Source organism: Sebastes fasciatus, chromosome 13 (assembly GCF_043250625.1).
Source record: "Sebastes fasciatus isolate fSebFas1 chromosome 13, fSebFas1.pri, whole genome shotgun sequence".
Classification (NCBI taxonomy): domain Eukaryota; kingdom Metazoa; phylum Chordata; class Actinopteri; order Perciformes; family Sebastidae; genus Sebastes; species Sebastes fasciatus.
Window position 1 is genome coordinate 15,345,638 of NC_133807.1, and position 71,377 is coordinate 15,417,014.

Sequence of the window (71,377 nt, forward strand, 5' to 3'; positions counted from 1 at the left end):
ACACACAATACTAGATAGTAGGACGGGTTCGTTGTTGGTTTGGGTCTTTTCAGGGAAGGTGGGAAACCACATCATTGGGACAGAAAATATCCTCGGACACCGTAAGTGGAGGAAATTAGTTTCTAGGAGACGTTCCTCTTGTGGCCGTTAAGAGGAACTGAAGGTGCTATAAAAGGTCATTACAGGGATCTGACCTTTAATGTGCAGTTTAGGGTATTGTTTTGGGTATTAAAACTGCAGCTAGCTCATCTTTGTGCCAGAATTCAACATATTTTAAATTTGACCACTTAACCACAGACATGTTGGTCTTCAGGGCAGACAGAAGTGACACCTAATCAACTTGTTGAAATGGTTATCCGAGATCTTTTTCCACTCTACATACTGCATGTAGGGCATATAACGATTAAAACCAGTCTTGATTGTGGCTTTGAACACTCTGCCAAGTGTGAAGTGGAGCGGCAGGCGAAAAAAAAAAAGTTAATTAAAAGGTTAACGCCGCCGGTCTGTGCTAGTTCTACAAATTAATTAATTCTTAAAGCCGATGATAAAATGTTTTACATCATATTCAACATTTATGAGAATAACGAGGACTTAAACTAGACCCATTACTCAGTTCAAAATGATCCCGAGCTTAACACAAACCTAACTGGTGTATGGAGCACGTGGATTTAAATGCTTATCCGTTTGACAGACAGCTGGAACAATAAGAAAAACTCAAGTCGAATGTTGAGTCTGAAAATCTCAAGCCTTGGGCCAGGAACGGCAGAGATCCCAGCTCAATGTTCTTCAGGTTCAATTTTAATGGTGTCAGAAAGTCAACACAGGTTACTCAAATGAATCACATAATGCTGTACAAGTATTTTGCAAAAAGCAGAGTTTTCATGGTGTTTAATATCAACAGACATAAACACAACCAAAACCCGAGCAGGTCCGGACACGTCTGTCCGGACGCAACTGCCCGCGTTCTTTAGATCATAACCTTATATACTTGGAACAAAGAACTCACCTCCTATTTTCCTGTCATCGTAAATTGTGGTATTCCTCAATTCTACTGGTCTCTGTCTTACTAATCAGCATATGACCTCTGCCATACATATGATCTTGGTACCTCCTCTGCCAGATTCCCTGTTTTGGGCCCCCTGCAGCTGCAAGGTTGCTTGGATCAGCATTACATCACTAGAGCTGTGAGTTACAGTGGCCAGTGTGAGTATTACAGCACTGGGATCAATACAGCAGCACTATGATTGTATGCTGTTTCAGTAGTAAAAACAGTGTTATAGGATTAATACTTTTATCATTGTTTATCACATTTTTATATAGTTTAAAAGGGATTGCTTCCTCACGAGCTCTTAATAACTAACTGTCTTTCGCTGCCGTGTCTCGTCTTTCACGTCTGCAGGTTCAGACGTCTGAACTCCATCAGAAACTTTTTGTGTAATCAAATGTTTAAAAGCTGCATAATAAACAAGTCAAATTCAGTAAGAACCACAGATGGATTGTTTAGTTTTATCAACATTTTCATTTGAAAATCAGCACATGCACATTACAAAAACAACTCATAAATAACAATAAATACACCTTTAATACAGACATGAGGCCTTACTTGATCACAATCTTAAGATCTTGCTCATGGTAGCCTACTTAGAACCAGAGGGTGAATTATGTAATAATTGCAAGAGCGATGTTGGCATCTTAAATGAAACTGGTATGCAATGTGACAGGCGTGATGAGTTTGATTAAACTTACCGTAAAAGCTTATTGTCTTTCTGTGTTTGTTTCCTTTACAACAAACAGTTGCAGGATCGGTTCAACTTCTATTAAATAACCAGGATCTTATTTCCTACAGTGGAAGCTACACATATACAACACAAGCCATCAGACGGGTTCTTAAGTCCCCAGGTTGCTAAACCTCAAAGTGAAAACAAAGTATGTCAGTTATAATCCTCCATAACACTGTAAATCTGTTCTTTGTGTCAGGAGTTGAAACGCGATGTAGCTCTGTTGTTAACAGCGACGTTCACCTTTGTTTTCACTTCCAAACTAGAACACAGCTTCAATCTTCTGGACTTATTTTAATCATACCTTTGTAAATGTTTATATTTATAGGATACAAGAGCCAGATTAGTTTCATTCACGCAAGTGCAGCAGTTGAGAAATTAATAATCATGTTGACACATTCGCCGTCTAACAATGTTAAGAGTTCCCTTAAATTAAAAGGTAAATAAATCCACACCAAAGAGGTGAACTTTCCTGACATTTCATTTCAATGTGGTGGAAATGAGACTTCAAATAGAAACTTCCCTGTAGAGGTACGGAGCGGTTTAGATTATCTGGTATACATTTTCTTTTTCTTAAAGTGGCAACAGACAACTTTTCATCTCCCCTCCGTAATCGATCTTTTGGAGGTTGTAGCGGGCTCAGTTTCATATGAATATGAAACTAGAAAACTTAAGGAATCCATTGGTACCAACCATGTCATACTAGCTTTTCGTGAAGGTTAAATAACGCACCAAACTTGGCACTAAATTTTGGTGAGGAAAAACTGTCATGGTCATTTCAAAGGGGTCCCTTGACCTCTGACCTCAAGATATGTGAATGAAAATGGGTTCTATGGGTACCCACGAGTCTCCTCTTTACAGACATAACCACTTTATGATAATCACATGCAGTTTGTGGCAAGTCATAGTCAAGTCAGCACACTGACACACTGACAGCTGTTGTTGTCTGTTGTTGAGTTTTCCATGTTATGATTTGAGCATATTGTTATGCTAAATGCAGTACCTGTGAGGGTTTCTGGGCAATATTTGTCATTGTTTTGTGTTGTTCATTGATTTCCAATAGTAAATATATCCATACATTTGCATAAAGCAACATGTTGATCAGAGTATTAAATGCTTGACAAATCTCCCTTTAAGGTACATTTTGAACAGATAAAAAATGTGCGATTCATTTGTGATTAATCACGACTAACTATGGACGATCATGCGATTAATCACATCACATTTTGTTCTCCACAGTTACTTCGGTTGTTCCGTCCTCTATTTCCTCCACTGGGGATAGTAACTGTAAAGGACTTACATTGATACTCTTTGGTAACTGGGGATATCTACCGATAGCTCACGGGGAAAACAAAAGCGCTATCGTCTTCCTGTTTTGGTTGACGCATTTCCTATATGCCGTAAATGGAGACTTCATTTTCCCGAGAGATCGTACCTGGTGGCAGACAGAACTGCAGAATGAAAGCGAAGCTTATGGGTAACCAATCTAAGAGTGTCATTATTCTATAGACATTGTGCAATCAAAATTTACTACATAATGAGAAGTTAAAACAAAACAACTTGTCTAATGCCACTTTTAAGATGTAATGTGATCCTAAGATTGTTAATTCTAAATGAGGCCCCACTGAGCAGAAGAAAGGAGTGTAACACAGAGAACAGGGATCGTCAAATTTCTCTACACACTGAATGAAAAGAATGAAAGTTAACAAGGTCATATAAAAGGTGAAGATGTGGGCTGGGCTCAGTACGGACGCACTGGTCTCTGTACTGCAAAGTTTAGTAGGGACGGCCCCGCCGCTCCTGTCTGTGGTCACCCCTGGAAAAAATAACAAAACACTGATTACATCATCAGCAACCAATGAGCAACGATTACATGGTCAACAGGTGCATGTGTGTGTGTGTGTGTGTGTGTGTGTGTGTGTGTGTTTGAACAGTAAGGGTTTCACACAAACGATATGTTGATATACAGAACAAACATCCAGTCACATCGTCACAGCGGTGGAAGGAGTATTCAAACCTTCATTAAATGTGACAGAATCATCATGCAGAAATACTGTTGTGATAGATTTATTTAAACATCAACACAGTGGAAACACTTTCAGCTCTCTGGGTTTCTTTCTATTTTCTCTGTACTGGGACGTTTTCTCCCCAATTGTTTCTCAGGATTCTACATAATTTAATCCAATAAAGAGTTACTGAAGAGCTTTCTAACTGACAGCTTGTTAGCTCAGTCTTAATGCCCTGACACACCAAGCTGACGATCAGCTGCGGACAGTTTGGGGCCGTCGGTGAGCGTCTGTCGGCCTAGTTTTTTTTTTGGTGTGTCCCGCACCGTCGGCTCTAGTCTCCCTGTGTCGGAGGCTTTTCGGCCAATTCAGCATGTTGAATAGATGGCGGAGCTCGTCGGTGAGAGAAATCACTCTGATTGGCTGTTCAGCTTAAACGAATCAGTGCACGAGAAGAGAAACGGAAGTGATGAAAGCAAACCAACGAGTAAAGTCAAGAGGACACACAGAAGGCTCTTCTCATTTTTCATCTTCATCACAACAACATGGCCATCTGGATAAAGCTAAGTGGTGAGTGAGAGTGGTGTGAAAATAGTCGGCAAACTCTGCTTTGTTTCATGTACGTATCACAACAACGGCTTGTACAGTATATCCGCCGTCCTCGGTCTTACAGTTCCCCTTTTTGAAGACGAATACAGACTACCGCCGGCTGCTGATGTGGAGAGTTGCTTTCTCTCATACAGGCGCAGAACGTGCCAACTGGCCGTCGGCTGTAGTCTTTGCGGTGTGTTCGAGTGCAACTTGTCAGCTAAGACAAAGGCGACGTGTGGCGACGAAACAGTCGGCCTTCATCGCCGCTAATTCTTTGATGTCGGCTTGGTGTGTCTGGGGCTTTAATCAGAAAATGATGCAACCGGAATGAGGCCTAATTCAGAATATCCAAATGGAATATGCTGTTTACATGACCCATATCAAATTCACTATATCATAATAGAAATAATGGTGGAATATTAGTGTGCATTTATGATGTACCTTTGATGTTGAAACACTTAATAAAAGTAATTTGTTTCAGAGTATCTGACCTTGCGTCCATCTTTCCGGGGCCATATCCTCCGCGGTCGCCTCCGCGGTCGCCTCCTCTGCCCCCTCTGAAGCCCCCGCGGTCGCCACCTCGGCCCCTGAAGCCGCCCCGCTCAAACCCCCCTCTGCGCTCTCCTCCTCCGAAACCTCCTGACAACAGAACAAGTAGTTTGTTGACAATTTGCAGACAGAAAGCGTCACCTTTACTACAACAAAGTGAGAGGTCACACTACAGAGCCAGTCGTGTGACCCTGTGGGGTTAAGTTTGAGTGAGACAGTCATGTAAGGGATAATGTACAGCATTTACATTATCCCGCTTATTACACAGCTACTTACTTAAGAAATCAATAATTTCACACAAAAACGGTCCACCAGAGTCCGACATCAGAACTGTGTCCATAGCAACATAATGATAGTCTGTTATACATAGCAACTGCTATAAAGAAATAACAGACCGTAGAATGCCGTGAAGTAAAATGACTCCTGTTTAACGGATTTACTCTTTATAGGTATCCAATTAGTAATCCAATCATTAATATCAGAGAAAGTGCAGTAAACTACTGGAGAAATAATCCCTATATCAAAGCAGACAGTAGTTCCAATGAAAACTCTCAAAACCTGGACAAATGAAACCAAAAATATCTGCACAACTAGACAACGTCAGAAGTAAGTACGTTTTATGTAATTTGGGTGAATTAACACTTCTGTAGTGGCCATTTGTCATAAAAATTTAAATCAAACTTCAATCAAAAGGCCACTGACGCACCATGGGTATGTGGATTATGCAGGCAAAAGAGTCCATTATCCATGCAAAATGTATGTGTTTCTGATGACTTATTTATCCAAATTAAAGCAAGCAAATGAAGCACAAAGAAAACACGGATGTCACTGCCTCTCTTGTTCTGAAAAAAAACATAAGCCCACCCAGTTGCATGCTGGTCCTATGTCTGTCTACATACCTATATAGGTGCGAGTTTCCACAGTTTTACCCAATTCATGAACAAAAGAAAACAAAATACTAATTACGCAAAAAAACTACATATACTAAACAAGAAAATAGTTTAACTAAACAAATAACTAAAGAAAACATGATCAAAAATTAATTCTAAATAAAGTAAACATCGAGAATAATAAATCAAACAACTACTTATTATTAGTAAAACAACAACTAAATACTAACAACAAATAAATACCTCCTACAACTTTAATAGACTAGAATTACCGCTTTGTGGTTGTATGCCTCCGCCAACCAGTTGCAGTTTAAAATTGTCATAACTACCCGGAGTCAATGAGATATCGCGTTCACGAGAATGGGACGAACTGACGTAAGTACGGACAACCTGAAAATATAATGCGTCCGGTCATGGTGGCTGTTGCCGGCGCCGAGGCATAAAAACATATCGTCTTCCAGTTAACAACATTATTAATATCTAACTCCAATAACTCACCTCTCTCCATCGGGGACATCCCTCCAGCGTCCTCTGGTTTCGGGGCCTTGCACTGGTTACACTCATTACGCCACGAGAAGTTCAGGTTGCCACAATTGCTGAAGACAAATATATAACATTATATTTATATGTCTGTCATGTCAATAAAAGCTGAGATTTCATTGAGATCCTTGAACAAAAAGTCAACACTTAAAATCACTGTTTTGTAGTATCAAAGCTGTCTGTCTAGATCCTTTTAGAAGAGATAAATGGAATCACTAAATCCTGACTCACGGGTTTGAACACTTCCAGTCTCCGGCTCTCTGTTGTCCTCCTCCTCCTCCTCCTCCAGCACCTCCACCACCACCTCCTCCTCCTCCCCCTCCTCCTCCTCCTGCTCCACCGCCCCCATTGCCTCCATTGCCTCCATTGCCTCCTTGGAAACCTCCACCTCGACCACCTCCAAATCCACCACGACCCATCGGCCCTATCAGAACCAAATCAGTCAGATCTTCTGTCAGTGTAACACTACGGTGATGCCTTCCCAGCAGTTGGCAGGTGTTTGTGTTAAATTAGTGAAGCTGCTTCTTTATCCTTCATACTTTTCAGCTGTCAACTTGTGACTGCAAACGTAGAAATATCACTAAGAGAAATGTTTTATCACGGACTGAGACTTGAAGCCAACATAGACGAGAAGTCCTTAAAGTGCTTAGAAAAATGGAAACTTGAACATCTACAGTTCTATGACAACTGGGCAAAGGGTTAAAAAAAAAAGCAAAGGGAAAATTATGCATAAATACATAAATAAATACATACATTTAAAATAAACAATAAATAGATTAAAAAAAAAAAAAAAAAAAAATACATACAAAATAAATTTAAAAATTAATAGAAATAAATACATAAATAAATCAACAAATAGGTATTGGACGTTGCGGAAAAGGTCATTGTTATGAGATATAAAATACTGGTAAAATAAAACCTTAAGCTGAACAAAAAATAGACACATTCATTATTCATTCTGCCCCAGATCAAATGTAATAACTTTTTAGACCTTGAATATCAAAAGCTAAATTTAAGATGTTGAAAGACTGGGACCCTGCTGCTGTCACAAAACGCCAACCTTCAAAAAACAAATTTAAGTTTAAAAAAACGGGCTCACCTCCTCGTCCTCTGCCTCCCCTCATACCGCCTCGGCCTCCAAAGTCAGCTCTGCGGGTGGCAAAAGACACCTTGATAGGATTTCCATTGAAGTCTTTACCTATGGAGGAAAGACAGACACCAAAAGGTCATAAGGAGCCGAGGCAATAAATAAATAAATAAACAAACAAATAAACAAGATAAATGTGCTTTGAATCACAAAATGGATTAAGAACAAGCACAGAATTTAACACAAGAAAAACAGAAACATGAGAGTAAATTCATGTCAGTTGTAACAGATTCCAATCAGTTTCTAAGGTGGAGAAAAAAAGTTGAAAACGTCCTAAACTAAACTTTTCAAACCACTCATGCAGCCCAGTCCATCCCAATGCTCAGTATGTTCCACACTCTGAATACACTTCCTCCATGACTTCCCTCACCTCCAACCTTGTTGAACATATAATGCTGTCTGTCTGACTTTTTGAAGCAGTCAGGGAGCGAACATTAATAGTTATGAGTGAGCCGAAGCTCGATGAAGACGAACAACTCACCATCAAACCAGTCGATGGCAGCTTTAGCTGAAGGGGGGTCATCGAAGGACACTGTGGCCTCCCCTTTCAGCTTCCCTGTCTCTCTGTCTGTGTACAGGTTGATCATCGGCAGGCCTGTCTTCTTGTTGATCTGAGAGGATGAAGGACACAGGGACAATACAGTGATTGAATATAGTCATATGATAGCAATTTAGAGACAACAATAAATTATCCAGTTGCAAAAAAAGTGTAAAATATTTGTGCCAGGAGGAACAGTCGTGAATTTAATTGTAGAAAAACTGAATTTGTTCTTCAGAAGTTGAAATTTTACATCACGTTTTGACATTGAATTTGCTCAGTTTCAAGACACAACCCTTTTCCTGGATGTATTCACTCTCAAAGTTTATGTGAATTTAAGTTTTTACACGTAGAAATCGGTGGCGAGTGTGTGCGAAAACGAGGTAGCAGCGGCGCAGAAGAGAGTTAGTTTAGCTTTCAGTAAATGTACAGTGGAAGTTGCAGTTAGTGCAAAAATAAATGCTGTAGCTCCTCAAGACCAACAGAGGCTTGTCAATCACGTTCAGTCTTGTGTGTGTCGCCTCACTGTTTTGAATCGATGCTCGCTCGCGTCTACATAGTGGCGGTGATTGGTGAGCTACCTTAATGATCCCAATCTGCTTAAAAAAGTCTGCCACTGATTCAACAGTGTAGTCGTCTCCCAGGCCTTGTACGAAGATGGTGTTATTATCAGAGTTATCCTGGTCTGGCACTGTTGGAAGATAACAGGAGATGTTAAGAAAGCAGAAAGAGGCTAACAGGACGGTGAACGTCTTCACATATCATTCAGTCTCTGACCTACAATAACTGACTGATTAAAGCAGAAAACTGGTGTTTATTGTGTAACAAGCAGAAAACATCTGAAATATCATCATCTTAGCAAACAATCACCTTCTGTATCTACACATCCAGCTGACTTTAGCAGCAGACTTTAAGACCTTTAAGTATCACTATTATGTTTATAAGTAACCTTTTAAAGTACATTTGAGTGCATCTGTACACACGTGTGTATTTTTCCTTTTCTTTTCTTTTAAATCTATTTTCTCATGCATGAATGGATGTTTATGTATCTTACATATCTCACACTATAAATTAAGCATCTTTCAATAAAACAGATCATGACAAAAAAAACAAAAAAAAACAAATCCCTTTTAGACAGCTGCATTAGTTTAAGTCATATGAATGGCTTTAAAATGTATACAAAGTGTCAGGTCTTAAACAATACAAAACTTACTGAAGCCGGGTCCTCCATGTCCATGGCCCGGGTCTCTTGGTCCTTAAGAGGGCAAAAAAAACAAAAATGAATTGTGGAAAAGAACAAGTGATGAACCACATAAACACATTCTTTATGTTCTCTCCTTGTTCCCACCACAACAGTTCCAGTATCGGGCTTCTAGCGACTCGGTATGTGGAGATATGATCTAAGGAGCTCACCATGTCAGCCTGCATATTTGTCATCAGCAAAACGTGTATTTTACCATCCTTTCTTTCAACGGTGCAATTATTTCACACCTTCTTTCAGGATTACCACACAGCACTTGTACTCAGAGGACAATAAGTAGCTGATCTTGAAGTCCCACAAACCAGATTGCACACATTGAGATACTGCCTTCAAGTTGATTTTGTGCATCAGAAGAACCACCATACTTCTCACAGTATTACCATTTCATTGGTTTGGTTGTGTGTTGATCCAACAAGTAAACACAGCCATGTGTAAATCTCTGACACGTCATGGTTGGGCTCTGGGATTTGATATTTATAACATAAAGCAATGCATTTGTGTCGATGCATTTCTTGACACACTATAAATCATTTCCTTTCGCACAGACAGTACCAACTCTTGGAACCACGTCCAACACATTGCAACACAATCCCTTTTTTGAGTATGTAAACCTTCACCTGACACGGTAATCCATGTCATTCAATCATTCATTCCTTTGTCTACTTTAGTTTCCACACAACTAATCAAAGGATTCTCAGGAATTGCCCCGACATAAATCTTGAAAGTAAGAAGAACACCATGTTGGTCATTCTGAGACCAATTTCAAAGCGTTTTGTTATTTAGTACATCTCTTTACCCATTCATAAAACCAACTTCCAATGTGGAAGTTTTCAGAGGTTAACTGAAACACCTTAAGAAGTTCATCGGTGGTATAACTCCTGTCACCTTTCAGAGGATGGACTGACGTCTGCGTCATTGGCAGTTTGATTTAATAGAACTTCTGGATCTAAAAACTTTAAAACAAACTTTGCATTGTGATAAGAAGCCAGAGCCAAACCCTCTTCTACCAGCACAACTTTTGAACCTCTTCAAATCTGGCAAGAATTGACTGTGAAACCAGGAAACTGATGACAAGATGATTGTTACTTTGATGAATGTAAGAGAAACTACCCACGCTGCACTATTCCTGGCATGATGGATGGATGACTCATTATTGTTTACAAAAGAAGCATTCCCTTTAAAAGACACACCTTTTCCATGATAATGCTGTGTCATCATGACTGATTTGTACAGGTATCAAAAGTAAAGCTCCAGATTTCAAGTCTCAATCTCACTTGGGACGAGGGATTGATAAATTAATTTCATGAACAACAACTGTACATTAAATAGACAGTACGACTATTTAAGAGATACAGAAATTGATGCTTTCTAATGACTTTGTATTGATTTTTAAAGAATTGTAGAGGACAATTATTTTTTCAAATCAACAATCTATCTATTCATTACGTGTTCATTAAAATGGCATCTACCCATAAGTTGAACAAATACTTTACACTGCAACAACAATCTCAAAAAGTGTTGCTATAAAGTATTTTTATCTAACTGTCTGTCTGTTTGTCCTTAGAGTTTCCCCACAACCGTTCATCTGATCGACTTCACACTTGGCAGGTGTATTGCTGAGGACCCATGGAAACGCAGTATCGAGTGTGAAGTTGTTAGGATGAGCGCCACAGGCCAAGCAATCGGCCGAACGGGCACTGCACTAACTCTTACAAGCAACATGTCTTTATTTCTGTTTCGTTGTAGCTTTTTATTACTGATGTTTTGTGAGATCATGTTATTTTGAAAGGTAAGATCAGCTGAAGTAATAAGAGGCTCTCTGGGGGGTCCTAAAGGCCTCCCCCTGATCGACGAAAAGACCGTGGTTACGACCACGCATAGTGGCGTAACTTGTTCATAATTACGTGGATTACATAAGCATTGATTTTCCGGATTCTCCGACTTCCTCCAACATTCCAAAGACATGCTGACATGGTTAGGTAACTGTTGACTCTAAATAGATCAACAATAGGTGTGAATGTGAGCGTGAACGGTTGTCTGTCTCTATGTGTCAGCCCTGTGATAGTCTGGCGACCTGTCCATGGTGTACCCCGCCTTCACCCAATGTCAGCTGGGATCAGCTCCAGCCCCCCGCAACCTTGAATAGGATAAGCGGTTACAGATAATAGATGGAAGGACATACTAATTGATTTCGTGGGATATATATGAAATACATTGCATTTATTTTTCATAGCTACGAACAGTGTATGAGAACAGCCTGCCCTGGTGCAGAGGAAAGCATCCTACCAGGAGGCAGCACCAGCTGGTCTGGGAACTGCTCTGCTCAGAGCAGAGAGTGGTCGTCCCTCCGGTCTACACTCCCCACTTCAGGACACCAGAAGGTGCAGAACTACACCAAGCAATAAACTATGCCAGCTTCTACACTCAGGTAAACTCCTCTCTGTAGCCACAAGTCCAACAAAGAGAGACTCAGAGAAATCTTCTTTCCTCAGACCATCAGGACTGTGACCTCTGAACTCTGTATGTCCTCCATCCTCGTCCGGCACATTGACCTCTGTGAATCCTGTGGTACAGTTTCCCTTACAACTGTGACATACTGTGTGTACTGATCACATTTGTATTCACTGAGAAAACTGCTCAGCCCACCTACACACCAAGTTAACATACAAACATTTAATACTTAAATTAAATGTTATTGTATAGTTGGATTTGTATTGTTTATATTTCTTTTTTTTTTTCTCATTCTTATTCGCTACACATACTGTTTGTGTATGTAACAAATACAACCTTTGAATCAACATTGCTGGTGCAGTTTATAATTGCAACGGCACAGATTTTGTTTCCAACACTGGACCCTGCTGCACTTTAACTACAATAATTATTACCATTATTGATTACTATAGTATATTACTTGGATATTCTAAGTAGAACATACAAAACACACTGCCTTTGGCAAACGGCATTGTACTTTTGATAGTGAAACACTTCATGTTATCACCATGAACATAACTATTGTACTGTAGATGTAACTCTGACAACACTAGAGCACCTGCATCAACTTTGCTGCTTTATAATAAAATACAAACACACAAACACAAACTTTCCAGCAGTAAACCTATAACACACAATCATACTAATGTGTGATTAAGAACCTGTAGATGTGGTTTATACAATAGAGGGAGTCGTGATCGAAGCTTTATTACCGACTGGTCTATTTGTCCATTTGGATTACCACATTATTGAGAAACAGTCCTTCCATTTACAGCACCTTGTATACCATATCAAGTTACTCGTACTTGCGAACGGTCCACAGTTGTGCAATGAAACCAGTTTTTAACCATTCAACTCTCATCTCTGGAAAGTAGAACTGAAATCTCCCTTCTACAAGTTTTGCAGTCACGCTGGTATGAGGCAAAGTTTCCATAAATGTTATTTCATTTGTGACAAACAACCTGCATCATGTTTGCAAAATCTGAATCATGAAGTCAAACCTGTTTATACTTTTCGTATCAAGTTTCTTTTGTTGATTTTGATACACTACCCCATCAAATCCCGCAGGTTTAATGACTCAGAGAAGACCGGATACGTTGTAAACACCCGTCAATCAGATTCAAACACCAGCAATATTCCAAGATGCAACATGGAGTAGCAGAAGAACTACATGTAAAGCCATAATGTACCATTTAACTCCCTCTGCTGGACACTTCCAATCACTGAGTATGAGTTCACTTAACAGTACCTGAGATTATAAACCACACATGAGCACACTGAGGGTTCTTACCTGTGAGGCCGTGCTATGGGAAACATTATGCATCACACTCTACCTTGTGTAGCATATTCTAAAGTTGAAATAACATGAAAGTCTTAATAATAAGTTTAACCTCCCCTGTCATATTCATGTTTTTCCAACAGTTGGAAATATGCCGCACATTAGGGTTGGGCGATATGTTACAATTTTCCAACCGGCCACCGTCAGCCAGACAACCGTGGATACTATTCGCGCAGGTGTGTGTGTGTGCGTGCGTCACGCACAGAGGTCAGGGGAGTCTCGCTGACATCCGCGGTCTTTAACGTGAAATCTAATTTTACTGAAACATTACAGCCTAATGGCCCTAATCTTCTTCAATCAAACAAAATAAATCACCTTGAGATCTTTGCTAAACAATAAGCTGCACAGCTGTTCGACACTATTTGAAAAAGAGTCAGATGGCGTCAGATTAAGGACGCCTCCACCTGCAGCCTCCAGATGAACAAGCAGCTGGGGATAACATGCTGTAACTATGCTATTAAATTGGGCAGTGGTGGCCTAAAGGTTAGAGAAGCGAGCTTGTGACCGGTTCTATCCTTTTGGACCGGCAGGATAAATTTGGGTGGGGAAGGTGCCCCTCCCTCATTACCACCACTGAGGTGCCCTTGAGCAAGGCCCTTAACCCCAACTGCTCCAGTGGAGCTGCTCAGTGGCCAGCACATCAGACTGTGGTTGTACTGGGCAGCTTCCAGGTGTGAATGTGTAACTGTGTGAATGTGATCAGGGCGTTCCTGAAAAAGAGAGCATTGCTCTCAGTGAATCTCCCCTGAATAAATAAAAGGTAAAAAAAAAAAAAAAAAAAACAATAGCTGATATATTCGTCCAATCGCCCAACCCTACTAAACATAATCACGTTTTTCTCTGCATAATCGGTGCAGTAGTATAAATTTGACATCTCCAAGTACTTTGATTACTTCAAAAACCACACACCCGCTTCATGCTCTAAGTGTACTGATCTCCCCTCCTTTTAGCTTTGACTCCTCAAACTCAACAAACCTTTTTACTCAAGTGTTTTTTTTTTTGTCACTTACCACCAAACTTATTGAATCCTCCACGATCGCCCATTCTGATGATGAGGAAGAGAGAAACGACACGCATTGAAGGCTGGTGCTGACAGCGATTTCTCTCAATGGGTTGTGGGTAACCTTCACTGTCACAGTCTCTCACTTAAACCCACCCCTCTTCAGTTGGCACTTGTCCTACTGGACCCCTATTTAATCTTGTTCAGAGTCTCTTGAATATACCTCGAGGACAAGAGGCCAGTTTAAAGACCTTGTCATTTTATGTTCACAAGCAGCTGAAATTTGCCATTTTTTTACCCTGAAGTTCTATCAAGTCTTTAAGTGACTTGCGTGCACCCATTTTATTTCATCATATAACTTGGTTTTGTGTCAATTAACCAACCCAAACATTAACACCTTTGATCCCTGGTTGGGTGTTGGGTATTTTTTAGGTCTCAGACAACCTTTACTCTTGCAGCAAATCCCAAAACAAGTGTTCTTTGAGTATTTTCTCATGATCTCCCAAATTATTTGTTTTTTCAATCACTTTCCTCTAACTACAAGAAGACTATTAACTTGTCTGTAGACTTCCCCCTTTTCACAATTTCCCTAATGATGGCTTAAGAGCAGAAAGCCAGCCTGGAGAGAAGGTAAAAGCCTAGGAGAAGATTCAAAGATTGATTAAAGCAGAGCATGACACAGTGGGGGGGCTGGTTGGGAAGGTGGTGGTAACAAGTGAGAAAGGCAGGTGATGGTAATGTTTAGTGTGTGGGCAGAGTGAAGGCCACACTGTACTTGCCATTTGCAAGTTGCTGCAGACAGAACGCCATATCGGCTTACTGGCCAACTTTAAATGCATAGGGTAAAAATCTAAATTATCAAATAATTCGTTGTGTTTTGGTCAAATTTGTCTCTCTTATGCTGTGTTCACACCAAACGTGAAGCGAATTTTCACCTTGCGTTACTTGCGTGAGTTTGACCATGGGATCTTTTTATGTTTATTAACGTTGAGGAAGGGCTTCCCCTCCATGTAGATACCAACATCGTTTCTTTCCACCATTAATCTGGTTTACTACAGCGGTGCGAACCCACAATACATTTTGCTGTGATTTAATTGCAATAAATGGATTAAATGGATGCCGCAATAACTAAATCATGATACCGATTTGTAAAAAGTCTGAATTCAGGCTTTTAAAATGCTTGTTTTTTTTAATGGAATTCGGATTGATCAGTGCTAGACTATGATAATATTGTAGCAGCTCCATCAACAATCAAAATAACGCCATCTAAATTAGGCATAAATACGTCAGCGATGTTATTGTTTATAAACATACATTTATACTACAGTATATATATATATATATATATATATATATATATACACTATATATAGAGCTATTGGTGCCCACAGACGGCAACAATATTCTTTTCCTCAATTTCCGATTCAACAACGTCGAAGACGCTCAACAATGATAGGCTTTCGCGACACAGCTTGAACCGAGTTTCTCACACGAGTGGAACAATTTCACGAATTATTTAGTACACTAAATTATTTGCGTTGCCCGGCACGTCTTTGCATTGACTTTGTATGTAATCGCGCCGCACAAAAAAATGTTGCTTTGCGTTTGGTGTGAACATACCGTTAGAGGTATTGCTCTGCCTTTAGTTTACATTTAAATACTTAATAGTTTGTGCCTTTTATAAACAGTACAGACACTTCATTATACCAAGATGTCACATCTAGTGTGAAATAACGGAGGTGTGGTAAGACACAAACACCAGTCGCTTTTTTAACTCACACCTACATGTTCCTCCATTCTCAAATCTTGAACCGAGATCACTCAAAAACCATTTAAACTCTTCAATACATAAAGATGGAAATATCTAATCATTTAACAATGCTTTTGTTGAACAACACAGGAGGATATCAGCCGATTAGTGCTCAGTGCCATCTGCCTACTTAAAGGAAACTGTGATGACGCATTGGGGATTGACTTCCACATATTGTAATGGCGGGGAAGGAGATACACTGTAGTCCATGATGGGTGAGAGAACATATAATGAAATGGCACACTAATTTGTCTGTGAGTTCATCACCAACATCATGAGGTTACAAGGAAGTACATGAAATATTGTGCGACCAACCTCTATAACAAAAACATCAACTTACCAGTTTCTGCTTCTTAGCTTCACTATTGTTGTAAAATCGTTGTGATTTGTCTCTGTTCTAGCTTGTATAGTTTATATATGTTTGACCCAACCCATAATTTAGATTTTTATAACATTTATAGCGTTCTCACTGTTTGCACAGAAAATACAGTTTGAAGAGCAGCCTGTTTACTAAACTGATTATTTTATTATTAATTTGGGCTTTCAATTGATTGAAATATTTAATCACAATAAATCACACATTTTTTATCTGTTCAAAATGTACCTTAAAGGGAGATTTGTCAAGTATTTGATACTCTTATCAACATAGGAGTGGACAAATAGGCTTGCTTTATGCAAATGCATGTAAATATTTATTATTGGAAATCAGTTAACAGCACAAAACAATGACAAATATTGTCCAGAAACCCTCACAGGTACTGCATTAGGCATGAAAAATATGCTCAAATCATAACATGGCAAACTGCAGCCCAACAGACAACAACAGCTGTCAGTGTGTCAGTGTGCTGACTTGACTATGACTTGCCCCAAACTGCATGTGATTATCATATCCTTCGTGACAAGTATAAAGCGTTTGTGTTTAACAGAACTTCCTCTTAGTAGAAAAAGTGCAGATTTTAAAGATAAGTTCAGTTTAGTGTCGCAGCATTGCTGTTGTTTATAACTTGGCTTTCATGCAATGCTGAGTTTGAATGTGATCATACCATCATTTCTGTAATAATAATGGAAAGTTTGGGACCAGAAATGTTGTCCTTCTAAAATATCTAAGTTGAGAGCACCATTATTGTTGTTTGGATCATCCTACTGGCAGTGGAGAGTCTGCTGTACACAAGGTTTTTTCTGTTACAGTCATGTAAAAAAGGCAACAAAACCACTATCAAGATGAAGATGTTATAGCTGTAGGGAACTTTAGCAACAGCACCAAGCACCATATACACGGCCAAATCACCATGAAAAACCAGCATATGATAACATGTTGCATTTCAGTTGAAATAGGGTTTGTTTGTTAGCTGCTGTTGTCTCTTCTTATAAAACTTTCACAATGAGACACGGATCTGGTTGTGCAGATGTTTGCTATTAAAAGCTTTATATTTATGCTGTTGATATTTAAAAATGTAACTTAAAGGAGTTGTAGTTTATCGTCTGTTTATGGTTCAATTTGAGCTTTTCCTTCATTCCTTCCCACATTTTCGCTTTCTGCTGTTTGTAAAGTATCACTGATACAAGGGCCTTTTCTCAAATGAGTGACAGTGAGGGAGGGGTCATGTTTCATAACAAAACTGTTATTTGTAAGATTTCAAACAAATTTTAAGTTTGCATGTATCTCTGTTTCTGTTAGCCATGGCCAGCCAGACCCAACGCAGTGATTTATTCTGGTTCATGTTGCAGCATTTTCATTCAAGGATCCATCATTAATGCTTCATATGAGTCATGAGCATGTTCATTGTAACGTCACACAAGCGCCCTCTTGCTTTTGGTGGTAGTAATCATAATGTTTTCTGACCAGCATTCAGCCACAAGGACCTTATATCCAAACCCCTGTATGATATGATGTCACCCAGTTTACAAGCTCAACTCGCCATTTCAAACACTACCTTCATGTTTTGAACATGTACAGTTTCCTTTTGTGAGCTCTGGGCATTTTATGTTTTCTGATCAAACACATCAGAGATGTAAACGTCCAGATGTTTTTCTCAGGTTTAATGTGTGTTGCATCCAGTAGGCTGGGCAATACGTTCTGTGGTATCATCATCATGATGATATGATTATATTGTGCTAATGTTTTACAAAGTTCTGTTGTTTAAATAAACCATAAATTTAAAGCAAATTGTAATTATAAAACCCAATTAAGTTACTGAAGATTCTGCTTCACACACATGAAGTTTTTTTCTGATTAAATGAACAGTTTGTTGCATGAAACATCAATTACTTTTTTTCTTTACACTGTACATATTATATAAGAAAACGATTCTTATTAATATTGTGGTATTGGTTTCTACCATAACTCCCCACCACAGCATCCAAGCAATGATGGCGTCGTGTCAGGTGAGCGGATCGATACCATACCACCAAAACTAAGTCCTGTTTTGAGTTTTAAAAAACAATATTAGCAACAAAAACTGATCTGTCTCACGTTGGATCACGTTCTGGACACATGAACCCTCTTCTCAGTGCATGCACTCTGCTTCTCTGCTGCTGTTGTGTGTGTGCATGCAGACAAGACGATTAAGTAATTAACAGAGGAAAAAGTATGGGATCAATATTAGTGATTCTTGCCCTGGTATTATTTGGTAATGGATCAAAACCAATTTTGTGTTATTGCCCAGAGTTGCAGCACAGGACTCAGACTGTCTCTGTCCTCAGTTTGACTCTGTCCTCAGTTTGACTCGGGGAGGTGCTGTGAAACACAGATGAACGTTTAATATGTATGTGTTCACCTAAGAAAGGTGCATGCGGCTCTGACAACAAACCAGGATTTGTACAGTCGTCACCGCAGACTGTGAATGTAGCAGTTGCTTTGTGGCAATTTAGGAATCCCTGAGACTCTTGCACTTCTCAATTGCTTTAACATGTAGCTACAAATGTGGATCAGTGCTCAATCTCCTATTTCATTTCCCTCTACACAGTTCCACATGTAACTGCAGGTGAGGAAACATTTACATGCATCACTGTACTCACATTCAGTGTGCCAGGTGACCTAAGACAGGACTGACAACATGGACACTGGATGATTTTGAAACACTCACCCCATGCCTCCTCTTCCTCTTGGTCCACCTCGGCCACCTCGGTCAAAACCACGATCATATCCACCACCACCGCGACCCCCAAATCCGCCCCCACGGCCCCTGCCACCGCGGCCATCCTGACCTCCGTAACCTCCATCGGGGTCGCTGTAACCTCCTCCTCCTCCTCCTCCTCCTCCTCCGCTCAACGGTGGGCTTTCGTCTCCATATTCTAAGAGAGAGTTTTGACAATCAGACCTCAACAGATTTACCCATTTGAGAGCGCTTCACACACTCTGAATGCAAACACTGTATTGTGCAACTGTGTAATAGCATTGTGTTTTTGATTTATTTGTTTCCAAGTCACTCTAGAAAACTTTGTGGCTATGGTATACCGTAGACACAGTGTATGAGGAGGTTAATGGAGGTTAGGGGAGGTCTGAGGATTATCCATCAGTATGTCATGTACAACGTTGTCCCCTGTTGAATTCATGTTAACTTAATTTCACTCGGAAAAATAAACAAAACATATTAAAAAGGATCACATAAACCCCTCCCTTACCTCCACCTTGACCATACTGGCTCTGCTGGCTGTAGCTCTGTGGAGGGGGGGAGCTGTAACTCGGAGGCTGGTTATAATGACTTCCTCCGTGTTGGGATGGCTGTTGGTGGCCCCCGCTGGCCCCATAGCCACCAGTCGGACCTCCACTGCTGCCGTAACCACCTCCACTCTGTCCACCGCTCGGTGGCTGGTTGTAGCCAGAGGCCTGCGAGTTACCTTCATAGCTGTTGAAGGTTGGGAGAAGAGGAGCATTAAAGAGCTAGAAAACACCTCCCCCAAGGCTACACATCTGTGGCACCAAAGCTTGCTGGAAGAGGAACCTAAACCAAACTTTTCTTGAATCACCTTCATGGTGATTTTTTTTTAGCTCTATTGACACATTTTTCCTTCAGTTCCACAGAGATATCAGACTGTTGTGCACCTGGAAAACTCACATGCCAGAAAGGACGTTTCAGTACTATGACAACCGATGACCATGAGATGGTGTCGTAGCTGTGACACAATTTTATATTTAACAGGGTTTTAATATGGTGAGCTCTGTTACAGTACAGTATACAATTAGTGCAAGAGTGTAAAAGTGCAAGGAGTGATGGAAAATGAATAAATAAATATTGAGTGGAGAAAAATATTATTTTATTCAGTCACTGCCCAGTTACCCTACAGTCTAAACCACCTGCTCCTTTTCAATCATCCTTTTCTCCATTACAGTTAGGTAATTTTGAGACAACTATACTGATACTTGTAAAAGTATATAGCCTGTACAATGATGCAGTTAAACTAGAATTATCAACTTGTGGTTGTATGTCTCCGCCAACCAATCCAGTCAACTTGCAGTTTACATCCATGTGTATCCAAAATGTCATAATTTTATCCTGTTAGCCATTTGTGTGAAATTGTCATAATTAGCGTATGAATTCTTGTTTTATGAGGTCATAGTGACCTTGACCAAGTGGATGTTTGTGCCAAATTTGAAGAAATTCCCTCCAGGCGTTCATGAGATATCGCGTTCACGAGAATGGGACAGACGACCTGAAAACATAAAAAGGCAGAGGACTTGACGGACAACTTGAGGTTTAAATCTGGGAGTCCTCGACTGATGATGCAAATCATCTAGATTTGGGGGGAAGCCTTAGCTGGTAGGCACCAAATAAAATGCCGTAAGCAGTGTTGGTTATATTTTATCATCCAATAATCTCAACTCCTGCCCAAATGGGGCAAAAGTCGGCAAATATAAAGTGCAGAAGCAGAAGCTGATGGCGTCTTACCCTGCGGAGGATGAAGGAGGAGGCTGCTGCTGGTTGTACCCAGAGAAGGATGACTGCTGGTTGTAGCTCATGTTGGAGGGCTGGTTGCTGTTGTTGTAACCTCCAGGGCTATAGGACTGATTATAACCACCACCACTGCCAGCACCACCACCACCACCACCCTGGTTAGATGGTGGAGAACTGTATCCTACAGGGAGAAGAGAGGAGACGGGGGTTAAAGTGAGCTACACCACAATGTGTGACTGGCAAACTGTGTAGTATGTGACAGTTAGTGAGACTTCCTCTACCTGACTGGGATTGACCACCATAGCTGCCATATCCTCCTCCCTGGCCGTAGGAGCTGGGGCTGCTGTCAGAGCTCTGGTTGTAGCCTCCGTAGCTCTGCTGGCTGTAGCTCTGGCCAGAAGACTGACCATAGCCCTGGTTAGCACCACCACCTCCACCACCTCCTCCACCATAGGACCCATAGCTGCCACAGGTTAAAACAACAAAACGCTAACACACCAATATATCGCTTAAAAAATGTTATGCATCGATAGTAAGCACTTTTCCATAACTTTCCAAAACAAATTTCATAAAATGATTTGTTAATTTCATGGTTTCTCATACTTTTCTTGCCTTAAAGAAAATGTAAGGCCTTGATTCTCATGTCCCCAAAAATGATATACATTTCTAGTCTGGGTGTTTATATGAGAATGAAGGGAGCTATTGATGTGTTATATAGAGGGTATGATGTATTTAAGTTCATGACTGAGTATTACTTACCCCTGGCCAGATGTTTGGGAATAATCTATGGAGTAAACAAAAGTATTAACATCAAAGAAAGATTTTAACAGTATAGAACTTGTAGGGCTGATCCAAATGCTACAAAGCATTCATTAATGAAAACTAATTTAATCAGTGGGATGCTGATTTCTGTTAGGCAAATATGGGCTTTAATCTAACCCAACAGAAATGATATGACATGTTTTATTGTCTGTTATTATTTAAATAATACCATCGTCTTCTAACATACAAATACAATGGAATGAGACATTAACCAGCACTGTAATAAAGTTATAGCTGAAGCTATAATTTGTATAATTGTTACACAAGCAGCTTTTCTTTCTTTTTTTCCCAATATTATATTAATTGTTTTTTGTTCATTTTGAAACAACAGAACAAACATTCACAAACGTCCCCAATAATAACATTCTCAGTACAAAGAAACTTAACAAATATAATATTAATATCAAATAAGCCAGTATAGAAACAGGAAAAACGTATTATATACAAAAAATAGTTAAGTAAAAAAAATATATATACAAGTAAAAAATAATAATAATGAAAAACATTAAAATAAAATTATATCTACAAGCAGCTTTTAAAACATGCAATTTTGTTGTGTTTGTTTCGTTAATAAGAAAAAGACAAAAGTAAACTAACATGTAACCAGTGTTGGAAAGGAACTAAGAACAATGAATGAATGAGTAATTTATCATCATGTCTGGTTATTTACATAACCCATCCCTCAGGGGATTATTCAGACACATTAACTAACAACAAATCAAAAGTAAAACTAATGTGAAAACTAACATGTTCAACAGAAATGGTCTCTGTGTTGAACAATACAATATTATAAATATAGTAAGCGTTTTCAGTCCAAAATGGCGGCAGCGGCTGTTGTCAAAAAAACACAGGAGTTTCGTCTCCAAACTAGCACAACACAACAAGCGACCCTGCTAGCTGACAGGAAGGTAGCCGCTAAGCTAAATGCTAACTGAATATACCGGTAACGTTAGCTAACTGAGCTTTACGGTAACCGATGCTATGAGGCCCTTCTATATTTTAACAGAGTAATATATATAAATAAAAACACCTTTAAGCAGTAACAGATTAGCAGCTAATAGCCAACACTGACTACTAACTGTCGTCTTGTCACCTAGCTACCGTTACTAGGTAACGTTACATCTTAACCTTCACTGATAAAACATCTGATCGTTCTTCAAGCACCAAACAGATGTTTTCATACCGTTAGACGCCATTCAGACGAACGAGAAACAGCCTTTAACCTTCAATAAAGCCAATCAGACAGTGTTTGTTGTTAGCTGAACCGAGGAGGAGGAGGAGGGTGACCGAGATGAAGATGGATGAACCAGAAACACCGGTGTCCCTTCAACAGTCCAGACCTGCAGTTCCTCCTGCGGCCGCAGGGGGGCGCTGCAGGAGTGGGTCTTCTTCTTCTTCTTCTTTTTCTTCGTCTTTGGAGCTTATTGCTACCTACTGGACTGGAGTGTGGAGAGGCAGATTGGCAGGAAAAATACAAGATAAATAAATAAAATAAATCATAATTATAATTATAGTAAAAATAATAATAATAATAATAATAATAAATAAACAGATGATCAAGTAAATAACTGATTTCTGTGGACAACACATTTTCTGAACTTGTAGAATTGTTATTTTTATTCTAAATACTTGTTATATTTAGCATATTTTGTGTTATATATTATATGAATGTAATAGGCTGTATTCCATGGTGTTAAACATTTAAATAAGATTTTGTGAAAAACAGAAAGCTTTATTAAGTAGAAAGTCAGAATTTTCTGAGGAAAATGTATGTATGTTTTCTGAGTTGACAGGTGCTTATATAGAGGGCAGGGCTTCACAATAATAATAATAATAATAGTAATAATATTAATAATACATTATTCATATAGCAACTTTCATACATGAATATGTGATTGTATTCTGTATTCTGTATTCTCAACAGAAAAAAAATATAGGAAAATATTTATGAAAAAAGATCTGTAAATGTGAAAATAAATGGGTCCAGTCACATAAATAAAAATGATAAAATGCAATATTGGGAGCAATGGTGGAAGAATAGTGCAAAGTACCCTTTTTCAGAATCGCCACTGTCACTGTTATAGAATTATATTATTGGATTATTATTATTATTATTGATGCATTAACATGTAAACTGTACTTTTATCATGTACCCGTCTGTTGTGGAACTCAGTTTAAATGCTTTATACTATTAGATACTTTAATTTATGACAGACAGTGCATCATATTTTATACTCTGATCATATGAGCTTTACTATATCTGGTAATTTTCCTCTGGAATATGGTGGAGCAGAACAAAAAAATGGGAATATTCAGACAGCACAGAAAGATGTTCACAATACCAGAATGATTTGTTTGCACATTTATAATGTAATATAATGTTTGTATGGTGGGAATTCAAATGCAGCTTTCTTATTTTCTTGTCACCATGACAGCAAAGTTTCCCCAGAAACAGCCCGACCTATTATCTCAGGTTAGTAACAACACAGCGGAGGATGAAGGTATCGTCATTAACTTTCTCTTCATTCTTTACTCAAAAGGGATTTCATTTTGGCTTTTGTATGTTGCCTTCGAAGACAGCCACTGATCTCTGTGATTTTTATTGATTTCTACCTGTGAAGCTTTGATTATAAACTCATTTTAATGTCTGCATTTCTCTCAGTATTCAGTAATGAGTGCAACATATTTGGATAACATGGTGATATAGGGTCTCCACCTTAGTGGTTAACTTCAGATTGATATTTGTCATAGCTTGTGTTAATAAAACCCCTGATAGAAACAGGAACTGAATTTACACGATGAAGCAGATTTTTTAGATTATTAATATATGTACACATTTCTCTCTCTCTGAGATTCAAGCAGGAAGTGTGCACCTGTTTTCTTATCTACTGTAGTGCAGATAAGCACAGAAACCCTCTGAAGTTTTGGCCGAGGTGTCCACATGGACGGTCTGATGGACGGTGACCAGAGGTTGGCCCACCATGGTTGGCAGTGTCAAAGTAAAGCAAAGAACTCCAGACTGAGGCATCTGCATCAGAGCACTTTAAACTTGGGTGATGCTGCACCCTGCTACACCACCACCCACAGCCAGGTCAGTCCACTGTTAAAGGGGCTCTATGTACAAATCAGAAATTGCTTGTTAACAGTGACACCTGTGGCTGTTAAGTTAATGACAGTCAGCGCAGAGTTTGTGTTGGAGTCTGAGTTGTGGTGGGAGCTGGTCGTTTAGCATTTAGCGGACACCATTTCTAACAGAACGTTAGCCATGGTTGCACACTGTTAACCCTGAAGCGCAGCTGAAAATAAAGGCACTTGCGATCGCACATGATGTCACATCCGTTGGATTTTCGATGGGCCTGCGTTCTTCACATTAAAAATAGTCTGCAGGCTGATAGAGGAAACCCAGAAAGTCGCATAAGGTCTCATTCATTAGGTTAGGTTACAACCTGTTCACACATTGGCAATAACAAATGATTAAAAAACGTTTATACGTGTAAAAACTTACATACAGTACCTTTATTAACTGACAATTGAATACATCATTCAGTGGTCTCGTCATCATTTTGTGTCTTCATGTTCGTCAGAGTTATTCTGGAAGGTCGGCTGACGGATGTCCTCTCATCTTCCATCTGAGAGATCCCAGCTTCCCCTCACAGCATCAGACCCATCTGGATTTCAGTAACAATACCGCACCGCTGCAGAGTCCCCTCCAGTCACACACTAAAGACGTGCACGGGCCCAAACACATCACTCCGGTAAGGTTGCAGCAAAATGCAATCATCACATTCAGGAATATATCACAATATATGTTTTCTGAGCTGACAGGTGCTGGGCTTCACAATAATAATAATAATACATTATTCATATGGCAAATTTCATACATGAAGATGTGATTGTGTATTCTCAAAAGAAAAAACATTTATGAAAAAAGATCAGTAAATGTGAAAATAAATGAGCTCATCAACCAACGATAGTGTGTTGTGAGCAATGGTGGAAGAAGAACTCAATTTCACTTATGTACAGATATGTACCTGTTTGTCGTGGAACTCATTTTAAATGCTTTATACAATAAACTATTGGATATATATATCCAAATATATGACAATGCATCATAATTTATAATCTGATCATATGATCTTTATGTTAGATCTTAATCTGAGAAGTAACTAGTTACTATGTCTGGTAATTTTCCTCTGGAATGTGCTAGAGCAGAAGTACTAAGTAACAGAAAATGGGAAAATCACATCAGGAATATATCACATCACTCCAGGCATCCCTTTTATGTACTTTTATGGCTTTAGACAGTTTTTGGGGTGTTTGAAGTTGATATATTTAATATGATCCTATTAGAGATCATATCACCTATTTTATTATATGAATATTTCAGATTTTTTTCCCTCCATTTTTTAAATCTGTCTTTTGTTGTTTGTCTGTAACATTAATATTATTGGTGCCTATCTTAGCCAGGACACTGTTTAAATTAAATAGATGAATGTTAGATATTGTCTCTGGTGCTCCATGCTGCAAACAAGATATGCAGAAATGTGCCAGCAATAAAGAAGACTGCTAGCTCGTAAACATGGATATAAATAATATAAAACTTTTAGAAAAATCAGCTTTGTAAATGTTTTGTGAGTAAGGAAAAGCATTCGTCACATGTGTTATACCTCAAGGATACACACAAAGAGTTATGATGAGTAACACTGAATGTTTTGTAACTTTTGTTTGTTTACAAGAAAACTCCAAAGTGCACTTTTATGCAATTAAGATCAGCCTCATCAGCCCTGTATCAGTCTTTCTGTAGATAGGATGTCGTGGTCTGAGATGTGGCTTTCTCTTATTTAATTATTTATGGACCTTTAAAAATAGTCTTAATTCATAACAATGAGTTCATTCAGTAAATAACACCTGACTTTTTGTGCCTTGGTCCCTCACACTCTTCTGTGCCTCCTTCTTTCTCCAGAGGACCGACCTGAAGGGGGAACACTGGGCTCTGTATCGCAGTGGCCAGGCCGTCAGAGAGACCACCAACTCACATGATCCATCTGAGTACTGGACCACCTACAAGACAGAGCACACACTCCCAGTAACTGACGGCTCACCACAGCTGGCTGGAGGCAGACCAACACAGTGGCACCATCACAACATACTGTCAGGTAGTGTCACATCAAAATACTAATTCAATTCAGACTCCTAGTTTGAAATATCAATTTATGTCACATTTTATCAATTAATCAATGGCTTCATTTATTTTTAATATTATTTGTTGCTACATGTAATGACATGTATTTAATTATCAAGTCGTTTATTTATTCATTCATTTATTTTTTATTTTGGCAGATTCCATCCTCCATACTGCAACACTTCATTTACATATCAGGATAATCGTTATTATCAATATGTACAACAGAGTGTTCCTGATCAATTAGCAGACCTTATGGAAATATTGCATTTCATATTAGTTTGTGATGAAGTACATTGATCTGTAAGCATCTCAACAGTTTATCACGTGATTTTCCTAATGTTGTGATACATATCACCTACTCCTGGTATTTCATGGTGTATGGGGTTTTGTGGGTTTTGATTATAATATAATATAATTAATGGAAATATTCTATTCAAAGTAATAGTGAAATGTTACTGTGTTATACTATAAGGCAGTGGACAGAGTATTGTTTGGACCTGTTTGATCGTATAAAATTATATTTTGTCTGGAAATCAATCATGAACCTGTCTGCAGGTGAACTGAGGCAGACGGGTGGTCCAGGTGAGCCCAGACGGTCCAGACACGAGCTGCTATGGGCAGCGAGGCGCTGGGAGACAGACTGCTGTGCACTCAGACTCTACTGACACACATCGCATCAACTATACACTGCACTGACTTACACTCCATTACATATACTATTTTTGTGTTTGATTTAATTACAGTAAATGTACAATATACAATGCATTTACACACAAAGAGTCAGTGTAAATTTTTCTACAGTCAAAAACAACAAAGAAAGTAAATTTAGAAACATAGTTACCCAGTTACTGTTAATTTAATTTTCAGCATTGCTTTAACATTCAAATGTATTATAACAATTTTCTTTTATGAATATGATATTTCCCACGTAAAACAAACTACTGAATTGCAAATAATATGCCTTTATTTATCATGTTGTGATCAAAATACAACAAAACATGGACATGTTTTGGTTTTATAACAGTGTCAAGAGTTCATGTCACAGTCTAAAATATCCTAAAGTATATACGCTGAAAGAAATGCTCTTTCAATGTATTTACTTCCATTGATAATTGAAATAGCAGACCAAACATGTGCAGATGTGACCACCAGAAGTCCTACTTCACATGGACTATTATCTCTGTACATTTTTTTTTTACTGTGTTAGCTGATGCATCTTGTTTTTTGCACTATCTCTTTTTTTATTGTATTATCTTTTTTAGCACCTATGGGATTGTCACAATCTAATTTCGTTGTACTTACGATGACAATAAAGGGCTTGAATCTGAACTACATTTCCCAGAATGCCAATCGGCTGATTTCAACGCAGATTTTTGACATAAATACCTCCTGCCAGCGTCCGACCGTTAGTGACGCTGACATCAGTTCTAGGAGGCGTGTGTGCTGCTCTGTGGGGCCGTTTCCCTCTTTAACTCAGACTATAACGACATTCACAGTACAAACATAACCTAACCGACGGTGGTTCAATCAACAGCGATGGCTGAAAGCGACAACAAAAGCGCAAATATGCTAGTGAGTATTAACTATCTGTAAAATGCTTCTTCTGTCTGCTTAGTAACAGTAACTAACGTTAGCATTAACGGCTAATCTGCTGCTGTTCACGCAGCCGTGGATGGACATTTTTATCTGTAATATTTGTTTAATAATCGTGAACTTTGCACCCCCAAGAAGCGACGGGACCTAACTAGTTAGTTAATAGCTTATCTGAACCGATAAAGTAGCATTACCGCCGCTAGGTTGTGACGGTTACCGCGGCTAATGACAGCTAGCTAACTGGCTAGCCTGTTAGCTCCTCTGTTAGCTAGCTGGCTAGTTTAATACGCCTCGTTAGCTCCAGAAGAGACCTCTCTCTGTAATGCTGCTACTGGGTGCTTACGCTCATTTAAAAAGCCTGAATCGAGTTGTGACCTTTCCTCTCGGTGTGTCTTGATGCAATGTGTGGTTACTGCTGGTCATTTCCCCTTTATTGCATGGAGGCACATACTGCACAGTCATATCAGTAGTAGGAAATACCGTTATCATTGCCTTGAAGGCACCCACACCCTCGACCTGGGGCTTAGATGCATTATTTAAATTCAGAAGACAAATAAAAACAATACAAATCACACACAGATCGAAATATATAGCAGATTGTCACGGTTGAGAATTTAATTAAATGGAGAATTTACATCATGTTTTGTATTGCAGAAGTGTTTTGGGGCTCAAATAAATTATTTAAATTAATCTAAAACCGAAAAAAAATCCAGCACAGATCGAAATATAGAGCAGTAAACTATTGTCAAGGTTGAGAATTTACATCATGTTTTGTATTGCAGATGTGTTTTGGGGCTTAAGTAAATTATTTAAATTCATCTAAAACTTTAAAAAAATCCAGCACAGATCGAAATATATATATATATAGCAGTAAAATATTGTCAAGGTTGAGAATTTACATCATGTTTTGTATTGCAGATAAGTTTGCAACAAGGCACACACACCCTCGACTTGGGGCTTAAATAAATTATTTAAATTCATCTAAAACCGAAAAAAATCCAGCACAGATCGAAATATAGCAGTAAACTATTGTCACGGTTGAGAATTTAATTAAATGGAGAATTTACATCATGTTTTGTATTGCAGATGTGTTTTGGGGCTTAAATAAATTATTTAAATTCATCTAAAACTTTTAAAAAATCCAGCACAGATCTAAATATAGAGCAGTAAACTATTGTCAAGGTTGAGAATTTAATTAAATTGAGAATTTACATCATGTTTTGTATTGCAGAAGTGTTTTGGGGCTCAAATAAATTATTTAAATTAATCTAAAACCGAAAAAAAATCCAGCACAGATCGAAATATAGAGCAGTAAACTATTGTCAAGGTTGAGAATTTACATCATGTTTTGTATTGCAGATGTGTTTTGGGGCTTAAGTAAATTATTTAAATTCATCTAAAACTTTTAAAAAATCCAGCACAGATCTAAATATAGAGCAGTAAACTATTGTCAAGGTTGAGAATTTAATTAAATTGAGAATTTACATCATGTTTTGTATTGCAGATGTGTTTTGGGGCTTAAATACAATATTTAAATTCATCTAAAACCGAAAAAAATTCAGCACAGATCGAAATATAGCAGTAAACTATTGTCAAGGTTGAGAATTTAATTAAATTGAGAATTTACATCATGTTTTGTATTGCAGATGTGTTTGCAACAAGGTACACACACATTACATTTAAGGGGTTTAAGATGAATACACATATCCAGTATAATAAGTAGAATGGATGTTGCAGAGGGATAATTTTACATTCAGGCTCAAGTGGCATGGCCTAGGAGAAACTCCTGTCCTTGACTTCTGCAGATATCTCTGAAATCGTGCTGATATTATGGACATTTTTTTTATCAAGTTTCAAGAACAGACTCATGAGTAATGTGATTGTTAGTTTAATAATGTGTATAATTTTGTGTTCAGGCTCAGGAAACGGCCCAGCTGGAGGAGCAGCTGCAGGGCTGGGGTGAAGTGATCCTGGCCGGAGATCGCGTCGTGCGCTGGGAGAAGCCTTGGTTCCCTGGAGCCCTGATGGCTGCCACCACCATGCTCTTCATGTGAGTCCATTTTACTGTGTGCTGTGTCACAGGGTTACACACAGCTGGGTACATAGTTGGCATTGCACACATTTCCTTCTCAGCATATCTGTAACAAGGTGTATCTACACTAACTTATCTCCTCTGGTTTAGAATCTAATTCACAGGTGGATGAGTGTCCTAAAACACACAGGTTCAAAGGTTATATTAAGGTTTTCCACATTTTTGAACCAGAAAAGCCTGAAGAAGGAAACAATGTAGATTATACCAGATTAGATTTTATTAAATAAGATTAGGTTGTAGCATTATTTTGTTTGTCAGAGTAAATCTTGAATAACATTGTAGCTGAAGAATCCAGACTAGAAGACTAAGACTGTTTTCTGTTAGGTTACTGAAGGCCTTTTTGCTAACAAGGTGCATTCCTTATTTATGTTACCAAAATGCACACACCCTCCTTCTCAATCTGTGGTTCACAGTTTGTCTTAGTACAGGGCCTTTTGCATTCTCTTTGCAGATGGTTTTTAACATTACAGCTCCAGCACACATGTGCAGGAATCGCAACAAGCAGCTATTTTAAACCTCATTATAAGATAAGGCGAAGGGAATGTGAACAACAGACTTCTTAATTCTTGCATGGATGATTCAAAATGCTCCATTGTGAGCACATGAAACTGATTCTTAACCATGACAAACTACTTTGTCTTCCTCCTTCTCCAGGCTGATTTACTACCTGGACCCATCAGTGCTGACTGGGCTCTCCTGCGCTGTCATGCTGCTCTGCTTAGCAGACTACCTGGTGCCCACCCTCGCACCCAGAGTCTTCGGCGCCAATAAGTGGTGAGAGCATGAGGATGACATTCACATTGGTGGGAAAAAATATAATGGGTTTTCCATCAGATGCTAAAATCGTGTTTATTTCCTACCTATCAATATGTTTTGTGTAAGGGTTTCTGCTAGTTATGGAATTTTCCATATTGCACTTGGATATCATGAACTCTTCCTACACCTGACTGGACAGATGCGCAACTCGCTGGGATTACATTGTTCTTTATGTCTAATTTTAAAAATGGAAAATCTTGGCAGCTGTTCTCTAAGATGTCAGCCCAAATCGTCCGCTGAATAAATCTGAAGAGTAAAATGGGCCATAAATCCTGCATGTGCTATAGGCATATGGTCATCTGAATAACTTGTGTATTCTAGCAGCTGCATCAAATTCTACCTGCATTAATTTGAAAGCAGACTGGAAATCAACAAGAACAAACTACAAAGAGCATGAATAGGAAAAAGTTATCTTGTTCTATGTCAGACTGCAAATGCTGTAAAGGAAGCTGGGGCTTGAACTCAGGGCGTTGTTTGCTTGTTGGTAGCCGGGGCCCAAGGCCAATAGTGGTGGTATTAAATTTAAACCAAATCATCAGTTGGAGATTTGCTCGGTTCTTTGGCTGATCTGAGCCATTTCACTTTTGAGGGGGAAAGGGGAGTAATCTCTTTTTGCCGTACCTAATATGACAGTCTGAATATTGTAACCTGAAACCAGCCCTATAAGGTGTCCAACCATTTCATGGAGCTTTGACATTATACCGTGTATACCGAACGTTCCCTTGACTCAGCTGTGTGGATTCGATGGTGAGAACCAGACACCCAGGACAGGATAGAGTAACAGCCTGCAGTTGGCACCGTGTGTTGGACGTCCGTCCTCCACCGGACGCCTTCAGCCTCCCAATTTATAACACTGCATCAGCATGACCTGGACCCCTTTGCCCTGCTGCACATTCTACAGGCTGAGGCCGCAGACATGATGAGTCAGATTAGCACTGAGTGAGATAAATGGTTAAGTGAAGAGTTTTCAGGGTGTTTTACATGCTACACTTTGCATTCAGTGGTTTCTGAGTAGGTTCAAAGCACCAGCCTTTTGTCAGGGCTTAGTTATGTAGGAAGTTAACTTGGGGCATGGGTATTAATAACTCACATGCCTGAGTTTAAAAGGCAGCTTTGCATTTTAGATATAGGCTAAGAAAAATCTGTGAGTCTGATCAGGATTCTTTGAGAACATGCTGTGTAGCTCTGGCTGCCGCTGAGCCTACAGCTTCACATGGCAGCACAGTCAGCCAGATAGCAGGCGTATGTCTGTGAGGACCGGTTAAACGGGGCTATCGAAGTCTGGTCACGGTCCCCGCTTGGCTCCCTGACAACATGGACGAAAATAGGGGACGATGGCTAAGCAGAAAATGGAAGGCCTCTTTTCCCAGCTGCCCTCCTTCAGTCAAGCCCTTCTCTCGCTCTTGCCAGTGTTGTATTCCTACAAACTAACATCACTATAACATACAAGCATGTGATTCTTTCGGGCCCTTTGTATCTGACGAGTAGTTCAATCAGGTCTTTGTTTTTAGTGGAAAAAAATTGACATCTCCAAATAGCCTGTTTTGTCCTATCAAAGGGCCAAACCTTCAAAATAAGCTTTTAATATCCTAAAAGACTAAGAAAGCCAACAAATGTTCACATGTCAGGAGTCGGAACCAGAGCTTTTGCTTAAAAGTAGAGCTGCAAAGATTAATCGATTGTCAACTATTAAATTAATCGGCAACTATTTTGATAATCGAGTCATTTAAAAAAAAAAAGAGTCTAAATCATCTGATCTTAAATATGAATATTTTCTGGTATCTTTACTCCTCTGACAGTAAACTGAATGTCTTTTAAATTGTGGACAAAACAAGGCATTTGAGGATGTCATCTTGGGCTTTGGGAAACACTGATCGACATTTTTCACCGTTTTCTATCATTTTATTGGCCAAACAGCTAATCGATTAATCGAGAAAATAATCAACAATGAAAATAATCATTAGTTGCAGACCTACTATAAATAGAAATTGATCAAAATGGTTGCAGATTTAATTTTCTGATCTCTAAGGGAGATTACACATGGTAAACAATTTGATTAACCCTAGGATTTTTTATTTTTTTTTATTTGATCATGTTATGAAAAAGCTCCTGCAGCAACACTAACTCTACAGTCCTCACGAATGAGGGAACTTAAAGTTGTTGCAAATATGCAATACATCACTATCAAAGAGCTATTAACAAGTGAGGATCGCTGTCTTGATGTGACAAACCACACACGGCTTCCTCTTGATGACCAGATTATGAGGTGTTGTTGGTGACTATTTATCTGCTTTAACTGAACAAAAACTCTGCCAGGATACCGTCAGTTTTGTGTTTTTGATCCCATTCTCGTCCTCCTCCTGCACAGGACCACAGAGCAGCAGCAGCGTTTCCACGAGATATGCGGTAACCTGGTGAAGACCCAGCGTCGGATGGTGGGCTGGTGGAAGCGTCTCTGCGCCCTCAAGGAGGAGAAGCCCAAAATGGTAAATTACAATATAAAAGTGTTATCTGACTCTCTCCCACCCACACAGCTTGATCTGTCACTAAAAGTTGTCCATTACATACTGCAGACATCAGAGAGCTTAGAGCTGTCTGCAGTGCTGCATGAACTGCAGTAAATGGAGTTTTCCTATCGGTTTGTTACAATGGTGAGCTTTCTCTGTGCTCCAGATAAAAATATCCTCAGCTGATTTGGCTTTGCTGCTCCACTTAGCAGACCTCAAACTGGGTTACAGGCTGTGATAACCGGGTTTTTCACAGCATGCTTTAACACCGTTAGACGCCCTGTTAAATCACATTCTTTAATTCAATGAACGCTTTGTTGGTCTCTTCAAAATGACACCATATATTCTGCTGATAAAAATTAAGTTATGTTGCAGTACATGTGAGGGATGATTCTGCTCTGTGTACAGTCAGGATGCAGTTTGTGTGTTTAGTAGCTGAACTGCTGTGGGTTGACTGTAATGTGACCTTCCTGCTCTCCACAGTACTTTGCCTCCGTGATCAGCAGCTTGCTGGCAGTGGCCTGGATCGGACAGCAGGTGCACAACCTGTTCCTCACCTACCTGATTGGTGAGTATATTACAACATGTAGTAATTGCAACTACATTTATTAAAATCCTCCTCGGTCGGTCGACTCCTTTTCTGGATTGGCATTATTACAAATATGTTTGAATGGAATGACAATGATCTTATTTCATACAGCCCATCTAAAAGCAGATGTATTTGACAGTTGAGGAGCTTGAAATGTTGATGCAGTGTAGCGTTAGATGTGCGAGGCCTGACCTTTGACCTAAATATATTCCAACTAGGGCTGTTAATCGATTAAAATATTTAATAGCGATTAATCACATTGTCTATAGTTCATTGTGATTAATTACAAATTAATCACATTTTGTATGTGTTCAAAATATACCTTAAAAGGGAGATTTGTGAAGTATTTAGTACTTTTGTCAATATGGGAGTGAACAAATATGCTTACTTTATGCAAATGTGTATATATTTATTACTGGAAATCAATTACCAACACAAAACAATGACAAATATTGTCCAGAAACCCTCACAGGTACTGCATTTAGCATTAGAAAATATGCTCAAATCACAACATGGCAAACTCAAGCCCAACAGGCAACAACAGCTGTCAGTGTGCTGACTTGACTATGACTTGTCCGAAACTGCATGTGATTATCATAAAGTGGGCATCTATGTAAAGGGGAAACTTGTGGGTACCCATAGAACCCATTTTCATTCACATATCTTGAGGTCAGAGGTCAAGAAACCCCTTAGAAAATTGCCAGAACTTGGCGTAAGTTTTGAGCGTTATTTAGCCTCCTTTGAGACAAGCGAAGTATGACATGGTTACCAATGGATTCTTTAGGTTTTGTAGTTTCACATGATACCAGTATCTTCACTCTAGCTTTAAAACTGAGACAGTTACAACCTCAGAAAGATTGATTGCATTAACGCCAGTTTTTCTTCCTCAAAGTGTAGCGCAAGTTTGGAGAGATAATTAACCTCCTTCATGACAAGCTAGTATGACATGGTTGATACCAATGGATTCCTTGGGTTTTCCAGTTTAGTAGTACCAGTATCTTCACTCTATCATTTAAACTGAGCCCGATATACCTCCCAAAAAAATCTATTACGTTAAAGACTTTAATGGCATTAACACAAACTTGCGTTATCGCATTAACTTTGACAGGCCTAATTCCAACATATGTAGTGAACATTTGAGGCATCAGGTGCTAAGTTTCATTCACAAAGGGGTAAATAAAAAATTTTATGGATTTTTTTTTAGCTGCATTGACTGAATGTGTACATTTACTCTTTAAATGTGGCTGCTGTGATGCACTACAGATCTGAAACAGGAAGTCATAGTAGGTGTTGTCTTCGTCAGCTGCTAGTCATCAGATGTTCTGCTTGTGAAGGGATTTTAAATGCATTTAAAGCCTTCAGTGGCAGCGGTTTTGCTTGTATGTTGTAACTCTGGGGTTGAAAATCTGCAGTACCCCTGCGGTGGAAAGCCCCCCTCCGCCCCATCACATGAGCCCTGCCCATAACTACCAGGCTTCCTGGTAATGTGACTCAGAAGTGCAGCAGTAATGTAGATCAATATCTGGTTATTTATCCCTTCAGTCTTTACTGCAAATTGAGACCAAACTGGGAGGAAAAGTGCAGTGAAACTTGAAATATCGGTCCCTCGGGTAAAACACTCCAATCAGCCTTATAGCTGCACAGCGGTGCCTCGGGGAAAGTGACAGTTGGTGAATCAGCAGCTCTGCCGGCTGTGTGGGAGCCAACCATCACTTACATATGCCGAGACATGTCAAGGTTTCATCTGACAGGAAAACCATGAAATGACTTCAGAGGTCGCATGACTCTGAAACAACAAATTCTTTATTTTAATCTCAGATCAAGTTGCCCTTAAGGCTCACAAGCTGCATTCATGTTTCTAGGACTTAATCACACAATCTATAATACCCTTTGTATTTTTATAATGCTGTCTGAACACATTAAGCCGCCCTCGTTCAAAAACAAGAACTCACAAGTTTCTTGTTAAAGGCAGCAATCTGGGACTCCCACAAGTCCGAGCATCTCTGGAGCTACTAAAAATACAAATGTCTGTGTGGAATGCTCATCTGTAAACATTTTAGTTTTGGTGTGCTGAGCTTTTGGTATAGGGCATTTGTTGAGATTATACTAATTTAAACCAGACTGTCAATTTATTTTTAATGTATAATAGGGATGGGCATTTCAAGCAAAAATCGATTTGATAATCATTGGGAAGTATTCGATCTTTCTTAAAAGATCAAGGTTGTGAACTACATCAGTATAGTGTATTATATATGACCCCTGTGTCACCGCCTACTACCTGCTCTGCGATATAATGTTTTACTAGGTGTTTGAATTTACTATTTTACTTTATATTTTTTTAATTGTAGCTTTAAAATTTACATAAAAACGGTCAAGACAAAAAAAAATTTCCAGATGACTTTAGAAGTCTGGATTAAATGCTCATTAGGACTATCTGCACGATGTGTTAAAGATGTTATATTTACCATTAGGGTTGGGCAAAATGATATATATATCATCAAAACAATATAAAAATGTTTATTGGATATATTTTTATTATATCGTTTCTATCGTGGTATAGGATAGGCCTATGTTTCTTTTTTCTTTTATAATTTCACTTAAAACTGTTCTAAAGTTCTTAAAATTAGAAAATACTCAGTACTTTTAATTTGTCATGTATTTAATTTAAGGAGTATACAAAATAGGCAAAACTAATGTGGTTATTCCATATACACTTATTTATTGACTTACCAGAAAACATACCATATCATGATATATATATATGTATATATATATCGTTATCAAGAAATGAAATTACCTGTATTGTGATAAAAGATTTTGGTCATATCACACAGCCCTATTAACCATCTATCAAACTAACCCTGTCAATACAATAACGTGTATTCCTGAGCATTTTGGTTTTAAATGCATATTTTTTTATATCAATGGCCACGTGGTCAGACCACATGATTTAAAAGCTCAACTTGTTGCTCCCCTAAGCTGCTGACACCTTCATGTTTTTCTTCCTCTGCAGTGAGCTTCCTGCTGCTGCTGCCGGGCCTGAACCAGCACGGCGTCATCACTAAGTACGCATCCATGGCCAAGAGGGAGATCAACAAACTGCTCAAACAGAAGGAGAAGAAGAACGAGTAGATGGAAGTGTGGGAGGGAATCCCTTAAAAGAAGAACCACGGCACAAAATGGAAGGTGGAAGGAAGTTGTTTTGAATAAAAGCGAGTGGAGAGCAAAAAAGAGCCTCCTGCTTCCTCGGTCTCTGCTGCAGAGCAAGACACACTTTTTTTTTTTTTCACACATTGGATAAGTTTCATTTCTCTCTCTCCCACCCTTTGATATTTAAACCTCATCGCCCACTTATTTTCTTTTGAGTTTGTCTGCCATGCATGCAGCCACTACATGAAGGTTATCTGATATTGTCACATGTTCATAAACGGCACTGAAATACTTAACAACACACACACACACACACGTACACACAGCTGAAACCTCCATTCTGTTTCTTAGTAAAGTGTGCTTCATTTTAAGATGTCGGTTATGCTTTTAAGCCATTCCCTCTTAGACAAAGTGACTACTGAGCAGTTTTGTAGCATTACTGCATCATTTTAACCCTCATAGATTCCTCACATTATTATTTTTTTTTTTCAAGACAGTTTTTGTCTCATAAGGACAGGTCATGTAAATTTTACCTCCTTTTGCTTATTCTGCTTTGGTTGTATTTAAAAATAACGCTGAAACAAAACTGGATCTAAAGCTGAGCTCATCAGGAGTAAAACTGTTTCTAGATACTGCTGTACCGCTGCTAGCTGGACTCTGGTCTATTAGCTCTTCTATCAAACCCCACAGTGTTATTGGTGTGGGCTGTCTGTGTAAATAGGCCTACATGTATATCTCTGTCCCTGTCCCTGTCAGTCCTGCTCTTCTCTGTTCTTGTTATTTATGTGTTCTTTCCTCCTCAATCTCATCATTTCTGGTTCGTTTACCGTCTTTCAACTCATTTCATTATTTGTCTTTGAGTTCTTTACAAAAATGAATAAAGTTTGATTTAAATGAATTTTCACGGTCCTATTGTAGGTTTGTGTGTCTTGGTTTGATTTCGATGACTGCAGTTGTAATGGCAGATTTTATTGGTGTTAATTCAGAGGTTAGTCAGTGGTCAGGTCATTAATATTGAAACTGTTCATCCCCTGAAGAGTAGGAATGTGCTCAGTGAATTTCACGATAATCAGCCCATTAGATTGAATGTGTTTAGTGTGGAAATCTTGACCTGGCCATCACCCTTATAGCTGATATAATCACTTCTTTTGGATGGATCAAGTTGGATCAATGTGTGGACTGAAACTGGCAGAAAATAGAGGAAACTTACTTATTCAATTTCGTATCAAAGGTCATTTTGGGTAAACGGGAGAGAGACTTTATATTAATTCCTTTTTTTGTCTGATGAGGATTTTAGATTAACCCAAATAGATTTTTTTAGATTAAGATTGTATAAACCATATGTCTCTAAAACCACTGACTGGGGACTCATCCCTTTCTGATTTTTTTTTTTTTTTTTTTTTTATCGATCTATAAAACACACCAATCCAAAGGTTAACATGTTAAATAGGAGAACACTCATTTCCAACATCCCAAGATGCTAAAAGACTTAAAACCATGTGACATCGGTGCAAACTAAAATAATACAACAAAAACATTGATAGCCCAAGTATAACTTCATTTAAGACCTGTCACTTTACTTACAGACTGGTTGACTTTGTTCCTCAATGTGTTATAGCACAAGACTATACAACCACTTCGAACACGTTGCTTTGGTCCAATCATTCTCTGGTTGCTTTTCTTTTCCTCTCTCAGGCTGGTCTTTAAATGTATTTCTAATTTCTGCTCCGTATCTTCCCAGGTTGTTTCCCTCCAGGGCTGTTCCCGGCTGTTCACAGCAAATTCTTAGAGGAAGATTTCTGGTAACATGCCAGACTGAACGTTCACTGTAATCTGCTGCAAATCTGACACACACCCTGCAGTTAAAATGTAATTTAAATGATTATCACAGATATTCACTGAGTTGTATTACTGAGAGGAAATCAGATCATCTATTGAAGTAAGACAATCGAGGACTTTTACTAATGAGCCAGTTTTAACTCCATTACAATGTTCATCCTTTTAGTAAAACACCATTGAACCAGACGGGGGTCATGGAAGGGTCATATACGTATGGGCTATTCTTTTTTCTGACAAAGTTTGCATATCTGTGCAGCTATATAAACTACAATGGGATGCCAAAACAAAAAATAACTTGTCTGGTTAAATAAATCCAGTTTGATTTCAGATTCAGATTTTTTACGTTGACTCAAGACCGTGCTATGTATGGAGTACAAACTTCTCACTTTACCTTTATATACTTTATACTGTTTTACAAACTGTCACACCTCTGTGTGTCACAGAATTTACAAATGATGTTTGGTTTATCTGATTGTAATGACATAAATGGACAGTTTAAATAGTCATTTTGCTATTTGTGTCTGTACCATTTGTTCACTCTGAACGGTTGAACAGTCAGTATTGATCCTTCCTTTATATTTCTCAGGAAGATTGAACTGCAGTTCTCTGCTATGCCACAGAGGGGCAGTCTTTATCAACATTAGGTGAACCTGGAGAAACACTAGAAACCTGCAGCTACTTTATTTATAGATGTCAGTCAACTTATCAACTTTAATGCTGCAGTAGAAATGGAGCAAATATGAATAACAAAGTTATTTTTATAAAACGGTCACAATATCCTGACAGTAGTGCATGAGACAGGTAATCTGAATAAAATCATGTGCTTCTGTGTCATCCGGTGCTCCTAATGGCATCTGCAAGATTTCACAGACCGGAGGAAAACAACCAATCAGAACCGAGCTGGAGCCTGCTGTCTCTGAGCAGCTGTCAATTACTCGCAAACTCTAATCAAACAGTCAAACTAGGCAGCCCTGATCAAATATGAATCAATACTCTGTTACTGTAATGCCTATTTCTCTCGTCAAATGTTTTCAGAACCATCTTGTAGTGTACTGTTTAGCTGTAAAAATGAGAAGGTTTGTGACCCGGCAGCCATGTTGAGATCTCTTGAGGAAATACCAAGCACCGCCCAACAGCCGGAGCACAGCCAATAGGAACGCTCAATAGGAACGCTCTCTCTGAAATGACCTGTGATTGGCCAAAGTCTCCCGTCACGGGTTTCCCAATGATGCCAAAAATATACAGCCTACTGCCACTTTAAGTGACTGAAACAAAAGTGTTTGGTATAATTTAATGATGGCACTTTAACAGTAACTACAATATGTACTGAATTACTTGGGACAACAGGGAGAAATTAATGGTCTCCCAGTCCATGATTACAGTTTTTTTTTCAATTGTTAAAACACTAAAATGACTAATAAAGCACAATTATTGAAACTGACACTCAGAGACCAAAACCTCAGCTCAAGTCTCCAAAACTCTAAACACATTTTCTGCTTTGCACCCAATTTGTATTTCAACATGGCACTTTTTTTACAACACACTGCACATGGTTCTCTACATAAGACACAGGAATCTGACATAAAGTCACTTGTTTGTCATTTAAAAACACTACCATTCCAAATGACCCATGGACCAGTTGGCCAGTACGCGTGCCACCTGGCCAAACACCTAATGGCTTGATTGTCGACTCATCAATACGGATGTAAGCATTACAAAAAGACCGCAGGTGAGTACCTATTGAGTATTGGAGCGACTGTGGCTCAGAGGTAGACCAGGTCATCCGCCAATCGGAAGGTCGACCGTTCAATCCCCGGCTCACATGTTGAAGTGTCCTTGAGCAAGATACTTACATGCTCCCGAAGGCTGTGCCATTGGTGTGTGAATGAATATTTAGATTAGGACTAGAATCTAAATCCTAATCCTAACGGTACCAATCAGAGCTGTGGAGGCACTGATATAGTTCTCTATACCCAGCCAACATTTGTATGTGGGTAGTAAATGGGCTGAAAAATGGGCCCTATATGGGACTGCCCATGGGTTCCATAATGGCCCTATGGCAATTGCCCTTGTGGGTTTCATGCAGGAGAACACTGGGTGTTTTATGGGCCAAATCTGGGCAAAATAAACCAACACCCATCTTGGCCCCAGGTTTAAGTTCTATGTGAGAACTACATGGCCAGAAATATGGGTTGTAAGTGGGTTTGTACACAGTTTCCATGTTGGCCCCATGCACTAATTTCCCAGTAGTGACCCAACTAGGACCCACATGGGACCTACTTAGTTGATCCAAGTGGGCCCCAGATAAGATGCCCATTTTGGGCCCATACCTACTTGGTACCCAGGTACCCCCAGCATAACCCATGTGGGGCCCACATAACCATGTTGACTGGGTATGTAAGGCATGGATGTATGTATATATTCATATTAATATTTATATTTTTAATATCTTTTAATCATTACTTTTTATAGTGCTTCCTGTATTGTATTATACATAATGAATTGTTTTTTGGGTTTTTTTCTTTTCTTATCTGGAACTTGAGTCTGCAATAAAGTTTGAATTGAATTGAATTGAATAAAGTTATTTTAATTTTTTTTTTTTATTGAAGATAATTAATTTACAAACATTAAGGCGTTGTAATCTAAACTCAATACTTCTAACACACAAGGCACAATTGGATAGGAAAGATAACTTAAATTATAAAAAAAAATTATATAATAAAAATAAAAGAGGGTAGAAAATAATTAAAGGAACAAAAAAAGAAATGCATAAATAAATAAATAGATAAATAATAAGACTGCACTCTTCCGTAGTAGCTCTAGGGGTCATCATCATATATGTTCAGTTCTTCATAAGCTCTGAGGAGAGACTTTGCATGTTGTTCATTAGTCTTAAAGCACTGAGATGATTGTCCACAAGGTCCCTTTTGAAAATGGAAAATAGGGGTTTCATTTTCCTCCATTTGGATGCATGGATGAAAAAATTTGCCAGCAGAATCAGATTGTTCAATATCAAGTCACTCTTAATGTCCTTCATGTTAATACCAAACACAATATTTTCTCTTGTGAGAGGAGCAAGTAGTTGGATTTTGGTTGTCGGAGACGACAACGTTACTCGCTGCGGAGCCCCAGAGGCTGAAGCAGCGGGGCTGAGGCAGGAAAAGCCAACACTAGGATCAGCAGTGATTCATGGAGAGACCTTCGTATGGTCAACTAACATTACTGCCAAGCAGGTGAAATATAGAGTGATATTGTGGTTTAAGCTGAACTGTGTCGCCTCACTGTTTTGAGCGATGCTCGTTCATGTCTATTTAGAGCGAGCAAGCGCGAGCCCTACGCTGACTTTCGTTGACTTAACGGCCACAGGTGTCGCTGTTAACAAGCATTTCTGAAAGTTACAAACAGTCCCTTTAAATCTCAATCTTAGCAATTCATTGGATGGATAAATATTAGACATTATTTTTTAAATGGACTTCTTTTGTCTTGGGGCTTACAGGGTAAGTGATGTATTTAGATCTCCATTTCTTAATGTCTGAGTCTGAAAATAGTCGGGTGATGTTGTTTCTGTTTGATCGTTTGAATTGAATAAAGTGGGCGTGTCTGTAAAGGGGAAACTTAACTTTTCCCCCAACACCTGAACGCATCGCAGTTTTAAACGTGCATCCGTGCGTCATGACGTCATCCGGCTCTCGTCTTGTTCCTCCTCCGATGGTTCGGAGCTCACACTAAGCTACCTGAGAGCTAACTAACCTTTAGACACGTTTCTTTATTATCCCACAGTTTTAACGACTCTGTTATTATAAGGTCTGTTTTATTGTCTGATTCAACTGGATATTATTCATCGACAAATCCCTTCCGACACCGTTTTCCTCTCCGCTGTCGGAGGAAACAACTGGTACGTAACAGAAACGTTAGCCTGCTAGCTTAAGACAGAGATTGTTCGCTACGCATAAGTGTGGTTGGGCCTTTTAGAAAACGTGTAGCATTGAATTCACCGTGTTTCTTGTTAAACTAAACATTAACGAAGTGACTTTCAGCCAGGTTAGGCTCATTCAGCGTGTCTTAATGTAGTATTTGATAGTTTATCTTCGCCTTAGTCATCATAAATAAATGTCTTACATTCAGGCGCCTAGCAACAGGCCTGTTCTGGCGCACGTGCTAAATTGCGACAAAATCATTTTTTTTATGGTGAATAATAAAAATAAAGATATCAATATTAATGCATATTTAGACTTGACAAGATACAGATCCACTCAATGTTTCATAAGCTTTTTAGTAACTATGATACGTTGCGAGGAAACCTGTGCCACACTTGCAAAATTAGCTATAACTTAAGTTATTTGTGTTGCAGTGATTTCTGTGTTACTGCTCCTGCTGTTTTATTAAGCCACCCTCATTTAGTGTAGGATTTAAAATGCAATGTCTTGTCAATGATCTTGATCTCACTATTGGTTACTTTATGTCAGCCATCTTAGAATACAAACTCCCTCAGTATTTTAAAATGCTATTATTCTTGATGATCCGTTTATTTTTCTTTGTATTTTGGAGATATGTCTATATAAAGATTTGTGTTAGAGTGAACTCTTGGAGATCTTTATGGCTGCAAGTAAGAAAAAAACATAACAAAACCTCCCTTTTATGGACCTTTTCATAGACACTGTCAACCATCTAAGCGTCAAAGATGACTTCCACCCTACTATTACAGAAAGACAAGGGAGAAAAATACTGGATGAGATTATTACTTACAGGAAACAGACGCTAATTAATGCTCTTTTTAAAACATTTCTTTATCTTTTGTTTTTAGTTTTAGTTTTCAATACGTTGTAAAGCTGGTGCCTAAATTGCATTAAACCTAAGTTAGAGAGCCAGTCGTCTCTGTTAAATGAGGACTGTCTACCAACTGAATTGAAAATGCAACACAATTAATCCAAATAAACACAGTGCATCTGGTCCTTTTCCTTCAAAAATTGTTACAATTCTAATGCTACAGTGATGTCCATATCAAATAAACTAAATACTATACACCCTGAAGAAGGCTGTTTGTGGCGCTACGTGTGGGTATTTACCCAATCTTACATGTACCAGCATTGTTTTTAGCATTTCATCATGAAATAGCCAATTGAATAAAGGCTTTTTATATTTTTTGCCAGACGAGTGCCTTGAACCTTTGTGTACCCCACCAAAGAGCACCTTCATCACACTGATTTGAACTCCAGAGCACTCTGGACTTGTCCCTTTTTTTGAAACTAAATACTATTACCTATCTCTATTGCAGAGCCATGTACAATGGGATTGGCCTGACGACTCCGCGGGGCAGCGGCACCAATGGCTATGTACAACGAAACCTGTCGAGCCTGCGGGTCAAACGGCCACGGGATGAGCGCGGCGGCGAGCGGGACGAGAAGGACCGGGAGAGGCTGGAGAGTCAGCTCAACAGGCAGCCCAATGCTGACATCCTGGAGCACCAACGGAAAAGGCAGCTGGAGGTCAAGTGTGCCGAGTTGCAGGACATGATGGAGGAGCAAGGGTAAGACAAATGCTGTATTACATCACGTCTCTGGATTACAAAGGGTTTTGTTGACACAAATGAAGTTGTAATCACACTTGAAATAAATAAACCATTGCTGCTGGCCTTATACAGGCTATATCCAGGCTGCAAACAGGTTTATGATGTCTTAAACATGGGCCTGCAACTGTCAGCTGTTTTCAATATTGATTGATTAATTGATTTTCAATAAGTATTTAGTCCTTCAAATGTCAAAAATTGTGACAAATGCCCACCACAAGAACCAGAGCCAAAAAAACAGTAACAAACCGCAAGGGAATACATTTATGTGTATGTAAAACTTTGGAAAGCTGCATAATATTCTCATTTTTAAAGCTTTAACCATGAAGTTTGGGGATTTTCTTTCTTTCTTAAATTATTTCAAGGATTAATCTTCTTAGAATAGTCCTCAATTCAGCTTGTTAATGCATCAATTGTTTCAGCACTATTTAAATTGTGTTCACCTTTTCTTTGCAACTGTGCGACAGGTTTCTTTTCATTTAGATGGATTGATTATCATGGCGAAATAAATTTAATGCTGCACTGATCGTACGGAAATGTTGTAGTCTACTGTATAACAAGGACCTACAGTAGAGAGTAGCTTGCTACAGTGGCAGAAAAATAAGAATAGTGGCAAAGTTGTTGCTTTTTATCTTTGCAGTGTTATATAATACATATACAATGCTACTCTCTCTTTGGGTGGCCAGGTATTCAGCTGAGGAAATCGAGGAGAAGGTGAACAGTTTCCGTATGATGCTACAGGAGAAGCAGGAGCCGGCGCCCGCCACCACTGACAGACCAACGTAAGTACAACACAGAAACAGACCGCAAGAATTAATTTGGCTGTAATTATTAAAAAATAAAGACAGGACAAACTGTTTTGACTGCACTACACTGTGGCTGCACTGTAATGCTTTGTTAGTTGTCTTTGGTGCAAACTAATAGGTCAGGATGTAAATGTTTAGAAATTTAAATATTAAAATGTTAAACCCACATACTGTTACAAGTTAAAACAATGACCAATATCACCATTTCATTACGCATTGGCCCCTCACAATGTACTGTTACAACCCGTTTGAATATGTGCTTGAACTATTTTTAATTTCAGAACATAATAAATTTAGAAAACATGAAATGTCATGATTAAACTCTGTAGGCTGAAACAGCAACACAAATGATATCAAATGTTGTGTTGTGCCACATTAAGTACCCAGAGCACCGCATCAGTTCATATTGCACAGTGTCGGTAATACAAAACTGTTTGGTTTGTTTTCTCTCAGGGCGACAGAGACTCATGCTCTGGCTGCAGCCAACCAGCAGAAGAATGACCGTCTTCGTGCTGCTTTTGGTATCGCCAGCGACTATGTGGACGGATCGTCCTTCCACGCCGACCGCAAGGAGAAAGAGAAGGAGAAGAGAGAGCAGGATCGCCTGGAGAGGGAGAGGCTGCAGCAGCAGAAATATACGTGAGTGGCCAGAACACACCCATATCAAATAAATGGCTTTTTCATTTCCATCTAGCAAAGTAACAGAGCTGGACAATGTGGCTAAAACTCTCCAGTCTTGGTAGAAAGGGAATACAAAACACGAAGCTAACATTTAATATACAGTGAAAAAGAGCTTTGCGCGCAGCTTCAGGTGCGGGTAACTGCAGGATGAACATGTCGTCAGAAGAAATAAACAAGTATTGGTGGTAGTGACAGCTGGAGGTCACACTCAACCATAAAAATATGAGAGATAAGTGCAGCGAGTTTGGCTCAGTGCTTCAACTTTCTTATCTAACCCAATTCAGTTATCTCAATAATCTTTCACTTATTATTTTTTGAAAAGCATTTTGCATGATTGAGTTAGCAGGGCCTGTTACAGTACTTTTAAGTGATGTAATTCATTCTTAGATCACACAGACTTTTTATGCAATTCCAAGACTGTTTAGCAACCCCAGTATGCAAAAATAACACATTCATACTTCATGCAAAAGACTGCATGGTTTTTGCCAAAAACTGCATGTGATTATCATAAAGTGGGCATGTCTGTAAAGGGGAGACTCATGGGTACCCATAGAACCCATTTTCATTAAGCTATCTTGAGGTCAGAGGTCAAGGGACCCCCTTTGAAAATGTCCATGCCAGTTTTTCCCTAGCAGAACTTAGCTTAGCCTGACTTCCAGGCAAGCTAGCATGACATGGTTGATACCAATCGATGCCTTAGGTCATATACTTTCATATGATATCAGTATTTTCACTCTGGCTGTAAAAGCTGTTACAATCTCTTAAAGATGGTAATGTCGGCAGGGATCACTGGCAATTCCACATGTCTCAGAGGGTTAATATAAAAACAAACTGCAGTCTCTGAAGAACGCACAGTGTTGCCAAGAAGTCAGCTGATAGAGTAACGTTTATGCTGCATATCTGTCTAAAGTGCACATGTTTTTTTAAGACATTGTAATACTTGTTGCATTCTTTGTCAATCACAAAACCACAGTTATTATGGTCACTTACTACAGTGTAATATCTTCACTCATCACCCCAGTTATTTCTGTCCCTGACTCGACATCTGTTGCCTTTGCTCTCTCAGGTTGGTGGAAGATTCAGACGATTCCGATTCTCCTCCCAAGAAGCGCAGTCGGAAGAAGAAAAAGAAAAACAAGAACAGAGACAGGTGAGAAAAATGAACTTGATAAGAACAGAAAATGTCCTGACAATGAAGAAAAATGTATTACAGTTTCTTTGTTCCCTCTGTCAACAGCTCAGAGAGTCCCCCCCCATCTCCTTGCCAAGAAAAGAAAAAATCCAAAAAGAAGAAAAAGAAACGGTATTCCGTCACTGGATTCTTATCTCACAATTAATTATTTCACGAGGGACCTTGATTATTGACTGGAAATTTTGTGTTTCAGTGAGGCGTCAGAAGATGAGGAAGAAGACAGGTAGGTGTTTTTAAATCAGATTGTATTCATCATACCTGTCTTTCCTCATAAGCCAGCAACAGAGCATTGTTTCTTTGTTTTTGTCCTGGCACAGTTCATACAAACATTTTACTGGAAAGAGACTTTGAGAGTTTTGGTTGTTGGTCTGGAAGCTGTAGCTCCAAAACTGCTTTTATAAAAGTTAAATCTGTTTCTTAAATATTGTATTTATTGGACATTGTAGTATAGTGAGACATGCCCACCCCGGTTAGCAGGACAGGATGTAAACTCCCTGGAAGCAGTGCAGTTGCCGCTAAGATGTATCACCTCTGAGAACGAGAGTAAAAGTTCATTATACGAGATCCTTGTGTTACGAGTCTATTTCCATCACACTCCAGCAATACTGGCAGGACCACACTACAACTATGGTTTCCAGGCATAGACGAAATGGTGGAAAAGATGATACAACACGGCATCCCATGTCAAGCAGTGACCATTCAGAACCACAGGGAGCCACTCAAGATGTCTGAAGATATATGTCTTATATTCTGTATTTACTTTGGGGCAGAAATAGGTTTGCAGCTTCTCAACGGCCGTATCAGTCGTTTTTGTCTCCTGTATTTAGCAGTGTATCAAATGTGTCATACACATCCGGTCCTGCATAGTGTATTAATAGTGCTCTTTTTTGCACATCATCCCTAATATCCAAGGCCACAAGGAAGTTGGTGAACCATTTAATCCATTTCTTTCACCTCGAGCCTACCGGGGTGGGTTCAGTGTGCACATCGAATTGTGGGAAGTGTGGCAGACCGGCCATAGCGCCTAATGTCTTTGACTTGCCTCGCGCGTCTTGTAAACTGGGTGGCTAGCTTGCTAAGCTTCTTATTAGCTAGCGTAGTCCGCTTACCGCGTTGGTGCGGTTTCCTCATCGTCAGTTGTAGTGTGGTCCTGCCAGTATTGCTGGAGTGTGTTTTGAAATAAATTCTTAACACAAGGATCTCGTATAATGAACCTCGTTCTCAAAGGTGATACATCTTAGCGGCAAATGCACTGCACCCAGGTTATTTACATCCTGTCCTGTTAACCGGGGTGGGCATGTCTCACTATACTACAATGTCAAATAAATACAATATTCAAGAAACAGAGTTAACTTTTATAAAAGCAGTTTTGGAGCACCGAACCTGCTTTTGTTATACATTTAGAACAAATATACTGAATATTTGGGATTATGTGTAAATTTCTGTCCCCTCTGACCCACTCAAAGTTCCTCAGATGAGAAGCAGAAGGAGTCAAAGAAGAAAAAAAAGCAGAGTGAAAGTCCTCCAAAAGCAAAGGCAGTGCGACACAGGAGTGTCTCCTCCAGCTCTGCTCACAGGTATGATGTGATATAATAAAAATAATTTTGTCTGGCACAACTATAAAACCATTTGACATTAGATATTTTTGGATGACACTTCAGAATAGTTTAAACACTCTTTATATGTGTATATTGGCTAAAACCTGATGGAAATCCATCTGCCAGACAGGGACGTCTCAGTATATGCATCTATTTTTTCTCTAATTTCAACAGCCAGTCTCCAGCTCCAGTGAGATCACATCAACAGGACCAAACTGTAAGAAAAGCTGATGAAGGTAGAAAGGGGAGATCGCCAGACAGGAGGAGGCGGGGCTACGGAGAACACAGCCCACATCATCAGGGAGGCGAAGGGGTAAGGTGGAAGCTGGACTTAGCACTTAGAAACCTTCGGTTGGATATGTTTCTTTTGCTCATAGTATCCCAAATAAAATTTAAACAGATTCATTATATCATGTATCTATCATGAACTTTAAATTGTGTGTAAAATGACACCAACAAATCTTTCCTCATCTAGAAGAGGCCCAATCTTGAGAGAGAAAAAGAGCGGCCGAGTGAGATGGAGAAGACCTCCTCCAAGAAGAGACACGACTCTTCATCCCCTTCTCCACCTCCACAGACAGAAAAAAGCAGGGAGAGGGAGAAAGGGAGGCGTTCCAGAAGCAGAGAGATTGAGAAAAAGAGGCATTCCAGGAGCATAGAAAAGGAGAGGGAAAGAGGAAGGAGCCCCAGAAACCGAGAGATGGAGAAGGGAAGGCGATCGAGGAGCAGAGAAAACGAGAGGGAGAGAGGGAGGCGCTCCAGAAGCAGAGATGTGGAGAGAGGGAGGCGCTCAAGGAGCAGAGATGTGGAGAAAGGGAAGCATTCAAGAAGCGGCGACGTGGACAAAGGGAGGCGTTCAAGGAGCAGAGATGTGGAGAAAGGGAGGTGCTCAAGGAGCAGAGATGTGGAGAGAGGGAGGCGTTCAAGAAGCAGAAACATGGAGAAAGGGAGGCGTTCAAGGAGCAGGGACATGGAGAAAAACAGCATTTCAAAAAGCAAAGATGTGGAAAAAGGAAGGCGTTCAAGAAGCAGAGAAAAGAGGGATAAAGGAAAGGAGATTGTTCCTCAGAGGACCAGACATGACTCGTCCTCATCTCGTTCTCGTTCTCCTTCTCCTCCACCTCCACCTCCACCTCCACCCAAACAGGAGACTAGGAGGGAAAGGAGCAGAGACGCCGAGAGAGAAAAGGATAGGAATAAACAGCAAAAAAAGAGTAGACATGACTCCTCATCCCCCTCACCTCCCCCTGAGAAGGAGAGGGCTAGGAAGGAGAGGAGCGAAGAGAGGGAGCGCAGAACTGAGAGAGATCTGCACTCGAGGGCGCCAAATGAAAGGGACAGCAGGAGAGACACTGGTAAGAGACAGGAGAGAGAGGCGTCTCCTTTCCAACAGAAAAATGACAGGAGAAGGGATGGAGGACACCTGTCCCGCAATTCCCCATTACCCGCTTCTCGCTCACCTGTCGCCAATGGGCGCCAAAGAGAACGGGAAGATGAGAGGAGAGGAGAAAAAGACAGGGAGAGGGACATGCATCTGAACAAGCAGAGGGAACAAGACAGAGAGCAAGGTCAAGAAGGCGGCAGAAAGAGAGATGAGGCTGTCCGATCGACTGCAGAAAGTAGACGAGATGGATCGAGACCTGCGGAGAAAGGCAGGAGCGAAAGACCAGAGAAGATGAGAAGCCCTCCGAGGAAGGAGAAGCGTGATGACAAGGAGAAACAGGCTGTGAAAAAAAGAGAGAGCAGCAGTAGTAGTAGTAGTGGTAGCAGCAGTAGCAGCAGCGGTAGTGACAGTGATAGCTCCTCATCCTCCTCTTCATCTTCCTCTTCCTCATCATCCTCATCCTCTGAAGATGGGGGCAAGGCGAAGAAGGCTGTGTCAACAGGGAAGGAAAAAAGTAGTCCTTTGAAAAGTGCACCATCTGCTATTGGAGCTGCAGTTCAAAGGTATTTAGCCAACGGCAAAAAGGAAAGCCCCGTCTCAGCGTCTGAGGGCGACGGGCCTCGGAGAGCCCAGAAGGAGAGAGACGGTGCAGGAGACAAACGTGAGAGGGAAAGAGCTTCCCACAGAACTCCTGCAGAGAGTTACCCGTCCCGGAAAAAAGGTCAGGAGCGATATAGCCCCACACAGATGGACAGCCCCAGTCCACCTCCTTCCCCATCCAACAAAGGGGATGCAAGCAGAGGCAGCAACAGGTACTCTCCCTCTGAGGCCGAAGCAGAGAAAACAAGGGTGGAGGTGAAAGTTGGTGAAAGGGAGAGAGGGAGGGAGACGGACGCAGCAAGGAAGCCTTCGAGGTCCAGCCCCTCAGCCAGGAGGTCACGCTCTCCACCCCAGAAAACCTCCATCATCTCTCCAGCACGTCGCACTCCACCAAGGCAGTATCAGGAACCCTCGTCCCGATCCTGGAGAGCTTCTCCTCCGGCCTGGTCAGACCGGGAGAGAGAGAGGCAGAGGGAGAGAGAGAGAGAAAAGGAGAGGGAGAGGGAGAGGGAGAAGGACAGAGAACGTGAGCGGGTTGCCAGGAGGAGCAGGTCCAGAAGCCCAAGAAGGCGCAGCAGGTCCAGAAGTCCAAGGAGGCGAAGCCCCCCCGGCAGGTAAAATGAAAACCTTCATGTACATATTAGGGATGTGAAGGTGAGGAGATTTTCCCACCGGTTAATAAACTTTTGACAACCCCAGTGTTACCGATTACACCGGACATTTTACAAGAAAAGATGACGGTCAATATGTGTAGCGTGATTACTTTGATCTTTAACGTCGGGTGGCTGTGTGCCTGGCCTCTCCGGTAGAGCTTTTCTACCTCTGACATGCTCAATCTCAATCAAAATCAACCGTCTTTTGTATTTTCCTCCTCCAGGTCTCGTCGCTCTCCCTCTCCACAGCGGCTGAGGAGGAGCAGTCACTCCCTCTCCAGAGAAAGAGTAAGAGAACGAGAACATGAGAGGATCCGGCAGAGGGAGGTACAACAAGAGAGAGAGAGGGTAAAGGAGCCTCTCCCCCCAAAAGACGTTCCACAACCCCACAGGTCCTCTTCCTCATCATCTTCCTCCAGCTCCTCCTCTTCATCCTCGCCTTCACCACAGCGAGACAAGAAAGACACAAAGGCACTAACAGACAAAGACAAGACAACGGAGCGAGAGGTCGATAAGAGAGAGGAAGGAGAGCAGAAAAGTCATTCCTCTTCTTCACAAGGCCCCTCCGGAGACTCGTCCCATGCCCCAACCTCAGGTAGGAGAAGCTCCCAGTCAGACTCCAGGCGCTCTGATGTGCCCTCCAGAAGGTCTCCTGCTGCCAGCCAACCAGAAACCAAACAGTTGTCACAAGGTCAGAGCAGGAAGCGGTCACCAGTGACGACCCCTCAACCGCCAGACCAAACAGTCAGAATTGAGAGCGCTGTTAACGGGAAGGAGGCAAGTGCAAACACGAAAGCCAACAAGAGCAGCAGCTCCGGCTCCTCCTCCTCGTCCTCATCCTCCTCTTCTTCCTCCTCTTCATCATCCTCTTCAGACAGCTCAGACTCTGAAGTGGAGCAAGGAAAAGGGTAAGCAGGAGATGGGAAAGTTGAGCTGTGTGAGATTAATGAACAATAAAACAATTGTTTTACTGACTACAGCAGTGCAAACTTATCACATTTTGGTGAAAATCTCCAGGGTTTTTTTTGTAGGTCATTTGGGTGATTCGTGTAGATCTGATATATCCTTATGCTAAATCGACTGTAAATCCACTTTTTAAAGCTGATATTTAAAAAAAGAATCTGCATCTTTGTCACCTTTCTGCCCTGATGACTTTGCACCCCTGCAATTAATCATAAATGACCTGCTAGTTATTAATAATTACCCGTGTTACTATGTTTTCTTTTCAACAGGAAGACAGACAAAGCTCAAAGCTCTCCTTCCTCATCCTCCTCATCGGAGAATGGAAAAGAAACTAAGAAAAAGAGGTAAGAAGAGAAGGAGTGAAAAGCATTACTTTACAGAACATTTCTGGTTTGCTGAGAGCTGCTGTACATGGGAATAGTACTTTCTGCTACTGAATTTCTCCCGATGCGACTGTCAACAGGGCTGACTGTTCTCAGTGTGAGGGGTCTGCGGCGATGTCAGCAACCCACCCGTCTTGAAACACGGACCCCCTCTCGTTTACCGTGCTTTGTCGGCGAGACTTTTTTGCCGTGTCATCATCATTCATATCCGCACAACCATTGTGTTTACGATTAAATTGTTTACTAGAGCACAACGTTCTTCATAGATCTAGCCTCTTAAAGCTTCACTAGGCAGTATATTTTTGGCATCATTGGGCAAAAATTCCATAATAACCTTTCAGCAGATTGTAATGAAAATCTAGCCCGTGACGGGAGACTTTGACCAATCACAGGTCATTTCAGGGAGAGCGTTCCTATTGAGCGTTCCTATTGGCTGTGCTCTGGCTGGTGGTCAGTGCTCGGTATTTCCTCAACTGTTCTCAACAAGGCTTCCGGGTCACAACTTTCTCATTTTACATGTAAACAGTACACTACAAGATGATTCTGAAAACATTTGAGGCGAGAAATAGGCATTACAGTAACAGAATATTGATTCATATTTGATCAGCGCTGCCTAGTTTGACGATTTGATTGGAGTTTGCGAGTGATTGACAGCCGGCTCATAGATGGAAGCTGGACAGCAGACTCCAGCGTGGCTCTGATTGGTTGTTTTCCTCCGGTCTGTGAAATCTTACAGATGCCATTAGGAGCACCAGAAGACACAGAGGCACATGATTTTTTTCAGATTACCTGTCTCATGCACCACTGTCTGGATATAGTGACCGTTTGATAAAAAATACTTTTTTTAATATACATATTTGCTCCATTTCTACCAACTGCTGCTTTAACTTTGCTTTCAAAGTGCACCAGAGTGACGCATTTAACTTTAAAATGTAAACATTTTTCGTGCAGCCCTAGTTCTCGTGTTTCCTTTCTGAATCTCTGCACATCAAACTACATAATGACTGGATGGAAGCATAGTTTTGAAATGCTCAAGGAATAATCATATTTATGCCTCGGCCTACAGCTGTGGCTGGAGGCATTATTTTTTCGGGTTGTCCATCCGTCCCATTCTCGTGAACGCGATATCTCAGGAACTCCTTGAGGGCATTTTTTTTTTTTTCAGGCCATATTGATCGGCCATGAATCAGCAGCGTTTACCTTTTCATGCTGCGTTTTACGGATGCCTCCATGACAAGGTGAAAATACTGATTGTTCAAAATTGAAAAACAATCATCTTTTATTTGATATTTTAGTGCTGCACCAAACTAGAGTTCTCCAGCAGTGTTTTGTCTTTGAGACTTTGATTGACAGTTGTGTTTTCCTCACAGCCCTGCCATGCCTCGGAGGGTGCCGGCTGATTCACTGAGAGATTCACGCTCCCTCAGTTATTCTCCTCCAAGGTACATGAGAGCAGCGCCGCCCTCGCCGAGCCGCAGGTCTGTAGCCACTGCGTGGCATTTAAACTGCGTTAAAGAGCGTGACAACAGCTTTAACTACTCTTGTGCAAATGATGGTGTTAAACGAGAGGATGTCGAACTGTTTTGATGGACCTTTGTCACTAGTAGCGTTCTGATCAAAGTTTTGTTGGGGTTTATCCTCATATGGCAACAATGTACACATGAGAATGTAAGGCCCTGTTTACAGGTATTTTTAAAACGGATATTTCCTCTACGTTTTGGCCTCGTCCACACGCAAACAGAGTTTTGGGTCACAAAATGGATATTTTTTAAAACGCCTTCTAGCGTTTAGGAAACAGTGACGTCCTCTCCTCATTTTGTGCATCCCAATTGTTGCTTTGCGTAATGAGCATGCGCCAGAAACAATAACAAAGATGGCGGACTACCGGCTTTTTTATGTTTTGTCAGCACTGCTTTGAGTAAATACTACTTTACATTTAAACAATGTTCCAGTCACAGGAGGCCACAGCAGGAAACGCATTAAACAGGTCGAGGCCAAATGGTGATTGAATGTGCTTTTGAGCGATTGAGGGCGAGGTTTGGAGCACTCAGAAGGGCTATGGACATAAACCTGAATGACCTCCCTTTCCTCATTTATCATGTAAAGAGACAGTTGATGACAGCCGCATGATGACAGGAATCCCAGCAGACAGGAATCAAAGCGCCTTGACCCTTAACTTCTCACTCCTGGTGGCATGCAAATATTACGGCGTTTTGCGTTCGAGTGTGGACAGATATCTTGTAAAACGGTTGTGTAGACAGCTGTTTTTTTTTTTAAACTGAGGGGAAAATATCCATTATTAAAAATATTGTATACTTGTAGACGGGGCCTAAAACTGTACTTAAATCAGACTTGCGTCTAGTTTAGTATTCAGAATATGGCAACTCCTGAGGGCCAAACAATAACAATATAGTAACAATTCTTGTCATATGTTTCAATACAAAAAGAAACCAAAATGAGTAGAAGGTAAAACCCATGCCGTTATCATATTGCTATATAGTCCTATTTTCTAGCTATTCAGTCAGATACTTACGTGCATGTTAACGTACTGTCTCTCCAGGGTATTTAATTTGACACTAGATGAAGAACAAATTCAATATGCAAAGCTTGTGACTTGAACAGCTTCCCTTTTACGTACATCTACTACAGATGTTGGATGCTTCCATTCCAATGTGTTTTTTGTTTCCATTCATCCCGTCTTGCATCGTACCTTTGCCATTTTTTTAAATGAATACAGTGACCCAATGACAAAGTGATGCTGGTGCACCCTGACTCTTTAATAAATAGTGATTTACTTTCCTCTCTTTCCTTCCCGGTAGGAGTGGCAGCAGGCAGTCACCGAGCCGCTCGTCAAGCAGCAGACGAAGGAAATGAGCCGACGACTTCGCTTCACTACTTCTTCTGTGTTTCTCTGTTCACCTCCGGCTGGTTTGAACTGGACATGTAACGTGGACTTCACAGCCAGCGGTCTGTAAATAAACCTCTCTGAATGTCAGAGGACTCGTTTTGGTTCTGAGCCACCACACAGTAATCAACATGTTTGTTTTTTAAGCAGCGATGACCCGAGGCTGGCTTGTACATTTCTTTATATGAGCGGAATAAGAAACGTACACATTCTCACACACGCAAACACGCAAACACAGTTAAGTAAAACGTAACTCTTAACAATGTTCCTCTGTACTTGTACTGTTTGTTGTGTTATACCTGTAGATATGAGCTGTCTGTATTTTGATTATCATGTAACAGATTCAACTTTCCATTTAATGTGAGCAGAAACTGAAATGTGGTTCTTTTTTGTTGTTGTTGAAAATGGTTAATAAAAGGCAATTGTACATTTTATTTGTGTGGAAATTGTCCATTTGGTTGTTGTGGGACATCAAACTTAAAGGATAGGTTTGGTGATATTTTCCTTATCAACAAATCCAATGAAAAGACCCAAGCCAACACCGAATGTATCTACTAACAAGTATTGTGTGTGTGTATATCACAGCCTGATATCTCTTCTTCCTCTGATCCATAGAGCTCAATTAAAAACACATCAATGAGCCTCACTGTGTCACCGGGTTGACATGTTCTTCATCACCATGAACACACACTGTAGTTTAATTTAGCTTAATTGCACATACACCATCCTGCTACCACTAATACTCACTAAAGCATCACGTGGATTATTACACCGCTGAAAATAGTCCCCAACAAATACATTATTTCCTCCTAAAAACTACAGTGACCAACAGTTTTAGGAAGCCTCTTTTAAACATGAAACTATATTACTGAGCCTTTTTTTTAAAAATGAAATTATATATTTGTGTTTTTAAATATTTACGTCTTCAGAAGGTTGAGAAGGACAACACATTGTTGGTTTTGGTCTTTTTGGGAGTTGTGTGCATTAACAAAAATGTAGAATATCGCAACCCCTTATCCTTCAACATCTTCAACTCTGTAGGACCCATCAGTACTAACTAAAGTAGTGTGAATCAATTCAGTTTAAACCCAAAGAACCTGATTTGAAACTATAAATGTAAGTGGAATATTGTCATATGTTTGGATGGAGTGCTGCAGTCATAAAAAGGCACCTTAGGTTTTAATATTTCCCAGTATAAAAAATATATAGTTTAAATAAAATGCTAGTGGGATACATTTTTTTAATGGGTCAATGTGAAAATCAAGTTTAAAGAGGTTGCTCCAACTGAATTGTGTGTATACAGTATAATTTGATATATACAGTAAGGCACATTTTTGTATTCTTATACAGCAGTTCACTCACCTTTGAATTATGATAGTTAATAATGTTTTTTTTCTTTTTAAAACTTGTCCAAGCTTTCTGTGTGTGGGGGTGAAACAGGCTGTGGACGGAAATATTACTCAATGTTAACTGACCGGACACTGGTTTTGGCAGCTGTTGCAAATGTTGAAACTGGGATGGTGACATCAGTGTTTTGTGTGTCCTTACTGCTAGTTTCAGTTCACACAAATCTCAGATAATAGCAATTCAGCACTATATTTTAGCGTTTTTGGTTAAAGCTCAAGCAGTGTTGTAACAGTGATGTAAGTGGAGTGACCTGAATGTTTTGGCACCTTTTGGTGGAAAGGACCTAATTAGAAAATTCTTTGGATCTTGTTCACTAATTTGTCAGAGTTGATGTTTGCACTTACTGTCTGCGTTTAACATGGGATAGGCTCAATCGGCCCTTTATGATTCAGCTGGGTCTAGAAATGCTGACAGTGGTAGCTCAGATGAGATATAATTTAAAAGCACTGCAGGGACAAAAGAAATCCTATCGAAGTTGTGGACACTAAGAATTACTTGATTAACCACATTTGTTTCCTATAAGTTGTGTACCCTGTTCAGTGTTCCTTTTTGTTTTAGTTATCCTTTATTTTTGTGTAACCTACGACGGAGTATAAGGGCCACATTGAGGGGGGAAAAATCAGAGATTTCAAGAATAAATATGACGAGAATAAAGTCATAACTTTAAAAGAAAAAAAGTCGTAAAATTATGAGAATAAAGTCTTGACTTTATGAGAAAAAAAATCGTAATTTTAAGAGAAAAAAGTCATAACTTTACGAGAAAAAAAAGGTTCACGTGTTATTTTAGAGGGGAAATAGAGTAGCGTGCCGCCTGTGTGAAAATGAGGAACATGGAGGATCTTGTGAAGTTGTACTTTAGTTTAGGTTTCACAATAAGGAAATACTTCATCTATTGGCACATCAGCACCACATCATCATCAGTATCAGGACCTTGAAAAGATTGTGCAAGAAACTGCGTTGTCCTCTCGCCCGGTTTGTTGGTTGCTGGTAATGTGTTTTCCTATTATTACGACTTTTTTTCTCGTAAGTTATGACTTTATTCTCGTAATATTACGACTTTTTTCTTGTAAAGTTACGACTTTATTATCGTAATATTAAGACTTTTTTTTCTCCTAAATTTTAACTTTATTCTCGTAATATTATGACTTTTTTTCTCGTAAAGTTATGATTTTATACTCGACATTTTACGATTTTTTTCTCGTAATTTTACGATTTATTTTCTCGTAAAGTTATGACTATCGTAATTTTACGATTTTTGTTCTCGTAAAGTTAAGACTTTATCCTCGTAATATTACGACTTTTTTTCTCCTAAATTTATGACTATCGTAATTTTACGATTTTTGTTCTCATAAAGTTATGACTTTATTCTCGTAATATTACAAAAAAAAATCTCGTAAAGTTATGACTTTTTTCTCTTAAAGTTATGACTTTATCATTGTAATTCTATGATTTTTTTCTCGTAAAGTTACCACTTTCTTGAAATCTCAGATTTTTTTTCTCCTTAATGTGGCCCTAATACTCCGTCGTAGTAGCCTTACCCCGACTAAATAATAAAAACAAAAAAAAGGATCTATTTGGAGGCCCCTGAGTTGGCACTTTTATTATCCAGTCTCTGGTTGCACGGTGTAGTTGTTTTTTCCCACATGACGTGAACGCAGCATCACCAGATGATGATGAGAGTGGGTCATCAGCTGCAGACAGACAGTCAGGTGTGGTCGGTCGGTGGAGACACATTCCAACCGGAGACTCACTTCACCGGGACTAAAACAACGTCTACCGCGGTCATCTGCAGACATGACCCAGCGTCAGAGCACCAAGTACACCTAGAGGAACAAAGTAAGTGTCTTATTATAAATAAATGTCCTGTTTTAAAGTTTCCTTCGAGGAGTGAGAAGTTTTCTGACGACTTGTTTGTGGGGAGTAAAGTCAGCGGCAGGCCGGGGTCAGGCCCACAAACCGTCACTACACACTGGAGGGAAAACATCTCAAAGTTTCTTAGCTTCTTAGCAAACAAGCCTATATTTGTGTTTTTAATGTGTGCCGAATTGAAAAACGCCCTTTAAGTCGTTACTTAATGATCAATACAAGTAACTTATAGGTTTATAGTAAAATCATTTAATTGATTTTCCGGAAAATCTGAGATTTTCTTAAGAGGTTTGGCGTAGCGAGTATGAGTCGTTGGTTTAGTGTCACACACTTGCTTTACCGGCTCAAAAGCACCAAGATTAAGGTCTCATTGCTGCTGTTCTTTATTATTATTCTATATATATTATTAATTTATGTTGTGGTCGACCTTTCCGTGGTGTTGTGGATGTCCCTCCTGATGTCTGGTTGACCTGTAGCCACTGAGTGATGTCTCGAGTTCGTAGGGATTCTACACCAGACTACGTTCAAAATATGTAGAAATAAACCTGCCCGTCTATCAAACAAGTGCTCGCACCCTATATTAAATGGATTTAGATGTTTTATCTCAAACTGTAGGTATTATACTTCAATTCGGCGTCTCTAGATATAACATGATGCTTTAAATGAAAGGATAATAGAGCTAGATTAGCATTAGCAATGTCCTGTTTTTACTCTTTCAAAGGCAGCAGCAACCTTTTCCTGTTTGGATGGAAAACTGTCAAACTAGCCAAACTCTCCACTGTTTGACTTCCTGATTTTTAGCTTTTAGTGTCAGTCATGAGAATGACAGCTAAGACAGTCAGGGAGCTTTTGTTATTGCTAGCTATAGCTAACCCAGCTAAGTTATAGGATGGGGGTGGATAAAGCAGGATGAGGAAGTTATATTTAGTGACTCAGCTGCTGTTGAAGGAGCAGGGAGTTGAGGTAAGGAGGGACACACACACACACTGCAAATATAGCAATCACAAATTCACTGATTTATCACAATAGCACTGGTGGAAGAAGTATTCAGATCATTTGCTTTAGTAACAGTACTAAAAACCACACTGTGAAAATACTACACTACAAGTAGAAGTCCTGCATTCAAAAAGTAAAAGTATGTGTATTATCATCAATACTCCAATACTGAAAGTAAAAGTACTCATTGTGCAACAAAATGTTCCCCTGTCAGTGTTTTCCTATAATATTGGATGTTTTTGGATTAATATTACTGCTGCATTAATGTGTATAGATAGATAGTAACTTTATTGATCCCGAGGGAAATTCAAGTTTCCAGCATCACAGTTCCATAGTGCAAAAACATGTTAGTAAAAAGGCAGTAAAAAAGTTAGTAGTGCAAAGTACAAAGTACAAAAAAAAATCCCAGATATAAAAATACAAGGAGATGAAGAAAACTGTTAACTGAATATAGTGCAGAGTAACAGCTGTTTGATACAGGACTATTAAAAACGTGAATATAGAGCAGACGAGACTGTTAAAAATGAATATAGGGCAGGGTAACTCCAGTAGCTTAGTCATGTTGCATTTGAACTCCTTTATATCCTGTTGGCTAGTTTAATCTACAGCAGTGCATCGTGGTCTATAAGATCATCATGTTTGTAGCGTCGCTGTCTTGTGATAACCATGAATCTCTAAAAAGTCATAAAAACAGACTGTTTTCAGCTCTGTGACGATGCATTTTCCAGCTGATCCAAGAGGCTTTTTAAAGAGTTCATTTAGTTCAGGAGGAGGAGGATTTTCTCAACACATAAAGGAACACTTCATCCTTCAGTTTATCACAAACATTCAACATCAACACATCTGGAGATATCTGGTTTTCACTGGACAGGAAGTAACTAAAGCTGTCAGATAAATGCAGTGGAGTAAAAATGGAAATACTGAAGGAAAGTATAGGAACGTTGAATTTGTACTTACTAAGTACTGTACCTGGGTAAATGTAATTATTTATATTCCAACTCAGCTTTAACCTCTTATTTTTCTCTTCCTCTGTTTAGCACCTTTCAAACCTGGGCTAAAGAAGCAAGAAGTGAGCCCTCCTCATGTCATGAAACAGGCAACGGTTGACTTTTCACCCAACTACCAGAGGAACTGAAGTGACATTAAAGCATCAGCTTAAAGGAACCTCAGCAGATGTAACCACAACTGAACTGCAGTGCAAAAGGGGAACGTCTCAGTTTCTCGCTTCTTTTTTTTTCTTCTTTTTTTTTAAAGGGATGGCGTTAATGAGTGAGCGGTGGAGAAGTTCAGGGCAATAACTGGCAATAAGTGAATTTATGATCAGTTGTCGAGTCACCCGTTCATTTGGCTGTCAGAGCAACAACCATAAAATGCCAAATCCCCCTCTCATGGAGCCTTACATGTGTGGATTTCAGTGTTAAAAATGCATAGACTTCTGTGAAGACGCTCCATTCAATGTGGGTCTGCATCCAAAGGAAAAGGAGGGAGTGTCCACACTGCACTGACAGAGCTGTGAATGTAAAAAAACATTGAGTGTGTGTGTAAAAATCGATGAGTCGTCACAAGTTGGAAATCCCCTGCTGGAGTGTCTCTGGGTGGAACTGGAACTAAGGTGGAACCACGCGGCCGCTCTCAGCCGTCAAGCATGAATCATAAATGCAGAAATCTCCAGAAACGCTTAGTTTTCTGCCGGCTGCTGTGGATTCACTGTGAATCCAGAGGAGAATGATGTGAACGTCTGAACTGCAACTCAGGATCAACCAAAAACTAAAAAGTGCAGAAATTCAACTGGAATGTCCCCGTATTGGCACAGGAATGCCTGTGATTTTTGGACAAACTCTTGTGCTTCTGTGAGCTCGTAGCATTGGGAGGTGGAAAAAAACACAAACACTGGGGAGATCAGGAATATCACCTCCTCCTATGAAACTGATTTTACTTGGAAATACAGTGAGAGGCCTTCCAAATGGCGGGGAAGGACTACAATCATCTCTTTAAACTGCTCATCATTGGAGACTCCAGTTAGTGCCCTTTTTTTGTATTGTTTTAAAGTCAAAGCATGTTGTTTATGGAGTCCCAGAAGTGACACATGATATTAATAGACTGCAAGTAAATACATAGCAGTGGTTCCCAAAGCTTTCCATGCTTAGGAAGCGCAGAAATTCAACATTTAAACCTTTTTATCAACTGTGCAAATTAGTAATAAAAGAAGCAAAGTAGATTTTTATTGAAATAATTATCACTTGTGTTTGACAAGCCAGAATGTCTACTGTGAAAATGATCCATTTAACTTTAGTTTCACTCCTCACTAGTCAAGCAGACTCCACCACTACTACAAGTCACAAACTGCGTGTCTGACTAAGTGAACGTTATAGAGAGGTGAAGTCCCGCCCCTTTCCGATGGACCCCATGGGACCTTAGCTTCAGAGAGAGAGACGTCACTATGACACTTTTGGGTGTGTAGTCTTTCTAGTAACGTATTTTCACAGTCTGATACTTCAACAGTTTTACAACAAACTGTGACCTTTTTTGACATGCAAAATGATCTTTTAAATTGACAAACATCATATGTGTGATTCATGGCACAATTCAAACAGGATCAAAAACATATTTGTCTCTCTCTGTTGACTACCGTTCATATATTTTTTTCTGAAATAAAGTCCCGTGATGGTCCACCACAGTGGTTCAGACCAGTTTCAAACCACCCACTGCTTCACTGTCAAGATGACGCAGTAAACTGCTTCTAATTTCAAATCAGTTTAAGCAAGTTCCAAACTGCAGAAACTTGCTTCAAACTGACTCAAACATCACTGCTTGGGGATATTGAAACAAGCCTCAGAGCGTTGATATCAGACAGTCACTATTGTTGTCCACAATTGACGTTGTAATTTTGGGGATTTTATCGATTCTGACTCACAAACTTACAGATTCTTATCGAATTCTGGCTCCAATTATTGCCGTGAGTATGAAAAGTCCCAAAACATCAGATAATTTTGGAGCGCTGGCTGTTTTCCACTTATTCTTACATGAGTTGGATGTTCTAGCATTAGCTGATTCTGTGACATAAATATTAGGTGAATCGATTTTTTCCCCCAACCCTATGTATTGCGATTAAAAATGTTTTTTTTTAAAGATTTTGAAGTAGATTTTTTTTTAATGCCAGAATCGATGCTTCATTTCAGTCTATGCGGAGGAAGAAGGAAGTTACCTCTTTTATTTTTTCAGTCTGAATAACGTGACGTCTTATCCTTCTGTCAACAAACTAAACAAACCGTAGCCGGCCGCAGTGAGCCAAAACACCACCATATTGGAAACACTACGCATGTGTATTGTAACACACCCAGTAAGCAGTGGTGTGGATGGACGCTCAGCAATTTTCTATAAATTTACAGATTTGATACGTTGTTATTACTCAAACCTGTTCACGGCCTTGTTTTACTTTTGACCAGTGAGGATTTGGTACGCACAAGGTGAATTCTTAGTGATATTATTATCGGGGTTTTACGTTTCTTTAGAGGAACAATTTTTAGAAGTTTTCTTGAGTATTTCCTGAAATAATTCCCGGATTCATGGAGGGACAAGTTTTATCATTAGAAAAAAAATACAGCTAAATCTGTTTTAACTGTTTTCTGCCCGTTAACAGCGTTCAGTGTCATTTGTGGACCGGTAGTCAGAAGGTTACAGGTTTCAGTTTCTAATAATGGTTCCCACAAGCTTTGTCTGTGATCGGGCTGAACTGGGCTTGCCTAGTGTTGTTTTAACAAACCAGTTAAATTAGTTATTACACTATTTATTGATGTATTCAAAAAGGCTTTGACTCGTCAGGCAGCTTGTTAGTGGCATTTGTCGCTTCTGGGACTCCAAAATAATGTGGAACAAATTATCAGTATTGTGATGAATCATGAAATTTCAATGTGATTTGATACTTGGGCACCATTACTTAAATACTTTTTGTTGCATCGCAGAGGAAGAAGTGTTTTCCTCTTTACATGCTGCAGATATTCAGCAAATGCCAGAATTCTGCAGTTTTTGACTTGTGTTTTCCTCTTCGGATACACGGATATTGCATTGGATTACAATGAATATCTTGTAGTGGCTTTTTTTGTGGGTAAAATATTGTGATAGTTGTGAGTTATACAGTTATTTCCCAGCCTGCTGCTACTCCCCACGCTGCTGCCTGGTACTGGTACAGATTTGCAGATCAACCGTCTAAAGCTGAACTGTTTCCCACTGTCAGTCTCCTCCCCGAGGTTTAGCTGGTTCAGAGTGGGAACCTCCAGACCGATACCGCTGGGAAACACGCCTTGCCTCTCGGTGACAGCGGCATCCTGACGGAGACTCTGCTCGAGCCCGGAGAGATGGCACATGCCAGACCGCTGGGCACTGTGCAAGGCACTAAGTCCTATGATGGAGAGAACGGGTTCAGTGGCGTCTCCGATTGGGTGCCGTTGTTGCTGTGCGGTGCGTTTCCGGGGGCATCGGCCTGGATGTTCCCACTCTGAAAGAGCTAAACCTACTATACTGGTTTATCAACTCTCTTTTGAACGAGTTGCCACTGGTTCTGTCAGGGAAAGTTACAGCAGATTATTTGGGGAAGTTTTTTCAGGATTACAATTTCTTTTTAATCACACACTTTAAGCTCATTTGTCTCCAGTATGAGTTCAACCTTTGCCCCACAATTCTCTCTTTGTTTCACTTTTGTTATCCTGCCCCTGCTGTATATTTTTATGACATTACTGGAAGGAGGCTTGTCACTCAGGATGATCTTGCCTTCTCTGATAAGAAAAACCCAGACATGACTGGCTTGTTCCTGATCAGTCACATTAATTTCTTCTGAGTAATTCACTTGCTAATCTTGTCCCTCTGATCTGTTTCTCTTTCAGATGTGGGGAAGAGCAGCCTTCTGCTGCGCTTTGCAGACAGCTCCTTCTCTGGTGAGTTACCGCAGTTTGTTACCGCAGTTTGCTGCAAGTCAAATGACAGTAAACCTGTCAATACTACAGTAGGGACTCATTTATTAGTAGGAAATAAGACCTAACTGACGCACATTAGGTTCAGAGAAGTAAAAGCACCCTTATCACGTCACGTCATCTTATCTCCTTCAAGCCATGTCCATTTGGCAGAGAACACATTTCTCACCACTTCCACGTTAAGGCCCTGCATATCACACAGTTATTTTGTCTAACTAGATCTCTGCTCTAGCTGAAGGTGAGTGGAAATACACTGGGAGTTTGTAAGGTGCAACTAAACTAATAAGAGAGTGAGGTAGATGTCAGTCAGTGTGTACATACTCAAACAGTCCTGACAACATCTGGGTGGATGGAGCTTGAGTATGGAGGAGCTTTAATGGCCCACAAGTCCCCCGATAGTTATTTCATTTTTGCATCCACCAACAAGCCTCACTGTGTTTTTAATTAAAAAGAGGTTTCACAAATCGGTAACTTTCTGGAACCATCCCTGCAATGAATATAAATGACCCTAGCCTAGATGATTTGACACATACCAGATCATTTGATAACACAATAGGGCTATAAGTGTTTGTGCTTCCAACATGCAGCTACAAGATGTCATCGTGTTTGTCTGAATCTTAATCTGATGTAAATGTCGAAGCTAGTATCGGCTGTATGAGACATTGGATTGATGCATGCAGGTCATGTGCCTGCACGCAGATGCAGTACAAGGGTGTCTGTGCTGTCTGTCTGATTTGTGACGGTCCGCTGGTTTCCTGCAGGCAGCTACATCACCACCATCGGCGTCGACTTTAAGATCCGGACAGTAGACATCGATGGAGAGCGGGTTAAGCTACAGATCTGGGACACGGCGGGGCAGGAGAGATTCAGAACCATCACATCAACGTAATCATCCACAGATCAAAACAGTTTTTTTATGTTCAGGAATTTTCCCTCACTTTCATTTTTGGCTCGCTGGTGTATCACTCAAATCATTCAGTTTCATCTCTGTTTTTGTCCAGGTACTACAGAAACACCCACGGTGTCATCATTGTTTACGACGTGACAAATCCAGAGTCGTTTGTAAATGTTAAGAGGTGGTTAAATGAAATCTCCCAGAACTGTGACAACGTCTGCAAGATCCTGGGTGAGTCAACTGTTTTAATGTCTAGCTTGCACGTTGTCTGCACGGTGGAAGGTTGTGAAACGTTTAGACCGGCACATTTATTGGTTGGATAGTCTCATTACTCTGTGTGGCAGCAGGAACCAAAACTAAAACAAGGGCTGTGTTCGAAATCGCAAACTAACGTACTGTATACTACACACTCAACAGTATTTACTGCATACTGCCTACTAAATTAATGATTAAGTATCCCATTACCAGCAGACTGTTCACACTGAAATAAACTCAATCAATATGTCTTCTCTGCATCACATGACTGTATCTATCACAACATTATGAAAATTGTTTTTCACAAATATAAATCAACTCTTACTCTCAATTTAATATTTTCTAGTATTATTTTAAGGCAAATTAAAATAGTTGAATATGTTTTCTACAGTATATTTATATGTGTGAGCTCCCGCGCTTTTCCTCTTAACATCACTCGCCATCATTTGTAATCATTTTAACCGTATAAAGAGAACTGGATACACCGTTTGTTCCTATGAGAGTTTCTCAGTGGCGCATCATGAAGCAAAAAAAGTTTCACTTCCGAGTATAAAATAACCCGGATCTGCTTCTGCATCCATGACATTGGAACTATTTGTATTCTAAAACTTTTTAACCTAACTTCAGACCTGTTTGATGGTAATAAACAGAAACGCATTTCAATCTTAATCGTGTTAACACCACTTAGTTTTGGGAGGGTGTCATAGTAACCTACTTTATGGGTGAGAATTACAATTCTCAGATCTTTAATAAAAAACCATAAACAAATGCTTTCTATGTGAAAACGTTCTATTGTATATCGACCGCCATCCATCCGAGCTTACCCCATGGATGCATTAAGAGAACTGAATACAGCGGTGGAGGCGGGGCCCCGTTCATTCCTATGAAAGTTGCTCAGAGGCGCATGATGCCAGAATGGCTCGACTTCCAACTGGAAAAGTACCCGGATCTTCCGTCGTTCTTCCGCATCCATTGGGCCCATCGGACATGAGCAGTAGCGTCCGCTCGGTCACGGGGTCACAATGTCACGCTGTCGTAATGGTTTGCTAACTTACCCTCCCAGTTCTCGCTCCAGCCTCGGTCTGGTTCTCATTCACATGAACGGAGGAAGAGAAATAACTCTGGATTCGGCTATTATTGCATTTTATAACTTTTAGGACCTAATGATCTAAATAAGGACTATTCAAGTGTTCGTACTGGGAAGTTGATTTACATAAAAAAAAAAATTATCCGCTGAGTTACAGACGTCTCTTTCCCAATGTAAGTCTATGGGAAAAAGTATTTTTGGGCCCAATGGCATCACATGATGGACATTGAAGTTGTTGTACCGCTGTTTGGCCACTACGAAAATTGGGATCAGCGACCGGCGCTCTTCTTGGGGGCTTGGCTATCCAAAAAGTTCTGTCAGGTCATGTGCACCCAAAGCGCACCTGAGTGGACACCATCCCTTTTATTTCTAGCGCCATCTGCTGTAACCCTCCAACATCACAGCTCCAGTTACACTGCGCATGTGTCATACCCCATAGGTCAAGACTGTGTCCCAGCCTGTTCTTGCTAATCTAGTATACATCTGAGCATTTCTCGTGCACATAGAAACTACAAGTACATTAGTACGTGATTTTGAACACAGCCAAGGTTTCTGCAATTGAAAGTTCCTGAATAAAAAGGTCCGTGGTAAAGTTCCTGCTAATGCAAAGAGCTTCCTGTGTGTTCTGTAAATGTCTAAAATGTGAGATTCTAAAATCAAATGAAGGAAGTTCAACCTGTTCATTTTAATGAAAGAAACACTATCACACCCAAGTATAGAAGTATGACACTTAATGAGTAAATTCATAGTTGGTTTTAGTCTTTTCATGCAGTTTGATGAAAAACAGTAAAAAGGTAAGATTGTACCAGCCTGCTGCTGTCCTGTAAGAGTAGAAATAAAGATTGTTTTCCTGCTCACTCTCTCAGTGGGAAACAAAAATGACGACCCTGCCAGGAAACAGGTGGATACCCAGGATGCTCTGCGTTTTGGGGAGTCGATGGGTGTTCGGGTGTTCGAGACCAGTGCCAAAGAGAACATCAACGTAGAGGAGGTAACTTTATATCATATAAACTTCACTCTAGGTTGGATTTGACATTTCTTATTCACATGTTTAGCACTCTGTTGAATTGGTAATGTCACTGAAGCGTATTTGCATGTGTAGATTCATGTTTTCCTTTTGCAGAATTTTAAGGCTGCAATTAGTGATTATTCTTATTAATGATGAATCTGCAGTTTGTTTTTTATATTAATGAAAATGCCCCTCACATTTTCAAAAACCCAAGTTGACATATTCAGATTGCTTGTTTCGTTCAACCAACAGTCCAAACCCTCAAAAATGTCACTTTGCTTTTATGAAGAATAAAAAAAACAGCAAATAATATTCTCATTTGAGATGCAATTTTTTTGCATTTTACCTTAAAAAAAGACCGAAACAAATAGTTTAGTGGCAGATTAATGTTCTGTCAATTGACTAATCGATTAATCAACTAATTGATGCAACATTTTCCAATATCTCTGAAGACTCGGGCTAATTCACAAAGAATGGATTGCAGCCGCTGATGGCACCATGAATTGGGCATCTTTGCAGCCACTATCTGTTTCACGGTCAGATTCACAAAAGATATTGCGCTAATGATATTACAGCTCAAACACACGGCCATTAAGTTCTGCAACTGAATACAATTTGCCCTCTTTTGTGGAGGAAGAGGGAATAAATAATTTGTTTATTCATTTGTATAATAATTAGGGCTGTCAATCAATTAATTAATTAATCAATTAATGCAAATAATCACACATATTTTGAATCCGTTCAAAATATACCTTAAAGGGAGATTTGTCAAGTATCACTGTGCTGACTTGACTGACTTGCCCCAAACTGCATGTGATTATCATAAAGTGGGCATGGTTGTAAAGGGGAGACTCGTGGGTACCCATAGAACCTGTTTCATTCACAGATCTTGAGGTCAGAGGTCAAGGGACCCCTTTGAAAATGGCCATGCCAGTTTTTCCTCGCCAAAATTTAGCACAAGTTTGGAGCATTATTTAACCTCCTTGTGACATGCTAGTATGATAGTTGGTACCAATGTCATCCTCAGTTTTCTAGTTTCATATGATGCCAGTATCTTCACTCGAACTTTAAAACTGAGCCCGCTATAAGGTCAAAATTTAATGTTGCGTTAGATAGTGCCGATAGATAGATAGATTGATGGTAATTTTATGATCCTGAGGGAAATACGAGTAAATTTCAAGTTAAACGAATTTGTGTTAACATGTTATTATTGTGTTAACTTTGACAGCCCTAATAATAATAAACTTATTTTTCATTCTCACATATTTAAAAAAAACAAAAAAAAAACGGTCAGTGTATCCCAAAATAAATGAGTTTGAGTGGGGCATGACTATGCCTTCAGCTGGCCTCAATAACTGCTGCCATTATCACTGTCTGTGACACCTCTTATAAATGCCTCAGTTACCACCAACTCTCTGAAGACGCTAATAATTTCACTGTAACTTTGTGTGGCTATCAGCTCTGATCTTTGTGACTGGACTGTTTTTGTACTGAGGCTCATTTGCATAAAAAGGGGATTTGTGCCAAATGTCTGCAGATACCTCATTTAAAAACGTGTAAATAGCACAAAATAAACGCACACTATTTGCTTGGCAGTGCAGTTAAAGGTGCATTTCACCCTTTGAGGTGCTTTGAGAATGACACGGTTTGTTTTTTGTATTGTTTGTGCAGGTTTAGCTGCCGCGCAAAAGCCGCGCAATCCTTTAGTGAATTAGCCTCTCAGTGTTGTTTTGTTGCTTTGTCCAGATGTTCATGGCCTTCACCCACATGGTGCTCCGGGCCAAGAAGCAGAGCCAGAACAGAGCCGAGAGGGAACGAGAGCGGGAGAAAGACACCGTCAACATCAACGACCAGAGAGACCGAGCTCGCAGGAAGAGAGGGAAGAAATGCTGCTGAGCCCCGAACAGACTCCAGCCACTTAGCGCTCATCGCTTAAAACAAAAAGCATTCAAACAAGATTGGGAAAACGTGCCTTAGTTAGGAGATATGTGTTCTGTGTTTCAAACTGGAGGTGTGAATGTTTGAAACTGTGAGGTTCACTATTTACTACGCCGGGTTACAAACCGACAGGTCGTTCTGCTGAACTTCTGGTCGCGAATGGAACCGAGGCGGAGGGATTTACAGTCTGTCAGCACTGACTGCGTGTAGCAGCCTGGAGGTTTCATGAGTTAAAGGATCATTCTGGGGTTTTTGAGTGTTTAGCCCATTTACTGCGAATCACATTTTAAAAGCATGCTGTAGCGTTTTCAGATTTGTGCTTCGCTGGCAGTGATGGAGACATCTCTGCAACCAACTTCCCAGATTACCGTTTAACATTTGTGTTGATATTCATGCTCCCCAGAGCAGTAACCCTTTTCATTAGTGCACAAATACAAGAAGTCTATCGGACAGGTTGCCATGAGATCTAGAGCACATTCACATAAACGTTTGATTTGATTGAGTTCATGATCTTTTAGCCCGACTACCTGTAAGGGTCCAAGAATGACTTCATTATTTTGTCCTGTTCATTACAGGACTGCTACTAACGACTCTCTTCATAATCTATTAATCTGCTGATTATTTTCTTGATTTATCTATAAAACACCAGGAAATGGTGAAAAGTACCCGTCACAATTCCAAAAGTGATGCTACCAGATGTTTTGTTCGTTAGCTTTGAAAGAGACCTTTATATCTACATAGGAAGCGGGTCCTCTTCACGGAGTCCGCCATGTTGCACCACCATGTTTCTACAGTAGCC

The 71,377-nt window shown here is 39.9% G+C and overlaps 5 protein-coding genes across 7 annotated transcripts; 4 read left to right on the forward strand and 1 right to left on the reverse strand.

The window, feature by feature from the left end:
- Positions 1–1,496: 1,496 nt before the first annotated feature.
- fus (FUS RNA binding protein) lies at positions 1,497–23,008 on the reverse strand. The gene is made up of 15 exons (XM_074655770.1): positions 22,840–23,008; positions 21,594–21,618; positions 21,116–21,297; positions 20,829–21,015; positions 19,564–19,787; positions 19,026–19,233; positions 14,140–14,174; positions 9,253–9,294; positions 8,621–8,730; positions 7,983–8,112; positions 7,454–7,552; positions 6,586–6,778; positions 6,313–6,410; positions 4,867–5,014; positions 1,497–3,594 (listed from the first exon to the last, which is right to left on the reverse strand). Exons 1-15 carry the CDS (start codon positions 22,850–22,852, stop codon positions 3,555–3,557), a joined length of 1,734 nt encoding a protein of 577 aa, XP_074511871.1. The 5' UTR covers positions 22,853–23,008; the 3' UTR covers positions 1,497–3,554.
- A 1,138-nt stretch (positions 23,009–24,146) lies between these two features.
- LOC141780505 (uncharacterized) lies at positions 24,147–28,414 on the forward strand. The gene is made up of 4 exons (XM_074655771.1): positions 24,147–24,747; positions 25,241–25,411; positions 26,620–26,812; positions 27,397–28,414. Exons 1-4 carry the CDS (start codon positions 24,598–24,600, stop codon positions 27,504–27,506), a joined length of 624 nt encoding a protein of 207 aa, XP_074511872.1. The 5' UTR covers positions 24,147–24,597; the 3' UTR covers positions 27,507–28,414.
- arl6ip1 (ARL6 interacting reticulophagy regulator 1) lies at positions 28,243–38,486 on the forward strand. The gene is made up of 6 exons (XM_074655772.1): positions 28,243–28,413; positions 30,351–30,484; positions 31,181–31,300; positions 33,711–33,828; positions 34,333–34,417; positions 37,452–38,486. Exons 1-6 carry the CDS (start codon positions 28,378–28,380, stop codon positions 37,568–37,570), a joined length of 612 nt encoding a protein of 203 aa, XP_074511873.1. The 5' UTR covers positions 28,243–28,377; the 3' UTR covers positions 37,571–38,486.
- Positions 38,487–43,072: 4,586 nt separating this feature from the next.
- srrm2 (serine/arginine repetitive matrix 2) lies at positions 43,073–56,590 on the forward strand. Of its 3 annotated transcripts, none has more exons than XM_074655765.1 (14): positions 43,073–43,322; positions 44,703–44,954; positions 45,680–45,775; positions 46,253–46,438; positions 47,547–47,630; positions 47,718–47,783; positions 47,866–47,895; positions 49,139–49,249; positions 49,445–49,583; positions 49,746–51,868; positions 52,132–52,815; positions 53,140–53,214; positions 54,624–54,731; positions 56,073–56,590. In XM_074655765.1, exons 2-14 carry the CDS (start codon positions 44,707–44,709, stop codon positions 56,125–56,127), a joined length of 4,005 nt encoding a protein of 1,334 aa, XP_074511866.1. In that variant the 5' UTR covers positions 43,073–43,322; positions 44,703–44,706; the 3' UTR covers positions 56,128–56,590. The 3 variants fall into 3 exon arrangements, with proteins under 3 accessions (XP_074511866.1, XP_074511867.1, XP_074511869.1); XM_074655766.1 differs by having other exon boundaries at positions 54,624–54,695; XM_074655768.1 differs by lacking the exons at positions 54,624–54,731; positions 56,073–56,590 and adding an exon at positions 53,334–53,501.
- Positions 56,591–59,260: 2,670 nt separating this feature from the next.
- LOC141780508 (ras-related protein Rab-35) lies at positions 59,261–71,310 on the forward strand. The gene is made up of 7 exons (XM_074655773.1): positions 59,261–59,401; positions 61,465–62,445; positions 65,308–65,358; positions 66,156–66,279; positions 66,396–66,520; positions 68,498–68,622; positions 70,387–71,310. Exons 2-7 carry the CDS (start codon positions 62,391–62,393, stop codon positions 70,534–70,536), a joined length of 630 nt encoding a protein of 209 aa, XP_074511874.1. The 5' UTR covers positions 59,261–59,401; positions 61,465–62,390; the 3' UTR covers positions 70,537–71,310.
- The last annotated feature ends 67 nt before the right edge of the window (positions 71,311–71,377 follow it).

Coding starts and splice junctions, on each gene's coding strand:
- fus (XM_074655770.1), bottom strand. Junction 21,016..21,115: donor TGGTGGTCAATCCCAGTCAG/GTAGAGGAAGTC, acceptor TTCTCCCTGTAG/GATACAGTTCTCCACCATCT. Junction 6,779..7,453: donor GGGAGGCAGAGGACGAGGAG/GTGAGCCCGTTT, acceptor TGGTTCTGATAG/GGCCGATGGGTCGTGGTGGA.
- LOC141780505 (XM_074655771.1), top strand. CDS start 24,598: ATGGACGGTCTGATGGACGGTGACCAGAGGTTGGCCCACCATGGTTGG. Junction 24,748..25,240: donor ACACCACCACCCACAGCCAG/GTCAGTCCACTG, acceptor CATGTTCGTCAG/AGTTATTCTGGAAGGTCGGC. Junction 26,813..27,396: donor CCATCACAACATACTGTCAG/GTAGTGTCACAT, acceptor ACCTGTCTGCAG/GTGAACTGAGGCAGACGGGT.
- arl6ip1 (XM_074655772.1), top strand. CDS start 28,378: ATGGCTGAAAGCGACAACAAAAGCGCAAATATGCTA. Junction 28,414..30,350: donor ACAAAAGCGCAAATATGCTA/GTGAGTATTAAC, acceptor TTTTGTGTTCAG/GCTCAGGAAACGGCCCAGCT. Junction 31,301..33,710: donor GTCTTCGGCGCCAATAAGTG/GTGAGAGCATGA, acceptor CCTCCTGCACAG/GACCACAGAGCAGCAGCAGC.
- srrm2 (XM_074655765.1), top strand. CDS start 44,707: ATGTACAATGGGATTGGCCTGACGACTCCGCGGGGCAGCGGCACCAAT. Junction 47,784..47,865: donor AAAAAGAAGAAAAAGAAACG/GTATTCCGTCAC, acceptor TTTGTGTTTCAG/TGAGGCGTCAGAAGATGAGG. Junction 47,896..49,138: donor GAAGATGAGGAAGAAGACAG/GTAGGTGTTTTT, acceptor ACCCACTCAAAG/TTCCTCAGATGAGAAGCAGA.
- LOC141780508 (XM_074655773.1), top strand. CDS start 62,391: ATGGCGGGGAAGGACTACAATCATCTCTTTAAACTGCTCATCATTGGA. Junction 66,280..66,395: donor TTCAGAACCATCACATCAAC/GTAATCATCCAC, acceptor GTTTTTGTCCAG/GTACTACAGAAACACCCACG. Junction 66,521..68,497: donor CAACGTCTGCAAGATCCTGG/GTGAGTCAACTG, acceptor TCACTCTCTCAG/TGGGAAACAAAAATGACGAC.